This window comes from Zingiber officinale, chromosome 5A (genome assembly GCF_018446385.1).
Source record: "Zingiber officinale cultivar Zhangliang chromosome 5A, Zo_v1.1, whole genome shotgun sequence".
NCBI classification, from domain to species: domain Eukaryota; kingdom Viridiplantae; phylum Streptophyta; class Magnoliopsida; order Zingiberales; family Zingiberaceae; genus Zingiber; species Zingiber officinale.
The window spans coordinates 94616631-94677578 of NC_055994.1; the positions used below are offsets into that span (position 1 = coordinate 94616631).

Sequence of the window (60948 nt, forward strand, 5' to 3'; positions counted from 1 at the left end):
GGAATCCATTTCTGACTGCATGGTTGTAAGTCACTTGTTCCTTTCTGAACTTTTCTGAACTTCTTCATAATCAGTAGGTTCCTCATTCTCAATGAGTAATATGTCATTTGATTCACTTATGAGAGATCCATATCTTTCAAGAATATTACTTGTCCTACAAGATCTATGAGGAAGTTGTGTTACCATAGGTTCAACTTATGGTTCATCATTATAAGTAATCAATCATGATTCTTGACCAGACATCTTTTTAGTGTCTATTGGAGTTTCTTGAACTTCATCAAGTTCAACCATACTCCTACTTGTTTCCTGTAAGAGAAACTCTTTCTCTAGGAATGTTGCATGCCTTGAAATAAATATTTTTTATTCTAGAGGATTATAGAATGAGTAACCCTTTGTTTCCTTAGGGAAACCAACAAAGACTTAGCATCTAGTTTGTCTGACACAATCCTCTTTACATAAGCAGAACAACCTCATATCTTCAAATGAGATAGATGAGGTTTCTTACTAGCCCATATTTCATATAGACTAACAGAGATTGCCTTAGTTGGGACTCTATTTAGAAAGTAAACATCTATCTTAAGTGCATAACCCCAAAAGGATTTGGGAAGACCAGCATGATTCATCATTGACCTAACAATGTCCAACAAAGTTTAATTTTGCCTTTCAGATACACCATTATGTTGTGGCATATAAGACGGAGTCCATTGAAACAATATTCCATTTTCCCTTAGATAATCTTAAAACTCTTGGCTTAAGTATTCACCATCTTGATCAGATTGAAATATCTTAATGCTTTTACTAAGTTATTTCCCTACTTCATTTCTGGATCCTTTAAACTTTTCAAAGGCTTCAGAATTATGTGTCATAAGATATACATAACTAAATCGTGAATGATCATCAATATGGGTAATGAAGTAGTTATAACCTCCTAGTGCTTGAGTTGACATTGGTCGACATACATCGGTATGTATGAGACCAAGTAAGTCTTTGACTAATTTACCCTTTCCAGTAAAAGATAACTTTATCATCTTGCCTTTTAAATATGAATCATATATATCAAACGAATCTAATTCAAATGATTCCATAATTACAAGTCTTTGCAATTCGGACATGAGTTTCTTGTTTATATAGCCAAGGTAACAATGCCACGAGTAAGAGGTTATTGCCAATGGCATAAGAGTTGCAGATCGGCAATACCCATTCGACGGGCCACACCCTTACAACAAACTTCCACCTAAGTGTTGGGCATACATCCACCGTCTAAGCATGGGGAGAGCTCCACCTCTATTCTTTGTGAAGTTGGTGTCAATTGGACTACTCCAGCTTCGTCTAAGTAAACACCTCCGCTTTCTGAGTTACCAGCTAGGGCAATTCCCAGCCGACTAATTTCCATTCTACAACCCACTCTGACTAAATTATCCCAGCTCTGGTCCAAGGCTACTCCCAAATTGAAGTCCAAGTCTAAATCGAAGTCCAAATCTAAATCTAGCTCACAAGAGCCGAGTGAACAGGGTAAGCCTAAATGGATTAGGGCTACACTCAAACTACCTTATCATGAATGGCTTTATATGCACCCGTCCATGTCACTAGCCCCAGAGCACGTAATAAGTGTAGGTCCTAATATGGCAAGCAAAAGGGGGGTGAATTGCCTGAAATTACAAGTATACACTTCCTCGATCTTATGACTTAAGTTAGACAAACACTTAATAAATAAAAGCTGAAATGCATAAAAAAAAGAAATATGAGACAATCAAATTTACTTGGTTGGCAATCAGAGGATTGTTAATCCAAGATAATGTCAACTTCCTAAGATCTCCTTTTATGAGCAAATCCTCGGAGGTAGAGAAGCCTTATACAAGCATTGAAAGCACAACTACGAAAAATAGAATAATAAATTCAAAGTATAGAAAGTGTTGTAATGAAATGAAGAGGATCAGGGCTCTATTTATAACCTATTGGTGGAACTAGCCATTTTACTAATGTGGCATCTCTGGGCACCTGGACTCGATTCGAGCGCTCTCAGCTGTGTGCCTTACCTGCTCACAATGGTAACTCGATGGTGTGATGATAAAAATTTATCCTTGTCTGGGTGCCTGGACCAGTCCAGACCCTCGAAGTGTTGCTGACGTGGACCCAAAAGTGATTCGCAGCAATAGTTCTATGACGAGGTGCTTGTTCGGCACCAAGGTGATACGAATGCTCGGATCCTCTCCAGACACATGAAGTCCGGGCGCTTAGACTTGCCCTAAGTGAAGGATCAAAAGATGTGATAGAGGGGGGGGGGGGGGGGGGGGGGGGGAATATCGCACGTTAAAAACTTTTTATATTGAAGCGTTGAAACAAGAGTAGTGCAGCGGAAAATAAAGAACTCATTTTGATTACTTGGTTCGAAGCCTAAGTCGACTCTTACTCCAAGACCCGTAATCTCTTGATTGCACCGTTAGGAAATCCACTAAAACTCTTCTTTTCGAAACCTTCGAAAAGAAGCAATTCATACAAATGAAAAGTATAAGATAGTAACAGTCTACTATCTTATTTGAATTTAAGTACAATGCAAGCTAAATTAAAGTATACCAAAAAAGAGCATAGATGAAGATCATCGGTGTCTTGTCGGAGTAGTAGATTACTTGAAGATGTGTTGCAGAGCAGTAGAACGAATAGAGCCTTTGCATAGAGGTGAACATAAAACCTGATTACTGCCTCGGACCTCGAGCTCCCCTTTTACAAACATGGTTCGATCAACTGATAAACCCATTGGTCGACTGATCTATTCAATCGATTGAATCTCCTATCAGTTGATTGAACCCTATGCTTTTCTTCTTTACTGAGATCTGATCCTTACACACTTATGAACTTTAATGGTTCAGTCAACAGATCACCTTGTTCGATTCTAGTGCACCCTGCACCAACACCAAGCACTTGGACAAGGTCAACTCAAAGTTGTCTTTGTTCGGCTTCGACTCTAATCCCTTGTGTGATTCTCTAGCCATTCAAAGTTAAGCCCACCCGAACCCAACTCTGGTATTCTCTCCTCAAGTAGTTTTATACTATAGTCTCTCATCCCTCGAAAGCATTGCACACATCTTTCTCGTCCGTCGATGTACTCTTCCACGGTACCTCGTCTCTCGGATGCACCAAGCTTGTCGACTCACTTCCCATGTCATCCTTCTCACTAGTTGCGTCTTCTGCTCGACTTTTTATGTTCCTAAGTTCCTTCACCCTTACACACAGGGATCAAATACAACAGAACCTAACCTAACCTGGTTGATCACATCAAAATTTACCTGAGGTACTTACAATAAAAGTGCAAGGTCCACTCACTCAGACTTGGGCTGACGCTCGGGCACGCATGACTAAGTATTCTCCTGAAGAGTTGGTTGACTGCTTCTCTCAAGATATTACTGGAGTAAGCTTTCTTTCCTATCACATGTTAATTTTTCACATGCACCTCTTGTTAACCTCTTATTGCTTTTTCAATTTTGAGTAAGTGGATTGGCCCTATGCTAAAAAATGGCAAAGCTAAGTTATGAAAACAAAACTCTGAAGGACTCAGCTGGGGGAGAAGGCACTTCTCAAGGCCCAATTGATCGACTACAAAAAGAAATAGCTCAACTAAATGGCAAGCTGGAAAGCCAGTTAGAACAACTATTAAGAGATGACCAGGCTCTTACAGTAGAAAAGGATAAGGGTCATGACCAGGTGATCGAAATTGAGAGGCTCAAGCAACAGCTGAACACTTCTGATGCCCATCTCCACTCAATGAATGCTTGGAAGGTCAGGGCTATAGAAGATCTCGATTTGAAAAATAAAGAGGCCCGAGCCTAGAAGCTCAAAGAAGCAAAGATTGCACTTGTCTTGGAGCAAGCCAGTCGAATGACCAAATAGATTGTTAAAGACCTTTAGCTTAAAGAAAACAACTAGCACTTGACTCTAAGAATGCTGAGCTAGAGGCTCTAAAGGCTGAGTTAGAAGCTTCAAAGGTGGAGATAGAAAGATATAAGGAGAGAGAGCTCAATTGGCTAGAGGCGTTTAGAGTGGAGTATCTACGTTTCCAGAACTTTAATCAGATGCTTTCCGATCAGACATCTAAAACGTTTGGCTATGGAGTAGACGTGGCCACTAAGCAACTGAGGGAGGGCGGCTATCTGATGGCAGACATCCCTAGGAACTTTATACACTGCTAGAAGATTTTAGATCACATCTTAGCAGATGCCTTCCCAGACTTTGCCTAATAGACTTTTCCTTAGAAGTTCCTTGATTCTGTATAAGACTTAAGAACTTGTGCCTCTTCAATGTATATATATTATCTTGCATCTATGCCTTAAATGCTTTTTCTTCTTAGCATTTTTCCATGACTTTTCTTTTCCTTGGAGTATCCTCACCTTACTGGTTCAAATCTGCAACTTGATGCAGGGTAGTGGTGTTTAGGACTTAGGCGTTAAGGCAAGCCCACTTATAACTTGGTTGAACGACGTGAGAGTTTGGAACTTGGTCATGAGAATAAGCTTACTTATAACTCGGTCGATTGCCTTGAGAGTCTGGAACTTGGTCATGAGAAAAAACTCACTTATAACTCAACCAATTAGTTCAAGAATTTGAACCTTGGTTGTGAGATAAAGCTCACTTATAACTCAGTCGATTGACATGAGAGTCTGGGACTTGATCGTAAGAGCAAGCTCACTTATAACTTAGTCGATCGACATGAGAATTTAGGACTTGGTCATGAGAGCAATCCCACTTATAACTCGATTGATCAACATGAGAGTCTGGGACTTGGTTATGAAAGTGAGCTCACTTATAACTTGGTCGATCGGCTCGTGAGTTTGGGACTTGGTCATGAGATCGAGCTCACTTACAACTTGGTCGATCGGCATAAGAGTCTAGGACTTGGTCATGAGAGCAAGCTCATTTATAACTCAGTCGATTGGCACGAGAGTCTGAGAATTAGTCGTGAGAGAAAGCTCACTTATAACTCAATTGATCAGCTCGAGAGTTTGGGACTTGATCGTGAGAGCAAGCTCACTTATAACTTGGTTGATCAGGGCAAGAGTCTAAGACCTAGTCATGAGAGTGAGCTCACTTATAACTCGGCCAATCTACATGAGAGTCAGAACTTGGTTGTGAGAGCAAGCTCACTTATAACTTAGTCGATCGACATGAGAGTCTTGGACTTGGTCATGAGAGAAAGCTCACTTATAACTTAACCAATTGGCTCAAGAGTCTAGGACTTGGTCATGAGAGTGAACTTACTTATAACTTAACCAATGGGCATGAGAGTCTAGAACTTGGTTATGAGAGTAAGCTCACATATAACTCAGCGGATCAGCATGAGAGTTTGGGACTTAATCGTGAGAGAAAGCTCACTTATAACTCCGTCGATTAGCTCGAGAGTCTAGGACTTAGTCTTAAGAGCAAGTTCACTTATAACTCAGTCAATAGGTGTGAGAGTCGTGGGGCCGCACTGCACACTCGGCCACTCATGGGTAGTAGTAGTTGGAGGAGATATCGCTTGTCCTATCATGCTTTCACTCCCTCACTCATAGATAGTGATAGCTGGAGTTGCGAGCAGCAGGGACCCCCATCGCAGACGTAGCTAGTTAGCTACTATGCAACTGTCCCCTCGGCCACTCGAGAATTGTGGTAGCTGGAGCGGTGTACAGTTTGTCACTGACTCGGCCTCTCGACCATACAAGGGTCATGGTGCAGAGGGGTGGGCAAGAGTGACCATCCATGCATACGATGTTGTTATTATACTTGCTCATGCTGCTGTTGCTTACTTACGCTGTCATGCTAGCATATGTTGGGATATATACCTATTATTTGTGATTAGACACTGGCTTACTTATTGGTAATATATATATACCTCACATGTTACCCTTGTAGTTATGGGCAGTACTGTAATAGGTCTATACTACTTCTGACCTTCTATTACTAGCCTAGGATATGGTTGTAGGTATGAACATTTACTACGTTATCACTGTAGTATCTGCTATTGTACCCTTGAGACTGTATACCTTTTATATCTAGTTTTTATTATGTTCATACACTATCTGTCTATTACCCGCTGAGTCCCAGCACTCACCATCCTATAAACTAGATTTCTTTCGCCAGGTAGCAGGTAAAGAATCTATGGAGTCGCTTGGAGATCCTGTCCGTCAGTCCCATGTCACATCAAGTTACTTCTATTTTTGCTTCCGTTTGCATTATTAGTTTTGGACTTGTTTGTGTATATGTATCTTTTGTATGGAGTTTACCTTTATGGGTTCTTTTATTTGGTTTGATATCATGGTGTCAAGCCGAGCCAGTTCGTAGTTAGTTGTATTGTGTTTTGTGATCATTATTTTGTGACTTACACTGTGTTTTGTTTGAGCCGTGTTGGCTATTTATTAACTGTGTAGTTGTGTTTACTTCCAGCCGTGTAGCCTACTTATAAATTGTGTGGTTTTGTTTACATCTAGCCGTGTGGGTTGTAGATTTCTTGTGAGTAGCCTTGGGGCAATATATACATGATTCATTTGTCACTGCTACAGGGGAGGTGCTGTATGATTTTTTTCAGATAACCTTACCCTCGGGGTGTGACAAAGAACGCAACGGAATAAAGAAAGACACAAAAGTAATCGCTAACACGATTTATTTTATTTAGTTCAGAGCTTGTTACGACTTCTACTCTAAGGCACGTGATCATTGATCACTTTCGGTGGGCAATCACTAATAGCTCAGAAATTCTTCACAAGTAAGCAATTACAAGCACAAAACTAAACAAAGTATACCGATAATATAAGGATGAGTAAAAGAGTCGTCGATTGTCGGAGCAACAGTTGAGCATTGTTAAAGCGTTTTGAAGCGGCACACAGGAGCATAAGTAGTATGATTTTCAGTGTCCCTGAAGTGCTGGCCGAGACCCCTTTTTATAGGCTCTTCAAACCTAATCCAGATCCTCTGATCTCGGGATCAAGTTTTGACTTGACCCGGATCGGTCGACCGATCCCCAAGTTCGGTCAACCGAACCTGCTGAACCCGCCCGACCTTCTATCCAGATGTAGCCTCTCTGGATAAAGCCTTCATTCGGTCGACTGATCTTGTCGTTCGGTCGACCGATCAGCTGATGATCTTTGCCTCATCCGATCCGATCAACCCTGCTCGACTGAGTCTCTATCTATCCTCGGTTCGGTCGACCGATCTCGAGGTTTGGTCGACCAATCCCTCGATCGAACCCGGTCTGATCTCTGGAAAATTGATCCTACTATATTGGGATTCGGTTGACCAATCCGGTCGTTCGGTCGACTAATCAGGGCTAAGTCCGACCCTGCAAAACTTGTTAGTATCCTACAAAATAGAGTTAGACAAATAGTAATTAATATGTAAATAAATAACTTGATAGCCTTCAGACTATCAGGTTCTGACTTCGATTTTCCACTAGAAATCCTAGGTCGAATTAGCGCCTACTGTTCCCTCACTAGGAAATGCGTCCTCACCTACTCCTCTCAGGAGAAGTTACCTGTTTCTAGACCGATCCTTCAGATCGACTGAAATTTTGTTCAGTATCCGAGACTTCAGGTCTTCATGTTGAGTGTCCACTTCATGATCTGTCCAGACTTCCACCTGGTTTGTGACCACCAGGGTTTTCACTTAGAGTCCCCGACTCTAGGAGTTTGCCCAAAGCGCTCGACCCACCAAGACTTTCCGCCTAGGGTTACCACCCCCTAGGACTTAGGGTTACCACCCCCTAAGGTTTTCCACTCGCCTAACCGTAGTTAGGACTTTCCATCACCTAGGGTTACCACCCCCTAAGACCTAGAGTTACCACCCCCTAGGCTTTTCCACCTGCCTAGAATCTAGTAGGACTTTTGCCTAAGATAACTTAGAACTTTCCTGCAAGCTCAATCAACCTTGTTAGATCACAAGACAACTTAACTTTGGACCCTTTGACATAATCAAAACTTAGGTTCGATCGTCTGGTGCTTCCTGCACCAACAATCTCTCCCTTTTTTATTATGGCAATCTAATTCAAAGTTAAGTAAAACATAACAATAATTTAAAGGATCTTTAGCATGAGCATAAATATAATAATTAGAAAAAAACGCCCTTATGCTCCCTCTTTCACAAAAACTATGTTTAACTCTTAACTTTGACTTTTCTCTCCCACTTTGACATAAATCAAAAATAAAATAAGTAGAGAGAAGGTTGTTTAACATGTAAAGATAGTACAAAATAAATTTACTCTGTTAAGCTCCCCCTGAAGGGGTAGCACTTTGAAACAAAAAACTTAGTTAATTTTAAGTTTCGAAACTGTCTTAGATTTTTTTTAAAAAAAAACTTAGCTAAATTATAGCATTGAAAATAATTGTTTTGACAAACACTTAGCTAAACTCTTTGAAAAAAAACTTTGTCAGGTACTTAGCTTTATGAAATTTTGATATAAACCTGGCTTTAAAAAGACTTTGATAAAAACTTAGATTTAATACTTAGCTTTATAAAGATTTTGAAAAAAACTTAGTTAAAAGTACTCAGCTTAAAAAAGATTTTGATAAAAGCTTAGTTTAAAAAATTTGATACGTTAAGTACTTAGCTTTAAAAAGAAGTTGATAAAAATTTAGTTAAGTACTTAGCTTAAAAAAGATTTTCATAAAAGCTTAGCTTTTTAAAAATATTTTGATAAACACTTAACTTTAAAAATATTTTGATAAAAACTTAACTTTAAAAATATTTTGATAAAAATACTTAGCTAAGTAAATGATTTCATTGAAAAATATTTAAAAATACTTTATTGAATACTTAGTTTCTGTCTTTTCAAAAATGATTGATTTTTATTTTCAAAAATAGCTTTAAAAGAAAATTAAACTTCCTCTTCTAGAAGTATTTTGAACTTTTGAAAAGTTTAACTTTGAAAAACAATGTTTTAACAAAATAAAAATTAATATCTTAACCTTCCTTTCACTCTCCCTTAATTAATGCCAAAAATGTTTGAGGGTCTTAGCGTCCAAGCATGTAAATCAAAAATATAAAAGTTATTATTTATTTTCCTGATTTTCTATCGCACATATTCTAGGTTATCAAGCATGTCCATCTTATGAGTTTGTGTGAGATGGAGTTAAGTTAATCTTGAAGTTAATTTTATCTATGATGATATTAAAGAATATTTTAAAAATAATTTAAGTTAAATTTGGATTTCAAAAATATTAAATTTTAAAATATAAGTTTATTTAGATTTAAACATTTGACAATATTAAAATTTTGAAGATTAATTATAATTTAAAAATTAATTAACATTAACATATTGAAAATTAATTAAGTTTGAAATTTAGAATTTGAAATTCATCAATTAATTGAAATTAATTATATTTTAAAATTTTTATCATGATTTAAAAATAAATTATCATTTAAAATAATTAAGATTTTAAAATTAATTATGAATTTTAATTGAGTTAGCTTTAATTTAATTAATTTAGGTTTGGTTAACTACTTTAAACCTAGGTCCATCTCACCCTTTTCTAGATTTTCAATCAAGGAACCTTAATAGTTTTGTGAGATGGTTAATTTGATCTTCAATTTAAATTCCAATCTAAGGATTGATCAACATTTGAGTTAGACTAAGGTTTAACAGTTAGTTAATTAAATATTTATTTCAATAATTGACTTCTAGACTGTGGCAAGGCACTAGGACTTCTTGGGTATTGGATCATCAACCACTTCTAGACAAAACTTTTTAATGAAATTGAATATTTAATTTTCTTCCTGAAAAATCCTAGGTCAAATTAGTCAAGCGTAGATCAGGCCTAAGTCCTTATTTACCCTAGTCTAAGCATGAATAATAAAAATTAATAAATTAAACATCATATAATTCTATTTTATGATAAAAATGGTCCTTTTATTGGCTCCCCCTGGATCATAGCCTCGATAAGGTCAATCAAGGTAATAGATTTGATCCTTGGGGATCCAATATTGGCCAAGTCCAGCTTGATTAATTAAGTTAGACTTGGGGACCCATGCTTGAACTATGTTTCTATTTGATTGATTTACAAGAGACAAATAAGATCTGAATTTATATTTAGCCTTATATCCAAGTCCGGATCGGTTGTATACAACCCTTTGTTTTCCAAGAATTAGGTCAAGGTTCTTGGAACTCAAAGTGAACCATTCCAATGAGTCCTTGAGTTCTTTGACCTGAGTTTTTAAATTAGAATTCTCTTCCTGAACTTGCTCAGTTAAAGAGCTCGAGTTAATCACTTCCTTAAGGGTTGTTACCTCCTTTTGGAGTGACTTGACCCAGATGTTGGAGTTCGCCAACTTTCTTAATAAATGTGCAAATAAATTTTATAAGTCATCTATCTGAGTACCATAAATTAGGGAACTTACAATGTTGTTTGACCCTTCGGAAACAGATACGGATTTGTAGCTTCTCTCAGACTCGGTTTCTGATTCGCTCTCGATTTCAGACTCGGACTCAATTTTGATAACGTACGCTTGTACCGGTAGAGCAAGAAAGCTTGTTTTCTTGTGTTCTTCTTCGTCCGACTCTTCCTTGGACCATGTTTCCTTCAACACCTTCCTTTTTCCTTGCTTCTGGTTTGGACAGTTAGGCTTGTAGTGTCTCTTCTTGTTACAGGCATAGCAAGTAACTCCAGACTTGACCTTCGTGTTAGATTGAGTCACCTTTTTCTTCTTAAGTGCTTTCCGAACTAGTTTGACTAGTTTGCTGGTGATATCGTCTTCGTCTAAGTCCAATTCATCTCAGGACTCGGGTTTGATCTGGCACTTCCTGGTTTCTTCGTCTTGCTTATACCTGCAACCAACGTAATACTTTTCTCGGCCGAGCGTGCATTAATCTATTTGTGTAACTCAAAATTAGAAAATAATTCATCTAATCTAATAATTGAAAGATCCTTGGATACTTTGTAAGCATCTATCATCGATGCCCATAATTTATTCCTTGAAAAGCATTTAGCGTGTACCTGATGACATCGCGATTCTCCAATTTTTGTCCGATCGCGTGGATGTCGTGCAGCAGATCTTGGATCCGGGCATGTAGTTGACTTGCTGATCTCTGTTTTGCATTTTGATGTTATGTAATTTATTTAATAACAAATCTTTCTTACATACCTTAGCATCAGAGGTTCCTTTATGAAGTTTGATCAACTTTTGCTAGAGATCCTTTCCACCGTTGAATGGTCCAACTCGATTCAGCTCATCTTTGGTTAGTCCACATTGTAGGGCTTGAGTTGTCTTTGCATCAGCCTCTATCTTTTTCATCAGGTGTGTGTCCTAGTTTTTGCATGACACAAGTGCTTCGGTGTTGTCGACTGGTAGAGAGAAGCCCATTTGAATGATGATCCACATCTCTACCTTTGTCTATAGATAGTACTCTATTCAGCCCTTCTAGTAGTCGAAGTCTTCACCAGAGAAAAGAGGTGGACGAGCTGTGTTATAACCTTCTTAGTGGGCCATTAAAAAGGAGAAAGCTTGCACACAATAAGAAAAATAACAAATGTTCCAAGACTTGGTCTTGGATTAGCAGTGCAGGAGAAAATAAAATATTTCACTAATTTTGAAAAAAAATAATAAAAAACTATTCAAAAAATATTATTACAAATTTTAGTAAATGCGATATTTTACTAATACTGACCAATGGTGAAAAGATGAAAATGAATTTTTAAAAAATAGGATATAATTTTATTTTTCAAAAAAGAACTCCTTGCTCGATTGGTGGTTTCACCAAATTAGAACGGCCTAGCTCTGTTACCAATTATAGGATCGATGAAGTTCTAGAAGGGGGGGGGGTGAATAGCACTCATGGCTAATTCGTTCGTTTATCAGAAAACATAAAGTAAGAATGCAGCGGAATAAAGAAAGACACAAAAGCAATCGCTAACACGATTTCTTTTACTTGGTTCGGAGCCTGTGACGACTCCTACTCCAAGGCCTGCGATCGTTGATCGCTTTTGGTGGGAAATCACTAATAGCTCGAAAATTCTTTACAAGTAAGCAATTACAAGTACAAAACTAAACAAAATATACTGACAATATAAGGATGAGTAAAAGAGCCATTGATTGTCGGAGCAACAGTTGAGCGTTGTTGAAGAGTTTCGGAGTAGCATACAGGAGCACAAGTAGTCTGATTTTCGGTGTCCCTAAAGTGCTGACCGAGACCCCTTTTTATTGGCTCTTCAAACCTGATTAAGATCCTCTGATCTCGGGATCAAGTTTTGACTCAACCTGGATCGGTCGACTGATCCCTAGGTTCGGTCGACCAAACCTGCTGAACTCACCTGACCTTCTGTCCAGATGCAGCCTCTCCAGTTAGAGCCTTCATTCGATTGATCGATCCTATCATTCGGTCGACCAATCATCCGATGATCTTCTCCTCATCCGATCTGATCAACCCGGCTTGATTGAGTCTCTGTCTATCCTCGGTTCGGTCGGCCGATCCCGAGGTTCAGTAGACCAATCCCTCGATCGAACTCGGTCTGATCTCTAGAAATCTGATCCTGCTGTACTAGGGTTTGGTCAATCGATCCGGTCATTCAAACAACCGATCAATGCTAAGTCTGACCCTTCAAAACTTGTTAGTTTCCTGCAAAATAGAGTTAGACAAATAGTAATTAATATGTAAATAAATAACTTGACAGCCTTCGGACTGTCCGGTTCTAACTTCAGATTTCCTCCGGAAACCATAGGTTGAACCGACACCTACTGTTCCCTCACCGGGGAACACGTCCTCACCTACTCCTCTCAGGAGAAGTTACCTGTTGCCAGATCGGTCCTCCAGACCGACTGAACTTTTACTCAGCGCCCGAGACTTCAAGTCTTCATGCTAGACGTCCGCTCCATGACCCATCCAGACTTCCACCTGGTTCGTGACCACCAGGGTTTTCACTTAGAGTCCCCAACTCTAGGATTTTACCTAAAGCGCTCGACCCACCAAGACTTTCTGCCTAGGGTTACCACCCCCTAGGGGTTTCCACCTGCCTAACTGTAGTTAGGACTTTCCATCGCCAAGGGTTATTGCCCCATAGGACCTAGGATTACCACACCCTAGGGTTTTCCACCTGTCTAGAATCTGTTTGTGCAATCGACCTCTAGGGTTTCGATGTTTGACAATATGACCAAGGGTTGACCTAAACAGGACTTGATGTTTGGGAGAGAGAAGTCTAGTCAGGACTAGATGACTAGTAAAGGTAAGTTCTAACCAAAGGTTAGGCAAGGTGGAAGTCCCGGTGAGTGAAGTCGGGGGCCCTAGTGAGTGAAGCTAGGTGGGGGAAGTCCCAGTGAGTGAAGCAGGGCCCTAGTGAGCGAAGCTAGGTAGTGAAAGTCCTGGTGAGTGAAGCCAGACCCTAATGAGTGAAGCTAGGTGAAGGAAGTCCTGGTGAGTGAAGTCAAGCAATGGAAGTCCTAGTGAGTGAAGCTAGGCAACCCTAGGGAGGTAACCCTAGGTTTACTGTACTATTTTTATCTACTATGCTAACTCAGTGTTGCTAGGTCGACGGGCTGACCGGGTAGCTGGCACGAAGTCCAGACGGGTCGACGGGCTGACTGGACGTCTGGCAAGTAAGTAAAGGTAAGTCACTAGAGGGGAGTGACTGTGAGGACGCGTTCCCGGGAAGGGAACTTAGGCGCCGATCCAACTTAGAATCATTTCGGAACTTTAAGTTGAGATCTTGACTAGATTCCGGTCTCAGCGAGATGGAATCTAATTACTATTTGTTCCTTATATAAATTATGTTAATACTTTATTTTGCAGGATTGTATAATTTGCATTCCGCCTCGAACTAACATTTTCTTGCAGGTAGCTTGAAAATGGAGGTCCAGGCGCTCGGAATGCAAACATTATCCCCATCGCGTGTCGCCACGTGGAGCTCTATGGTTGGTTGGGTTACGTCACACTCCAGGCGCCCGGAAGGGATCCGGGCGCCCGGAGCCTCTTATATAAGGAGGATGTGCCCTAGAGCAAAGAACCATACAACTCACAACAAGATCTTCCAACGCTTGCTCTGCTGTGTTGTTCTCCTACAACGCTGCGAAGCTACTCCGACAATGTGTTGCCTTTTATTTCCTTTACTGTTGTCAATATTTCTTTTCCAAAGCTCTTGTACCTTAATTTTATAATCACATTTCCGAATTGCTAGTGGATTACCTAACAAAAGCACTCAACGAGTGCGGGTCTTGGAGTAGGAGTCGATGAAGGCTCTGAACCAAGTAAAATTGGTTATGTTAGCATTGTTTTGTTCTCACTTTTATCTTTCTGCTGCGTACTCGATTTTCAACTCGAATTTCTAAATCTCTATTCACCCCCCCCCTCTAGCGAATTACTCGATCCAATAAGTGGTATTAGAGCAGGTACCATTCTGAATTGGTACAACCACCAATCGAGCAAGGAGGGTTCTTTTTTAAAGTAAAATAGATATCGTTTGAGTTTAAAAAATATCCTTACGTCTTTCATTTTTTCCCTCCAAAACCGTTTTTGAAAAATTTATTTTCATCTTTTCACCATTGGTCGGTATTAACGAAATATCGCATTCTCAAAAATCTATAATAATATTTTTTTAATATTTTATTATTTTTTTAAAAAAAACATATATATATTTTTCCATGCATATTTCTTTATCTCCCACATTGCTTACCCTAAGACCAAGTCTTGGAAATTGTTTCTTGTCTATTTTTTTTTGCATATACCAATGTCTATTCAAGAAGGACGGAACATCCATGAACCACCATCATACAATCAAGAAGATTTCAACTACTAGAGGCGAGAAATGGAATATTTCTTAGGAAGTCTAAATTTTGATAATTGACTGATATTGAGAAAACCTTCTCGGGACTTAGAATTGAACAAAAATGTAAGTAAATTTATTTATAATATTTTACCTAACAATGTTTTATGTAGACTAGAAAAGTACAAGAATGCATATGAGCTTTGGACCCAGTTGATCAAGCTTTACGAGGAGCTGATGGAGCTAGAGGATCAAGTCGAACTAGAGTTCGGATCTTAGTCCAAATCCCCAGAGTCATCCTCAAAATCAGACCAAACAAGTTTTATGGCCTTAATGGCACAAGAAGAGGTGGAAGGATCTGAATCAGAGTTAGAACAAAAGTCAGAATTCGAATCTGAGACGACGGTGGACAAGGAGGAGAATCCTAACCAGGATTCTAAAGGTAAATTTAAAAATTCAAAATTTAAATATCATTTAATATGTTTTAAATGCAGTGAAAGAGGGCATTATAAAAGTAAGTGCCCCACCTATAAGACTCGAACCACACAACTAGAGGTAAAGGAGAAGTCGACACCTAAAGTTCAAAAAGGGAAGGAGCATATCCAATGCTTCAATTGCAAAAAGATAGGTCACTACAAACTTCAATGCCCAGAAAGAAGACCCGAGGATCCAGGGGGAGAAAAAGTTAGTAAGTTTACTATACATGACAATCTAATTTTTTCTACACATGTTAGTAAATTAGATAATTATCATTGCTTTAGGTTGGATTTACCTCAATAATTAGATATGCATGCTCAACCAAATAAATTAACTAATAAAAATCTAAACAATAATTTAGAATATAATTCTTTAATCTTTAAAATTTCATATTCAAGGTTTAGGAAATTAGAAAAATAAATCAATCTTTGGAAAAATAAAATTCATAAACAAGAACAAATAATTAAATCATTAAATCTAGACTTGAATTACAAGTCTAAACCAAATCTAAGATATAATCAATTATCTTTTGATTATGAAATTAATCAACAGATATAATTCAAATAATTTAATTAATTCAAATTTAAAAATTAATAAAAACTTAAACATTAAATACACTCCTCTAAAGAAGGACAATTTTGACGAATTTAATTAATTCAAAATTAAATTAAAACTTAAATTAAATTAAAATTAAAAATTAAAAATTAAATTAAAACTTAAAACTTAAATTTAAATTAAAAATTAAATATTAAATCTTAACTAAAACTAATCTTAATTATACAAAAATCTTAAAAGAAAAATCAATAATTTAGGGGAGCCTCCAGAATAGCTGGCACCTCCAAAATTAACTTACCCGACAGGGTAACCAAAAACTAACCTATCCAGCAGGGTAATTAGGACTAGTTTAAAAAGGGACAATAGTTTAACTTGACCTATGGTACTGGTAAAATTTTGGATGATAGTACGTTAGGGAAAGTATGTCTATGCATGTCTAGGAAGATATAACTTCGACTTGGTGCATTGGACTTAGTGGAACTAACTAAAGCTACCCCTTACAGATTCTAACTAGTTAGACCAAGGTTTTGTACCAAGTTCAGTGGATATGACTATTTAGAAAATCTCGAAGATATGGTTACTCTAATGAAGTCCAAGTGACTCACCATAGCCCAGAAGTTTATCGAGAGAATCCCTATTTGTTGAGCCCAAAGCTAAACCTGGATCTAACACAAAGTTAAACCAAACCCTAAAACTAAATTTAACTCATCTTACAAAAATTATAGGATTCCCTGATTGAAAACCTAGATCGGGTGAGATGACTAAAGACTTCGAATCGAATCGAACTAAATCGAATCGAACCAAATAGAATTGAACCAAATTAAATTAAATCTAACTAAAATTGAATTAAAAATAAACTAAACCAAATCAAATTAAATTGAAAATTCAATTTCAAAAATTAACTTAAATTAAAAATTAATTTAAAAATTAACTTTAACTTAAAAATTATTTTAAACTTATTTTAAAAATTGTTTTAAAGAATTAACTTAAATTTAAAATTATTTTAAAAATTATCTAAAAAAAATATTTTCAAAATTATCTAAAAAATTATTTTAAAATTATTTTAAAATTATCTCAAAAATTATTTTAAAAATTATTTTAAAAATATTTTAAATATTATTTTTAAAATTATTTAAAAATTAGGGTTTAGGGTTTTAGGGTAACTTAAATTTAAATTTATTTTAAAAATTATGTAAAAAAAATTATCTAAAAAATTATTTTAAAAATTATCTAAAAAAATTATTTTAAAAATTATCTTAAAAAATAATTTAAAAATTATCCTAAAAATTATTTTAAAAATTATCTTAAAAATTATCTTAAAAATTATCTTAAAAATTATTTTAAAAATTATCTTAAAAAGTATTTTAAAAATTATTTTAAAAATTATCTTAAAAATTATTTTAAAAATTATCTTAAAATTATTTTAAAAATTAACTTAAATTTAAAATTATTTTAAAAATTATCTTAAAATTACTTCAAAAATTATTTTAAAAAATTAGTTTAACAAAAAAATTGTTTTAAAAAAAAATAAAATAGATTAATTAATCTAATAATTTATTAACTTTGTTTTTAAAATAACCTAAATAAATTTAACTTCAAATTAATACTGACTTCAAACTTAATTAATCCTTCTTAAATTAAAACAAAAAAATGAAATAAATATTATAACTAAGAATGTCATTAAATTAACTCAATCAATTAATGAAAATTTTAAGTTATTTTAATCAAATAAGTATTAAATTGAGTTAATAACAAATTATTACATTTAACTTGAAACTTAAATGAATAATTATAATAAGGATGTAGAAATACTTATGGAAATAGTGTACTAAACATGAGTGTTACTGATCCCAATTTCCTTAACACACTTAGGTAGACAAATGTGCTAAAGCCTTGATATTATGCTCAAACATTAGTATTGACTTCAGGGGGAGTGTTGACTTCAGGGAGAGTATTGAAGTCGGGGGAGGTGCTTTTGAGAAATATGTTTGCAAAATCTTTTAAAAAAAATATTTTTATAAAAATATTTAAAAAATTATTTTTATAAAAATATTTGAAAAATCTATAAATATGAAAATATTTTGAAAAACCTTCTCACACTTTATTTGAAAAATATTCTTAAAATATTTTCAAAATTTTTTAATCATTTTGAAAACTATTTTATAAATTTATTTTATACAAAAAAATACTCTATGCTTTTCAAAAATTGTTAGACTTAACATATTTTGAAAAATTATTTTGTTACTTAGTAAACATTTTAAAACTTAAGTTGACAAGGTCTTCTTAAAAGGTTTTGGTGCACAATCACTTTTAAGTTTTCTTGGAAAATGTTTTGAAAACTCACCTTCAAACTTTGTGTTCTTTTAATTTGGATCAACCACCTAGACACATAGGAAGTTTTACTTGTGGTTAATAAGAAGTCCTAAGAATATGTCAAGTTAAGGGGGAGCCCTAATTAAAAGATTAAAAGTAATTTATGCAAATCTTTAAAACTGAGTTTGAAAATTTATTTTCATAATCTTTTATAAAATACTCCTTGATTTACAAATTTTTGTGGAACACCTTGTAAAATTTTGAAAATGCACTATCAAAGAGTTACTTAAACTTTCAAAAGTTGTTAATTGTGAAAACTTACTTAGAAAATTTGTTTAAAATTACTTTTAAAATCTTTAATTCAAAAAAAAAAAGTTTACTCTTTTGAAAGTCGCACATTGTTGGTGCAAAACCTCATAGAACTTTAAGTTTATATCCGTTTGATGTGTGTCAAAGGGGGAGAGTGATGTCTTAAGTTAGAAAAAATTATCTAAAACCTCCTCTCAAACTTTTACGAATTTCTCAACTCTTGAGAATTAACCCTTAAAGACCCAAGCCTAACTTAAGAAAATTGTCAAACATAAAAAGGGGGATATTATTGGTGCAATCGACCTCTAGGGTTTCGATGTTTAATAATATGACTAAGGGTTGACCCAAACAGGATTTGATGTTTGGGAGAAAGAAGTCTAGTCAGGACTAGATGACTAGCAAAGGTAAGTTCTAACCAAAGGTTAAGCAAGGTGGAAGTCCCGGTGAGTGAAGTGAGCACTAGTGAGTGAAGCTAGGTGGGGGAAGTCCCAGTGAGTAAAGGCGGACCCTAGTGAGTGAAGTTAGGTAGTGGAAGTCCTGGTAAGTGAAGCCAGACCCTAGTGAGTGAAGCTAGGTGGAGAAAGTCCTGGTGAGTGAAGTTAAGCCCTAGTGAGTGAAGCTAGGTGGAGGAAGTCCTGGTGAGTGAAGCCAGGCAATGGAAGCCCTAGTGAGTGAAAATAGGCAACCCTAGGGAGGTAACCCTAGGTTCACTGTACTATTTTTATCTACTGTACTAACTCAATGTTCCTAGATCGACGAGCTGATCGGGTAGCTGGCACGAAGTTCAGATGGGTCAACGGGCTGACCGGACGTCTGACAGGTAAGTAAAAGTAAGTCACTGGAGGGGAGTGACTATGAGAACACGTTCTCGGGAAGGGAACTTAGGCGCCAATCCAATTTAGAATCATTTCAGAATTCTAAGTTGAGATCTTGACTAGATTCTGATCTCGGCGAGACGAAATCTAATTACTACTTGTTCCTTATATAAATTATGCTAACACTTTGTTTTGTAGGGTTGTATAATTTGCATTCCGCCTCAGACTAACGTTTTCTTACAGGTAGCTGGAAAATGAAGGTTCGGGTGCCCGAATGGGATCCGGGCGCCCGGAATGTAAACTTTATCCCCATCACATGTTGCCACGTGGAGTTCTATGGTTGGCTGGGCTACGTCACACTTGAGGCGCCTGGAAGGGATTGTTCTCGCTTACGAGTGCGGGCCTTGGAGGAGGAGTCGCCAAAGGCTCCGAACTAAGTAAAATTGGTTGTGTTAGCATTGTTCTGTTCTCGCTTTTATCTTTGCGCTGCGTACTTGATTTTCTACTCGAATTTTTAAATCGCTATTCACCCCCCCCCCCTCCCCCTTCTAACAAATTACTTGATCCAACAGAATCCAATAGAACTTTTGCTTAAGACAACTTGGAACTTTCCTACAAGCTCAATCAACCTTGTTAGATCACAGGACAACTTAACTTTGGATCCTTTGACATAATCAAAACTCAGGTTCAATCGTCTGGTGCTTCCTGCACCAACAGGTGCTCACTAAAATCTCTGGGATGGCAGAGGGAACGTCCATAACCACTTGATTAAAATTTTTAATATAAGCTTTTAGCATCTTCTTGGGCCCTTTTTTGAGGGAAAACATGCTCAGTGTCGTCTTATGGTAGCGACAACTGCTAGTTAAGTGATAAAGGAATGCTTTGTAGAAATCCTTCAAGTAATAGATGGACTCAGTAGGGAGTTGGTTAAACCATCTCAGTGTCGAGCCTGAGATGGTTGTTAGGATGTATACTAAAAGCCTAGCTTTTGGTATAAACATTTATCTAGAAATAAGAATCACATTGGTCAAATGTCTACATTTATGATAAATGTAGTTGTTCAATTAATTTATATTGTAGATAACATGGTGTGCGGTGTCACACACAGAAGATCATGTTATCGGTTCCTTATAAATTATAAACAGTAGCTCACGACCAAGATGGAAAGGAACAAACCATTGGAAGGTCGTAGTGTAATTAGGTATTAGTTTATCTTAACTATATAATTACACTAGTACACTTAGAGTGTATTGAGTAGGACCATTTGATGTCGTTCCTTTTATACTGACTTTATGAAGGAACAAAGACCTCAGTTATTATGGAAGTGTGTGCTCTTAATCCTAATATAATAACAAGCACATATATTTGATATTTATTTCTTTAATTTATCAATGGGTGAGATTTAGTTCGATGAATCAATAAGCCCGATAAGTTGGGAAATAATATCACTTATAGTGTGTGTTGTTGATTATAGAAGGAAACTGTGTCCTAGTGATCTAGGTTGAGAATGTCCCCAAGAGGAGCTCATAAGGATTGTCATGTTAAACCCTGCAGGTGGACTTAGTCCGACATGACGATGAAGTTGAGTGGTACTACTCTTGGAGCTAGATATTAATTAAGTGAGTTGTCAGTAACTTACTTAATTAGTGGGCATTTGTTATCTTAAACACAGGGAGACTAACACACTCATAATAAGAAGGAGCCCAAAATGTAATTTTGGATTGGTGCGGTAGTTCAATAATAGTTCTTTAGTGGAATGAATTATTATTGATGAAATTAAGTTGTGTGTTCGGGGCGAACACGGGATGCTTAATTTCATCGGGAGACCAAAACCAATTCCTCCTCTCGGTCCCTATCGTAGCCTCTTAATTATAGAGTACTATACCCACCTATACCCACCTTCTTACCCATCCTATAGGGGACGGCCAAGCTAGGGCCGACCATGGGTATATTCATGGGTGAATTCATGTGGTCGGCCCTATTAAAATAAAAAGGAATTTTAATTTTAAAATTTTTCTTATGTGGATAATATAATTTAAAAGAGAGTTTAAAAATTTAAATCCTTCCTTTTATAAGATTCTACAAAAGATTAAGAGAAGAGTTAAAATCTCTTTCCTTATTTGTAGATTAAAAGGTTGATTTTAATTTTGATAAAAACTTTCCTTTTAATTATATTCATGATTTAAAAGAAAGTTTAAAAATTTAAAATTCTCTTTTATTAGTTTCTACAAAAGATTAAGAAAAGATTTAATATCTTTCCTTATTTGTAGATTGAAAGGAGATTTTAATTTTTAGAGATAACTTTCCTTTTTGGAAATTATCCACATGTTTAAAAGAAAGATTTTAATTTATAAAATTTCTTTTTATTAACCAATCATGAAGGATTAAAATTATTGGAGAAATTTTTATAAATTTCTAGAAACAAATTAGGAAGTTTTAATTTTTGTTTTAATTAAAACTCTCCTTGTTTTGGGGAGAAGAGTGGCCGGCCATTATAATTTGAAAAGAGAAAATTATTTTAATTAAATAAATTTTCCTTTTCAATGGCAAAAGAATTAAGGAAGTTTTTATTAAATTTTCCTTATTTGCCGAGATCAAGGATTATAAAAGAGGGGGGTAGAGGAGGCTTCAATGCTAACGACTCTATTCTATTTTTCCTCTCTTTTCTCCTTGGGTGTGGCCGGCCCTTTCTTTCCTCTCCTCTCCTTTGTGTGGCCGAAACCTTCTCATGGTGGAGATAGCTTTGGTGGTCGGATCTAAGAAGGAGAAGAAGGAGAGAAAAGAAGCCTCTTTTCTAGCATCCCTTGGAGCATGGTGGTGGTGGCCGAACCTCTTCATCCTAGGAGAAGTTTTGATGGCCAAAACTTGTAAGGAAGAAGAAGGTGCTTGGTGGTTCTCATCTCAGAAGATCGTTGCCCACACAACGTCCGAGGTTAGAAGAGGAATACGGTAGAAGATCAAGAGGTTTTTCTAAAAGGTATAACTAGTAATTTTTCTTTCCGCATCATACTAGTTATTTTTGGAAATAATACTAAATACAAGAGGCATACGATTCTAGAGTTTCGAATTTATTTTCGATATAGTGTTCTTTTGTTTTTCTTTTCCTTGTGATTTGATTGTTCTTTTCGGTTAACCTAAAGTTATTTTAGGAAATTAAATATTAGCTTTCTATAAAAGGTTTTGTCTAGTCGGTGGTGGTTGCTCCCATATCCAAGAAGGCCATGTGCCTCGCCACGTCAGTACTGGGAACCGATTATGGAAATTAATATTTAATGGAATTAATAACTTAAGGTGACTTGGGTCGAACGTGTTAAGTTCCGCAGGAGATCCAAGTCAAAACCTAAAAGAACAAATATATTAAGTTTTGGATCAAACGTGTTAAGTTCCGCAGGCGATCCAAAATTTAATTTAAAAGAACACATGGTAGCTAGGAAAAGGTTCAGACCTTTGTACAAAATTTTGTACAGTGGAACCTCTAGGCTTTCCGAGTAGCAACCAACAATGGTGGTGAAGAATAATCGACAGTTGACTCCATCCATGTACTAATGAAGGATAACAATGTTTTCAAATTTGAGCAGGTGATCCTCAGGATCAATCACTCCTCCATATTCTTCGATCAATAGGGACCAGAATGGTAGTTTATCTTCCAAGATTTCTTAGAAGAAGGACATGCTCGGCCACTCGGGGGAGCCACTAGCCATCGAATGTTTACCCTTCCAAAGGTCAAGGTAGGTGCATTTTCTGAAGGCAATCCTTGAGGTATTTCCACTTGACCCATATCATCAAGGGGTGGGCGGAACATCACCCAATGATATGCAATCAATGATGGAGGCACGAGCGGGAGGCTAGTCAGATGCGCAAGTGTTTGCGGGAAGGCGACCAAGAGAGGATGGATCGGTTGGAACCCAGTTGGGCTTTCCACTTAGGTCCCACTCTCGGCCTGCGGGTAGGTCACAGATATAGTCGGGTAGTTGGAAAGAAGACACCAGACACTCCTTGCTATTGTTGCACTAATCTAGTTGCTCGCGTGGCTATTAGTAGTTCCAAATCTTCTTGCGACAAAGTTACTGTAGTGAGTTATCTAGTCTCATCCATCTTCGCATTTCAGATGTAGGCAAATATTCCTACAGACGACGTCAAATTTGGTCCTATCTGAAAGCGGGGAAGATAACGCACTGGGTAGATGACTCTGATGTTGACTGGGTGAAAACTCCTAGTTGGAAAAGATGACTCTGTATGGTCCTGCATGTCAAAAGGAACGTCAACAACCAAGCCAGGGAGGGGTCCCTGGCGCAGGTACTCCGACGCTCAAGTCAGTGAATACTTGAGTGATAAGATGAACAATGGATGTGGATGCGTAAAATTGCATAGCGTCGCGTACCTGCACCTGTAGATGGAGACCCCCTTTTATAGTGTTACTGTTTGTTTATGCATGAATCTCAAAACATTTTTAAAAAAGGACAAACCATAAAAATACTCTAACACATTGCCTAAAATGGACCCACAATATCTGCGTTTGGCAGGGTTAAGGCTTCTAGTGTACAACTTGTATATGGAATATTCTCTATCATCCATGGCACAAAATGTTAAAAAGGGATATGAGGTTATTAGGTTGAGGGACCCTTAATATGCTTAGCTGGCAAACTGACCGAGTCCCTCCTGTAGTACGATCGATTGTCTCTTGTAAGAGTAACCAGGTCAAATTTGAAGAATATCATCAGGGACTCTTCCTTCGCTTGGCTTCTCCGTTTGGCCCTAAAGTTCTGTCGGATTGAGTGTCCAGTTTTACAATTGGACCATAGGTCTTATTGACTAGATTTCTCGGCCGAAATAGTTAATCGTGCTATCCTCGAGTGATAAAGAGGACCTGGCTCTGGATGGTACTGACTCAGCTTAGAGTTTCATCAATACTTAGGTGCTTAGGTTCCAACTGGACCGAGGGTCCAGTCGAATGATGGTCTGTGCTAACCCTGAGTGTTGGTGTTGGTGCAGGTTACAATAATAATCAAACTCAAATTTTAATGTAAGACAAAGGTTAAAGTTAAATTATGTTGTGATATAATCCTTTTACCAAGTGTGCAGGATATGAACTTGATGGGTCTAGAGAACTGAAATGCTAAGCTAAAATCCAGCTAGATTGATAGCTGACATGAAGTTCAGATTGGTTGAGGTCTAGGAAGACAAGTTGGGTTGACAACTGGCTAAAGTCCAGATTGGTTGAGATTTGACAGGAAGTCTTGGTAGGTAAAGGGATCTTATATCAAAGAAGTCTGTGATTGATGAGTGGAGGTAAGCAACTGGAGGAGAGATCCAGTGAGGACATGTTCTTAGTTGAGAAAACAATAGGCGTCGGTCTGACTTATAGAAAAACTTAACGTTAATATCGGGTAGTCCGGAGATTGTCAAATATATCACTCATTTCTATATTATTACTTGTTATGCTAACTTTATGATACAGGAAAGAAAAAGGATAAAAAAGGGTTCCAAGTGCCCAGACAAGGGGTGAAGCCAGCGGCCGACCAACTGACGTGGCAGACATTGAGTGGATGGCACACGTCAGGGTCCAGACACCAGGACCAGTCCAAGCACCTAGAGATAGATAAAAGTTTCAGAGATAAACTTTCGACGAGGTACAACCACCTCTACACTCCAAGCGCCGGAGGTGGTCTGGGCGCCTGGAGATAGCCTATAAAAAGGATTTTGACCAGCAACTCCAAAAAATCACTCGCTCCGACTTTCGTACTCGCGCGTTGCTTCGAGAAGACTCTGACAACACCAAAATGCTACTCCACAACCAACGCTCAAGCAATTACTTCTTCTATTGTTGGTATATTTATTTAGCAATTCTTATACTTAAATTTTGTAAATATTTCTGAACTAATAGTGATTATCCAATAAAATTACTTCATGAGTGTGAGCCTTGGAGTATGAGTCGTCGAAGGCTCCTAACCAAGTAAAAAAACTTGTGTTAGCCATTGTTTGTGTCTTCTCATTTCTTTCTTTTCCGCTATGTTGTTTAAACTCATTATTCTAGAAAAAATGGCAAACACTATTCACTCCCTCCCCCCCTCTAGCATCTTTTTGATCCTACAATTGTCCCCTCCTTGACTTTGACCGTCATATCAACTAACCTCCTTGACTTTGATCCGATACAAGGGCCCCACCTTATTCGCCGTATTAGTAATGAATGAGAGATTAGTCCCATATTAAAAGTTGAGTGACATTAAGACTGGTATAGAGTATAGGAGACAGTGCGAATTCATGACCTGAATTGTACCAACCCAACTAGTTTTATATGAACTCTATTTACACATGGATTGCGGTCGGGGCACCGTATGTCCATATGGATCAGTTAGAATTTGTCATGATTCTCTTTTGCATGTTCAGTCAACATGGCTCAATCAGGATAGTGCCACATGGCTTGCATGTTTCTTGCCACGTGTCTTTGCATGATAAGTCCACATGCCACATGCAAAGCATGTCGTGCCACTGTGATTGCATGATGCTCAAGGTTTTCTTCTAGGTAGGAAAGCATTTTGTCCTCGTAGGTTGACCCATTTTGTAGCTATTGTAGGACCATAAATACGTTAGAGGGGGTGAATACTGTTAATATAAAATTATGATTTAAAATAAGTCACACAACAAAAAAGAGAGTGAACAAAAGCATAACTAACACAAGTAGTTTTACTTGGTTTGGAGCCTTCGACGACTCTTACTCCAAGGCCCGCACGTAAGAGTAATTTCGATGGACAATCACTATCAATTCAAAATGAATTTACAAAGTTAAGTACAATAGCTGAAATGTAAACGTTACCGACAAACAGAAAGGAAATATGAAGAAGTCTTCATTCTTCAAAGTTGGGAGCAGCCTTTTGGTGTCGTCGAAGCCTTTTCGGAGTAGCACGTAAATATGAAAGTCATAGCAGATGTTGTTCTCAAGATGTTAGTTAAAGGCTACTTTTATAGGCCCATCTAGACGCCTGGATCCCCTCTCGAGTTCTTGGACTGTCCTGAAGTGACAAGCTCTCGTCGAAACTTCATCAACGAAGTTTATCCACCTCCGAAGGTCAGCACCCTCTCCGGGTGCCTGGACCATTGACGTGGGCTCGGCCAATCGATGCTCTCCAACTTAGCTTCTGGATAGGGATGTAAACGAGCTGAACAATATTAGGCTCGAGCTCGGCTCGTTTAAGTTATATTCGGGCTCGAGCTCGACTTGAGCTCGAATCAAGCTTTTATCACAAGGCTCGAGCTCGGCTCGTTTTAGAATTATCAAGCTCATGAACAGTTCGAGCTCGACTCGTTATTAGCTCGATTATCAAAGTTAACGAGCCTAACTCGTTAAGCGAGCTCGAGCTCGTTTTCAGGCTCGTTTAGAGCTCGTTTTTGGCTCGTTTTAGAGCTCATTTTTTGGCTCATTTTAAAGCTCATTTTAGAGCTTGTTTTTCGAGCTCGTTTAGAGCTCATTTTTCGAGCTCATTTTTGGCTCGTTTTAGAGCTCATTTTTTGACTCATTTTAAAGCTCATTTTAAGGCTCGTTTTAGAGCTCGTTTTTAACTCATTTTAGAGCTCGTTTTTGGCTCGTTTTAAGGCTCATTTTTTTGGCTCGCGAGCCTATAAATGAACATGTTCACGAGCTCATGAGTCGAATATCGTTAAGCTCAAGCTCTGCTCGATAAAACTGTCGAGCTCGAAATCAAACTCGAGCTCGACTCGATAAGATAAACGAATGAACTCGAACAAGCTTTTTACCGAATCGAGCTCCGAATAGCTCACGAACCGTTTGGTTCATTTACATCCCTACTTCTGGATAAATTTTTTGGTCCAAGCGCCTGTACCAGCTTTAGGTGCCCGAATTGCCCGGGTGCCTGGCCACCCGCCCAGTGAAGCTGGTCTGAGCGCCCGAATCAACTGTGGGCGCTCGAATCAACTCTGGGCACACAGACACTCTTTTTTCAACCTCTTCTTTCCTGTAAAAAAGAGTTAGTCTAGACAACTAAAATATATTATTTCATAAAATAAAGTTAGCACAATACAATAAGATAGTAGTAGTAATTAGATCTTATCTCCTTGAGATCAGAATCTAGTCAAGGTATCAGCTTAGGTTTTCCAAATGGACCTAAGCTAAAATGATGTCTACTGTTCCCTCCACCGGGAATGTGTCCTCACTGGATCTCTTCTCCAGTTGCTTACCTCCAAACCTAATTTTAAGACTCTATCCTAAACCTAGTTTTAAGACTCTATCCTAAATTTATGGTTGTGTGCTAATAAGTGGCACGGACCATGGCACTATTTTTCCAAAAGTAGCTACATTGTGGTGTTATTCTTGGAAAACCAACTTCGACGTGATGTTCTTGGAAAACTAGCTCTAACATGGCACTGTTCTTAGAAAACCAATACCACTATGTTAACAAAGCTTAATCCCATTTTGGACCATCATTGGGAAAATAGTTAAACAGTAATTGAGGGCATATTCAGACTTATATGAGCCATATGAACCCATAGAACTTGGAATGAGTCTGATCTGACCCCTTTAGAGCCATCAATGGGTTTTGACCAAAACCCATTAATTGATCTAGAAGCCTTGGATTCTTGAAATCTTGGTATTGATAGAAAGGGACGAGTGTGTAGAATCTATTTATGGCCTCCAAACCTAGTTCTGAGCCTCCAACTTGAATTTATAGTCACGTGCCAAGTGGCACAGACAATGGCACTGTTTTTCCAAAACCAGCTATAGCGTGCCACTGTTCTTTGAAAGCTAGCTCCAACATGGTGTTGTTCTTGGAAAACCACTATCTTTACAAATCTTTAAACCATTTGGACCAGCATTGGGTAGATAGTTAAATAGTAATTGAGAGCATATTCTGAGTTGTGTGAGCTGTAAGAACACATAGAACTTGGAATGGGTTCGATCCAACCTCTCTAGGTCCATCAATAGGTTTTGATCGAAACCCATTGATTGACCTAGAGACCTTGGATTCCTGAAATCTTGGTATTGATAGGAAGGGGTGAGTATGTAAATCTATTTATGCCCTTCAAACCTAATTATGAGACTCCAACCTGAATTTATGGCCGCGTGCCAAGTGACATGGACCATGGCGATGTTTTTCCAAATACAGCTATAGCGTAGTGTTGTTCTTGGAAAACCAACTCCCTTGTGGCGCTGTACTTGGAAAACCAACTCCCTCATGGCATTGTACTTGGAAAATCAGCACCGCTACCTTTACTAATATTGTTACAAATATAATATAGAAATAATACAATACTGATAAAACCATAGCTCTTTATATTTTACAAAAGTAGATATACAAATAACAAAAGTACACAATATTATCTGTACAATCCTTACCCAAGTAGTCAAGTTACAATACAATATATAATTACATGTAAATATTGAGAACTTGTCCCTCATAATTGATATTGATACATCTATTCTAAATTTTTTCATGTCTTCTTATTTGAATTCCATCTTCAAATCATATAGCAGACAACTAATGTATTGCATCACAAAAAAACCATAGTCATTATTGTAAATAATATGAGCAATTTAGTATTTCAAATTTAAGATAAATTTACGTATTCATACTGACTCTTATACTGACCTGGCTTCTTATTGTGGACAATCAACTATGACACTAACCCATTTGGCAAAGGGATAGTGGTATTTAAAACCAGGATGAATAGAAGCATGTTTCTCATGAGAAAAATCTTTTATTTAGGATACCTATAAGAATAAAAAGTAAAAACTAATATCAACTATAATTTATACTGCAATAGTATCATAAATAAGAATATCGTTTTCTCACCAATGCTTCAAAATCTGATGGTTATTTGTGAGTATGTGCAAGAGAGTTGTAATGATTGAAAGTCATAGCTTTTGTGTCCATAGACAGCAAGTGAAAATGTGCATCACCTGTGGTAATAGGTATAAAAAGATACTTAACCTCTCCCTCTACCTTATTAGTTTTTTTTATTTGTGTCGTGGTAGTTTTCCATAGATATTCTGATATTGACTACAATTGTACAAAGAGATATATATAAGCAACTAATTAATACAACATATTCAACCATTATATATTATCTAATAAATTAAATTCCTTACAGTGAAACTTGTTGAAAAATATATAGAGTTGTTGTATAACATACTAGATTAGAGGCCCCCCTAAATAGAATCGAACAATATGTATCAATTAAGTCCCCTCTTGTAAACACATTAGCATTTACACCAGTGAATAAGGAAGTCGTAGTTAAACAAAAAGGTGGTTCATCCCATGTTCTGTAGTAGGCTTAAAATGAAAATCATCTACTTTCATTTAGATCAATGAATATTATAACCTGTGAATTTTTATACTTGTCACGGAATTAAAATAACTATATAATGAGGGTTGAAACTAGCATACTTTAGTCTTTTCAATGTATTTAACAAGTAGGTCACATCTTCATCTTTTTTTTTTCTTCTTGGGAGTTTTAAATTATGTTTTCAAATACTACCATAAAAAAAATTATAATTAGTGATTGAAATCAAAGAACTAAAACTAATTAATGTGTATATATAGACTTACTACAATGGCTTGCATTCTCATTTTGTTAAATATATCAATTCTTTCAACCTCCTTCTTGGCATCTTCTTTATAATTTAATTTTGGAATTGATATACATCTCCCTCTTCTTCTCTATCATCCATATCAATTTTTCTTTTCCCCGATCAAGACCAGCTGTAGATATTGTGATGCTCTCTAAAGGCTTGCTAATTTCTATCTTGCTTCTCTTCTTTAGAGGTAACAGCTTTAACCAAGTAGGACTATCAATAGGAGTATCCTTGTGATCATAGCAAGTAAGATACGACCTCTCCTAGTCCTTGTTCTAGAAGTAATAGGTTCAGGATGAGGATCCACTACAGGGTCGTTTAATTTAGCCAAGATGCCCTGATTTTCTATTACTCTAAGTAAATCTTTCACCCTTTCATTTAACTGATTGTTCTCCATTGTTAGCTTCTTAATTCAGTTCTAATGAATAATACATTTAGGGTATTAACTATCAGTTGGGCAACTAATTTCTATATCATATACTGGTGATGCCTCTAATGGATGTGGAGTAACATCGAATTGAGGGAGATTTTCTACCAATATTTTTTCATAGGGGGTAGGACTAGTTCACTAATAACGTATCAAATTAGAAATAATTATTTAACAATTACAATATGGAATTAGGTGAGAGTCTTAGATATTTACCTCTTCAAATTATACTTGCTCCAACAAAGCTCTCACCTTACTAATATGGGAATGAGTAGACCTCTACTTATTTATTCTTGCGCCTTCAGTATTATATGATTTTTGGATTGGGACATGTTCCAAAAATCATGCCTACAACATTAGATGCAATCTTACATACATAATAATGTTCATATAAAAAAACCACATTTACTATTTTAAAAAAAAACTTACAGGTAAAAGACTAGCAAATCCTTGAGATATGGAATTGAAGTAGTCGTATGGGATATCAGACTTGATGCAAAAAGATATCTGATGGTAGGTAATTGGAGAGTAATAAATTGATGAATCGCTTCAACCTAATTGAATCTACCTAGATTTTCAAAATCATTTATAACATCCACATGACCTAATAAAACCTTATATATACTAGACGAAAATAAAATATAAACAAATATATACAAAATATATAATTGATAAAATATTTAAAAAAATCAGCATCTACTTCAATTCTACGAGAATTGAATTTAAGCAACTCCTCAATTCTTAATCTAGTAGGTTCTTTTTTATAGGAAAAGTGAGCAAGAAAGAGGTCACCCAATGCATTAGCTGAGTTTATAGGAACATAAGCACCTCTATTTGAAATACCAAGCAACAGAGATACATCTCTTCTAGTAAAAATTACTGGGACACTTGAAAATTTAAATTGATTAGTTTTCTATTATGCACTTCGAACTTTCAAAACTAGAAAATGTACCTGAAAATATAAAGGTTTGAGATGTTGAATCCCAACTTTGAAATATATTCACGAGTAGACCATGAATTTGCTGAGTATTTTGTATGTCCAAAAAAGAAATAAAAGGAGGTTGTTTGATGATCGTTTTGTATCGATTATTTAAATGAACATAACCATGATTTTGTCCTTTCATTTTTGGACGACCAAAAAAAATTATTAAAGTGACCTAAAATACTCGTCCATTGGAGTTTATGATTAACAACAACTGATGACTGGAATCTCATAGTAAAATATCAATTGGTAACATAAATAAATAATTGTATATATGCAAAAATAATATTTCTATAATTAACAAAAATCATCACATGTTGTGCTGATTTGTATATAGCTACAAACTAGTACAACTTTGTAGTTGGTATTGAAAAAATAGCACTATGTTATAGCTAGTTTGCAAAAACCAGCTACAATATGACCATTTGAATAAACCAGTTTATAGGAACTTGATTTTTTGCAAAACAATAGTACGCTAGTACTAATTTTTGAAAAATATCATCTATGTGTCTATTTTTAAAAATCATCATCATCATGTTCCTTCGAAATCAACCACTAAATTGTATCTTACAGTGGTTTTTAAACAACTGGTTTTTAGAAATAACGATAAGTAAAAGATAAACACTCAACATACATTTGCAACTCCTGGAATGCGCCATTAAGAAACACGAGTAGAAAAATGAAAGAAGAGAGATTAGTAGTATAGGTTGGACGAACACCCTAACTGACTCCACACAAGCTGATCGCTAAAGAAGATGGTCTGGGTTTAGGGTCCGACGTGGGAAAGAAAAGGAGCGGGATGAGAGAGAAGAGGGTTTAGAGCTTTGGTTTGAAAACCAATGACGGGAACAAAGGGAAAGGATCGGATGAGAGAGAGCCAAAAATATATTTACGTCTTTTGAGAAAATGTTATATTCCAACGTATCTTGGCTTCTTTGGTTTATCGACATTTTAGAGGCCCAATAGCAGCCATCAATGGAGCCCATGACCACCCACAGATAAAAGCCTGAAGCTGCTTCCCGTGGACTCTCGCCCAACTACGTTCGACGGCGAACTCGAACGATTCGGCGAATGGGGAAGAAAGGGAAGGATCCCGATCAGGAGACCGGCGCCGTCCAATCTCTCTCCTCCTCCTCCTCCGCCGCCGCCGCCGCCAACCCGTTAAGGAGCAATTCCTACGGGGAGGCCCCCGTCGACCCTCCTGCGCCGGCGCAGGAGTTAGGGTTTGCGGAGCTGTCGTTGGGCCGCGAAGATAGCGCCGGGGGATCCTCGCATGCCAGGAAGAGAAAAATTGACGAGGTAAGCTTGACGCCCGCATCGGTTCCCGAGAAAAGGGAGAAGCTTGGTGATGGTCCCGAGGTCGAGTGTTCCAGGAAGAAGAGAAAGAAGAGGAAAAGGGCCGAGATTGAGGAACAGTATGCGAAGCGGAAGTACGGTAATGAGGAGGATTCTTCTGAAGGGGAGAGGACTGCCGTAGTTGGGAAGAAGAGGAAAGCGGCGTATTTGAACTCATCGCAGCTGGTGGAATCGAAGGAACCGTTTGATGATGAGAGCGAGCTCGTGAGGACGGTTTTCGTGGGCAATTTGCCATTGAAGGAGACCACTCAAAAGGCTCTGCTGAAGGAATTCGCAAAGTACGGGGAGATCGACTCTATCAGGATTAGATCAGTACCGATCATTGATGTGAGTATTTGAAACCTTGAATCGTGGCTTCTTTCCTTTCCTTTTGACACGAATCTCATTCTTCACTGTTCTCTTTTCTTGATCAGAGCAACGCAACCACAAAAGCTGCAATTTTGGAGGGCAAAGTTAATGGTGTTATTCATAGGTCAGTGATTTGTTTGAACAATTTTCTACTGATTAGATATCTTGCATTAGATTTCCCTGTACTCTTCTTAAATTCTTTTCCATGTTTTTCATCACATCATTGTCGACCATTATTAATTAAGCTGCTTTCTAGTGCTTGTTGCTATTCTGTTGCTATTTCAAGTTAAGATGAAATAATTCGGAGTTAGGCTTGACACATATATCATTTGTTACCAAACAGATATCTTGAAAGCTTAATCAGTGGTCTACTGTGATAATTTACATTTGGCTTGTACATTACAAAAATAGTTCTAATTGAGAATTAAAACCTGTGGTTGTATTCTTGAGATATTTGTTATTGTGTAGGTGAAGTATTTTTCAAGCATTCTTCGTTGTGATTCAGACAACTCAATGCAATTTGAATTGCGAGTTTGTAACAGGCTTGCCAAGAGGAAATCATGCATTTATTTTTCCAGTACATTCCTAATGTTTGGTGTTTTACTATTTAATGAGTGACCATTTTTTTTCTTCTTATATGACAGTGCGCATGCATATATTGTTTTTAAAGATGAGCAATCAGCTAAGGCTGCATTATCTCATAATATGACATTAGTAAGTTCTTTTCTTGTTTCAAATTCTGACCAAAAACAGGAAAGAAAGATGATCACGAGTTGTAGTTCTTTATGTTTCTCATCAGAAATGTGCCATAGTTTATTGACATTTAACCTAAGATACCTATGCTTGCTTTTAGTTTCGTGGGAACCATGTACGTGTTGATATGGCTTGCCCACCACATAAGAAGCTAAAAGGAGAGGCTCCACTGTATGAAAGAAAGAGGACTGTTTTTGTGGGTAACCTTCCCTTTGATGTGAAGGTGTGATTATCTTTATGCTTGGCAAAAGGGGATTGATGTTTGATTCTATTTTTTGGGGTTTTCTATAATTATCTACTGTTTTATGCTTACAGGATGAAGAGCTTTACCATTTGTTTTATAGCACTGGTGAATCAACAACATCCAATGTGGAAGCTGTGCGAGTTGTTAGGGATCCTTATACGAGCTTGGGGAAGGGAATTGCATATGTCTTGTTTCGATCACGGGTATGATTGACTAGTCTTCATCCCCGTTAGATCTACATATTCGATTATGGCTTAGTTGTTTTTGTTATAGTATGTTATGGAGTTTGAGTGTGATGCCAAAATGCCTCTCTTTTCCAGTCTTTACTCGATGCGGTAACAAAAAATGAGTTCAGTGATCATATTCATTGCAAATTATGCAGGACGCTGTTGGTTCGGTTGTTTCAAAAAAGGACTGGAAGATGAGAGATCACATTCTTACCGTACGCCGTGCAAAATCATTGGATGCTACATCAGCAAGTGTTGCACTGTCAAAAAGGAAGGGCCGAGAGCAAGAGAGGGATGGAGAATCAGACGAGATGGCTCCTAAAACCAAACAACCTGCGGTTGTCGTCCGAAAGGTGAAAGAACTCCTGAAGAAACGAAAACAGGAGAACCGCACCCCGGAGGCTAATCACGCGAAAAAGAAAGCGAGAAAACATCATGTTTAGAAATTACTTGTTTCAATTGTACTTTATTATCTTGGCAAATCTTTGCCAAATATGTTTTTACTGTCATTCTTCTTTTTTTCTCACTGGAAAGAAAAATATAAAATCAGTTTTACTGTAAATTAACTTTTCCAATTTTAGGGATTTATGAATCATTTTATTTATTATCTCATTCCATTACTCTTGGAATCCCTTTGTTGCCTGGTATTCTACTATTCTTTCACACGTCAACAAATCAACACCATGATTTAACATTACCTCAAGAAAATGGATAATTAAGAACATGGAGACAGTTTAAGGCTCATTCGAGAAAACGATATCTGATTACTATATGCAAATTTAGAAAGAAAAAAGTAGCTCAAGGTGATATGATTTGCATCCTTAAGTATATGCTATACATGATTCAATAGGGAGTGAGTTCAGCAGCATGAACAACAATCGCTTGACATACCTAATGCTTTAGGATAGTAAATCCAGCAAAGGGCTTCCCTCTTTTGCGAGAATAAACAAACCCCCATCGCCTCTTGAGATTCTAAAATCGTGATCGAGGTACGTTATCAGAAGCCATGACGCAGCTCGGTTTCCAGGCAGCGGAACTTTGAGAGGTGGTTGGCCAGAGATGGAACGAGTTATGTTTGCAGCGGCCTCTTGTATGGGGTTCAGTGTCTGTTGAACAGGTTTCAGGTCAATCTTCTGGCCAAATATATCTACTGTTTCTGGTAAGTCCAATGACGATGATATCTCTGGAGGCTGAAAGACTCCTTCCTTGAACTGAACCTGTGTAGACACAAATGCTTAAATGCTTCTATCTTGAAACTTGAAGAATAGAACCTATTGGGTGTGCCGACATGTTCAAATGTTGGTTACTGATTGAGAAATTAAAACCTTGCTGTGTTGTCTTTGGCGAGATCAATTACTTCAGTGATGTGTTTCTAGAAGTCATTAATGTGCACAAAGAGTGGCCAATGAAAGGCAGATGAAATCAATTTTCTTATCTATCTATTTAGCCTTGGCAATCAACAAATCTAAAGCTAGAAATCACTTTTGAACATCACGAGAATACCTCTCTCTAGCTAGAGAAAACTGAAACGAGAAAAGAGGGAATTTGAGGTCCTTTCAGAGAATACAGCATAAGAAATTACTTTTGATCTAATAGAAGATACCTGTACTCTGGATGAAGTTTGAACCTCAAAAGATGCTGTAGCACTGAAAGAGAAGGTGGCAAATGGGCTCGAGAGAGTTGTGGCATTTACGATTTCAAGTGTCTTACTGTCAATAACTTGAGATATCGTTTTTACTTTCAACAAGGGTGTTGCTCCAACTGCTAAAAGAGGTAAAAGCTCCGAAAATGCTGTATACCTGAAGAAAACACAACCAGTAATTAGCTCAAAACAATCAGTAACGTAATAAGGCACAAGTCACTTCTTTTTTGGCTAATGGTTCAGAAACCTAATAGTCAATTAATTTTCTAGAAAAACTTAAGAGTTGTATAAGAACCAAGGGTATCAGTATCAGTTATATGTTGTAATAAGCATATTTCACAAAATTACAATGGAAGCATTATGCATCAGGATGAATACCATCATCACTTTCAGCAAAGATTCACTTTCTTCAACTACAGAATCTGCAATCTACCTGTCTACACTCAAGCTTGAGATCTGAACATTAATATTTTCATGGTTTTTCTACCCTATATAGCATGAGTCTGTCACTTTATCTCCTATTATAAGCAACAAAAGTCATGTGTGATAACTATTTAAGATTCCTCACCCATATCATGTAATTAATATCCGCTGCAAGGTTCTAGGATTATGAAAACAAGTAGTGACAGGAAACTAAATGATACGGTGAATAAGATAGGGCCCCCGAAGTTGGGGTTGAAGTCAAGAAGGTTAGCTAATGTAGCGGTCAAAGTCAAGAAGGGGTTGACACTCAGAACTAGGTCGAGCACTCTAGCTGATCGGATCTTTTATCCGATCGGATTTCGAGTCCTCCCAATTTGATTGAAGTCCAAGTCCTCCTGGTTCGATGGGGAACTGAGTCCTCCTAACTCGATAGGAAACTGAGTCCTCCTAGCTCGATGGGGAACCAAGTCCTCCTGGCTCCATGGAGAACCAAGTCCTCTCGACCTGATCAGAGCTTCCAGACATACGGCCACTGGACTCTTGTCCGATCGGATGTCGAGTCCCCACCCTTGGTTTAACTTGAGCGTCGAAGTGTCTGCGCCAGGACCCCTCCCTGGCCCGATCATTGAAGTTTTCTTCCTCCTTCATTCTTCTTTGACACGCAGGCTTGATCGCGGCACCAGGTCCCTCCTGCTCAATCTTCTCACAGTCAACCTCGACGTCACCTAGCCAGCACACCATCTTCCCTGATTTCAGATAGGATCAAATTTGGTGTCGTCTGCGGGAAGATGATGCGCTGGCTAGGTGATGTCAAGGTTGACCACTAGAAGACTCCGAGCACGAGAGACCGAGCGTCGCGATCAAGCCTGCGTGTCAAAGAATAATGGAGAAAGAAAATGTCAGTGACCAGGCCAAGAAGGGGTCCCCGACACAGGCACTCCGACGCTCAACTCGATTGAAGTCCGAGTCCTCCTGGTTCAATAGGAAACCGAGTCCTCCTGGCTCAATGGGGAACCGAGTCCTCCTGGCTCCATGGAGAACTGAATCCTCTCGGCCTGATCAAAGCTACTAGACATACGGCCCGACTGAACTCTTGTCCGATAGGATGTCGAGTCCTAGAGATGGTCAACCTTCTGCAGCCAACTCAACCTATCCAAGGGCAATGTCTGATCGAACAACAGATAAGACTCGGTCAACCCATCATTGACGTGTCATGATTAGTAATTTCTCAGCCCAACGACCCAATATTCCTTTGACGCTTTTGTGTAACCATTGTCAGAGAATCAAAGAAATATTCTTCGTGCAACTCATACGATGGAAGCTTCCATCCTGAAAAAGCAGAGGTGACGGGCCTAATTTAGGAAAGACTGCGATGTGTCAGATTGGTTGGTCCTATTTTAGAAATATATTGATATCCGTGCAGCGAGAAAGCAACAATATATAAGGGGTCTCCACCTACATGCACAGGTAAACTTCGCTATCAGAGTTCACTGTTCATCATGCGCCGGGACCCCTCCCTGGCCCAATCATTGAAGTTTTCTTCCTCCTTCATTCTTCTTTGACACACAGGCTTGATCGTGGCACCAAGTCCCTTCTGTTCAATCTTCTCACGGTCAACCTCGATGTCACCTAGCCAGCACACCATCTTCCCCGATTTCAAACAGGATTAAATTTGACGTCGTGTGCGGGAAGATGACGCGCTGGCTAGGTGACGTTAAGGTTGACCGCAAGAAGAATCCGAGCACGAGAGATCGGCATCAAGCCTGCGTGTTAAAGAATAATGGAGAAAGAAAATGTCAGTGACCAGGCCAGGGAGGGGTCCCTAGCACAGGCACTCCGACGCTCAAGTCTAGAATTAAACCTCTGACCAGATGGTTGAAGGAGACAGGGAACTGGCTTATAACTCGGCACTAAGGCTCGAGGATCTGGTATTAAACCTCCGACCGGATGGTCGAAGGACACGGGAAAACCGTCTTATAACTCGGCACTAAGGCTCGAGGATCTGGTATTAAACCTCCGACCGGATGGTCGAAGGACATGAGAAAACTGTCTTATAACTCGGCACTAAAGCTCAAGAATCTGGAATTGAAGCTCCGACCGGATGATCGAAGGATACAGGGAAATCCACTTATAACTCGACACTAAGGTTCGAGAGTCTGGAATTGAACCTTCGACCGGATAGTCGAACAGCACGGGAAAATCCGCCTCGAGAGTTTGGAATTAAACCTCTGATCGGATGGTTGACGACCACGGGGAAACTCGCTTATAACTCGGCGCTAAGGCACGAGAGTCTGGAATTGAACCTCCGACCGGATGGTCAAAGGACACAAGGAAATCCGCTTATAACTCAACGTTAAGGCACGAGAGTCTGGAATTGAACCTCCAACTGGATGGTCGAAGGGCACGGGGGAACACGCTTATAACTTAGCGCATAGGCCCAAAAGCCTGGAATTAAACCTCCAACTGGATAGTCGAAGGGCACAGGGAAACTCACTTATAACTCGGCGCTAAGGCTTGAGAGTCTGGAATTGAACCTCCGACAAAATGGTCGAAGGGTATGGGGAAATCCGCTTATAACTTGACACTAAGGCTCGAGAATCTGGAATTAAACCTCCAACTAGATGATAGAATGGCACGGGGAAACTCACTTATAACTTAGTGCCTAGGCCCAAAAGTCTAGAATTAAACCTTCGATCGGATGGTCGAACACCACGGGACAACCCCCTATTAACTCGGCACTAAGGCTCGAGAGTTTAGAATTGAACCTCCGATCGGATGGTCGAAGGGCATGGGAAAACTCGCTTATAACTTGACACTAAGGCTTAAGAGTTTGGAATTGAATCTTCGACTAGATGGTCGAAGGGTACAAGGAAACTCGCTTATAACTCGACACTAAGGCTCGAAAATCTAGAATTCCGAATGGTCAAAGGGCACGGGGAAACCCATTTATAACTCGATGTTAAGGCATAAAAGTCTGGAATTAAACCTCCAACTGGATGGTCGAAAGACACGAAAAAACCCGCTTATAACTTGGCGCCCAGGCCAAAGAGTCTGGAAATGAACCTTTGATCGGATGGTCGAAAGGCACGGGGAAACCTGATTATAACTCGGCACTAAGGCTCGAGAGTCAGGAATTGAACCTCCAACTGGATGGTCGAAGGGCACGGGGAAATCCGCTTATAATTCAACACTAAGGTTCAAGAGTATGGAATTAAACCTTCGACCGGATGGTCGAAGGGTACGGGAAAATCCACTTATTACTCGGCACTAAGACTTGAGAGTCTGGAATTTTTGTCTTCTGAGCTGAGTTTGCCTGATTTTCATTAAGTGTGAATACTCAAAAGAATATATCAACGCATTACAAGCATACTCTTAGGCCCGATAGGGTTGTAGATGATTTACACTCCACAACCGATCTAAATTCTTTCCTTCAGCAGTTTGGATACAGTAGGAGCTCGAGGCCACTACCTTGTATGGTCCACCCCATTGCAGTTCTAGCTTATAAACATCTCCCACCGACTTGATCTGCTTCCAAACTAGGTCGTCCACTTGAAAAAATCTTGAGATGACCCTCCGATTGTAGTTTTGCTTCATCGGTTGACGATACGCCATTAGTCAAGTGGCTGCTTTATCTCTGACCTCGTCCACTAGATCGAGCTCCAGAATTGTCTTCGTTGTACAATTACCTCTGATCGGACTCCCGGCCAACTTCAATCGGGCCAACTGCTTCTCCGCCGTAAACGAGCCCTCCCGAGGGGTATTGCGATATGCCCACAACACACTAGGCAGTTCATCAACCCAACTCCCTTCTACATAATCCAACTTGGTTTTGAGGCCTCTGATGATCTCCCTGTTGGTGACTTCTATTTGGTCATTGCTTTGAGGACACGCCACGGGAGTACAAAGCTGCAAGATACCATAACTCGAGCACCACTCCGGATTTTACGACCCTAGAATTGTCTTCCATTGTCTGAGACGAGCTTGTGAGGAATTCTGTACCGGCATATGATATTCTGCCACATAACTTAATAACCATCCGCTCAGTTATCTTTGCCAGAGCCTCGGCTTTTACCTATTTGGAAAAATAAACCACGGCCATCAAAATTTTTTCTGAGTCGGTGCCATCGAGAAGGAGCCCATGATATCCATTCCCCACTGGTCGAAGGGGCATAAAACAATCAAGGTTTCAAAAGCTCTGTGGGGGTGATGTGGGTTGTTTTGGTGCTTTTGACACTACAAACAAGTAGCTTCCAATTTAGCCGAGTTGGCTTGCAGAGGTGAGTGACCGATCGCCTATGTGATCCCCGCAGGAGCCTTGGTGAACTTCTTGCAGAATGTACTATTTATCTTCCAGACCAATACACTTAAGCAAGAGGTGAGAGAAAGCCCTTTTGTATAAGTGATCTCCCACCAATGTAAACCGAACGACCTTTTCTTGATCACACGTGCTTGTTCCGAGTCGACCGGTAAACTCCCTTGTTAGAGGAACGAAATCAACAACGCTCTCTAGTCACTTTGTAATTCTAGCTAGGCTTGCCACTCAATATAGGCTATTAACAGTGCTTGCTCCACTGGCATGTCCAATGTCTGAGGGACCAAGGCCCCAGCCAACTTGACCAACTCATCTGCTTTCTAGTTTTCCACTCGGGGGATATTTTGCAAGGTCACCTCCTAGAACCCTTCCTTCAGTTTCTCAAAGGCTTCTACGTACAACTTTAACCGTTCGCTGTTGATCTCAAATTTATCGGCCAACTGTTGAGTCACCAATTAGAAATCTAAATGAATTAAGACTCGGGCGACCCCCACGTGCTTCGCGACTTGCAGTCCAGGTATCAATGTTTCATACTCTGCTTCATTATTTATGGCTCGACAATCAAGATGAATGAATAACTACAACCTATCTTCGTGGGGCGATACCATAAGGATTCCGACCCCGCTGCCCTGTCAGGTGGACGATCCATCCACGTAGATCTTCCACGTTTCCTCCGACCCCAGGTTTTATATCTCCGTCATGAAGTCCGCCAATGCTTGAGATTTGATCGTCGTTCAAGGCTGATATTGTATATCGTACTCACTTAGTTCCGTGATCCACTTGATCAGCCTCCCCGAGACCTCTAAGTTCACGAATACTCTGCCCAGAGTGCTATTAGTTAATACTATAACAGGGTGAGAAAGAAAGTATGGACGTAATCTCCGAGCGACTAAGACTAGCTCAAACATTAATTTTTCAAGAGCGGTGCAACGACATTCGGCATCTTTCAATAAATGACTTAAGAAGTATATTGGTTGCTGCTCATTGCCCTCCTACCTCACTAAGACCGATCTGATTGCTCCTTCAATGGTGGACAAGTATACCCACAACGGCTCACCGGCTATGGGTTTCGCGAGTACAGACAAAGTAGACAAATAATCCTTGAGCTCCTCCAGCGCTCTGTCACACTCGGCATCCCATTAGAACTTGGCGGCTCGGCGAAATACTTTGAAAAATGGTAGGCTCCGATCGGACGATCTCGAGATGAACTAAGACAGAGCTGTGATTTGTTCGGTCAATTGTTATGCTTCCTTCATGTTGTGTGGGGGAGTCATGTCCCGAGAGCTTGCACTTTGTTTGGGTCGGTCTCGATCCCCTACTCTATCACTATGTACCCAAGGAAACGGTCGATCTTGGCTCTAAATAAGCATTTGTTGGGGTTGAGTGTGAGTCCATACTCCCTCAATGTTCGGCATGTCTCATCTATGTCTACGCACAGATCAATGGCTCGGAGGGGCTTGATCAGAATGTCTTTCACGTACACCTCCATATTTTTTCCTATCTGCTTCTAGAATACTTTGTTCATAAGTCATTGATAAGTAGCACCTGTATTTTTAATCCGAACAACATAACATTATAATAATAGGTTCCTTCTGCAGTAATGAAACTTTCTCTTGGTCTTCTTTGGCCAATAGGACTTGGTGATAATCCTGGTACACGTTCAGCATGCATATCAGCTCACAGCTAGAAGTCGAGTCCACCACTTGATCAATGCGCGACAAGGGGTAATAATCCTTTGGGCACGCTTTGTTCAAGTCTCGAAAATCCACGCAGACGTGCCTTTTATTCCCTGATTTGGACACCAGCACTAAATTGACTAACCAGCTCGGGAACTATACTTCTCGGATGTGTCTTGCCTCGAGCAGTTTGTCCACCTCCGCTCGAATGATCTTGTTCTGCTCGGCTCTGAAATCTCTCTTTCTTTACTTGACTGGTCAAGCGTCCGGAAAGACATGGAGCATGTGTTTCATAACGACTGGTAATATGTTTGTGATTTCCTAGGTCGTCCAAACGAAAACATCATTATTGCACGTTAAACACGCGGCCAGCTCTGCCTTGAATTCTGAGGTCAAGTCGATTGCTATCTGAGTGGTAGCTTCCGATCGGCCCGGATGGATCTGCACTTCTTTTTCTTCGTAAAGCAATGTCGATGGCACTTCATGTATTGCATTGACCTCCATTCGCTAGACCTTGAGAGTTGTGCGAGCTTCGATTTTGATAGCATCCACATAGCACTTGCGTGCTACCAGTTGATCCCCCTTCACCTCCACTACTAAGTCATCGACGGGAAACTTGATCTTCTGGGAGAAGGTTGAGATAACTGCTCAGAACTCGTGCAACACCGATCAAACTAAAATCACGTTATAGGCCTAAGGCGCGTCCATCACTATGAAGGTTGGCCGACGAATCCTCATCAGGGGCTCCTCCCCAAGAGAGATAACCAACCTAATCTGTGATATGTCCAATCGGCTGCACTTCATTGTCGATGAATCCGTACAAGGGCATTGTCATGGGTTGCAACTTACTCCTCTTTGTCCACAGTTGCTCGAATGCTTTCTTGAAGATGACATTGACGGAACTTACTGTGTCCACAAAAGTTCGATGGATGATGTAATTAGCTATAACGGCCTTGATGATCAAGGTGTCATCATAGGATACTTCCACCCTAAGTCCTTGGAGCTGAAACTGATTTCAGGCCCTCGTGTTTGCTCTTGGTTGCATCCAATGACGTGTATCTCCAGTCGGCAAGCATGTGACTTTTTGGACCAGTTGAAATCTTCATCGGTCGGCCCCTTGCTATCATGCCTATGTCACCCCGAGCAGCATTGCTGACGGTTTTCTTCTTGTCAGGTTGATTGACGTAGAGGCTCTACAAGGGCTTGTGTCGGGGCTCGGTTGTCTCGTTGCTGGGGTTCCGATTAGCATTCCTAAGGCCCTACTCTGGGGTCCATTCAGTCGTTGATAGCGTCGATTATGTGGAGACGGCGATCGTTGGCAGAACCCTTAGTTGGTCGCTTGGTGCATTCCTTGGTTATATCTATAACACTCATGAGTGTTGTGAGTTCTCATCCGGTGGTAAGTGCAAAACAGCTAGACCCATTGGCGGGGCTCAGAGAACGGAATCCAAGCGGCTTCCACATGTTGGACCGTGCTTGGCTTCTGCTAGTAAGGATGTGGGGGATGGCCCGATCGAGGTACTTTGTGTAGCAGAGGAGGAAGAGGAGCTCAACGCTTTGAGGCATTGACAAGAGCAAGCATGACTACTTCTTTCTTTCGAGCAGACTGAGCTTCCTCCATGTTAATGTACTTGGTCGCCCTTCCTAGAAGGTGATCGAAATCCCCGAGGGCTTCTTTATAAGGGATCGGAAGAAGTCCCCATCTGTGAGCCCATGGAAGAAGGCATTCACCAATATCTCTAGAGTAGCTAAGGGAACGTCCATGGCTACTTGGTTGAATTGCATGATGTATACCATCAACGCCTCCTTCGGTCCTTGCTTGAGAGCGAATAAACTCAGTGTGGTTTTATGGTACCAACAACTGATGGAGAAGTAGTGGAGGAACGCCTTTCAGAAATCCTTGAAGCTGCATATGGGATCAACCGGAAGTCGATTAAACCATCTTTACACGGATCACAAGAGAGTAGTCAAGTGCTAAGTATTGATGGAGGATGGCTACATTTTCGAACTTAAGTAGGTGGTCCTCCAGGTCTATCGTGCCTGTACTCTCCAATTGCAAGAGGTTGGAAATGGGGCGGCAATTTATCCTCTAATATTTCTAAGTAGAACAACATACTCGATCATTCAAGGGAGCCACGGAGGACTAGAGTCTTCCCTTTCCGCGAATCCCAAGCGGGTGCGTCTCTCGAGGATGATCCTTGGGACCTCTCTGAGCGGCCCATGTCATCGAGAGGCATGCAAAACAACGCCATGCGGTATGCGATCGGAGATAGGGCACGGGAGAAAATCGATCGGCTGTACAGGTACCTGATTGAAATCAGTTGGAGGAGGGACAGGGGGAAACTCCATCGGTCCTTCTGCCCTAGTTCTCCACTCGGTGTGAGGTCCTGTCACCGAGAATGTTGGGTCGTTCGGCAAAGGGTGTCCGACAGTTTATTATTGTTGCGTTATCTTCTGTGCTTTGGCGGCCGGAAGCAAATCCAAGTCCTCTTGCGATAAGGTAACTGTTGTGAAAAAAGAGGAAGTTTTAGAAATGGGCGAAGTTTCCACATACGACGCCAAATGTGATCCTATCTAAAATCAAGAAAAATGGCGAGGTGGCATTGAAGTTGATCGCGAGAAGACTTCGAGCAAGAGGAACTTGGTGTCGCGATCAAGCCTATGTGTCAAAGAAAAAGGAGGAAGAAAGCGTTAGTGACCAGGTAGGGTGGGGTCCCCGGCACAAGCACTCCGACACTCAAGTTAGACGGAGGAGAAAATAAAGAACAGGGATGATGAACTGTAAACTCTGAAAGCAGCTTACCTGCGCCTTTAGGTGGAGAACCCTTATATATTGTTGTTTTCTGTCTACATGAATGTCAATGTATTTCTAAAATATGACCAATCAATCTGACACACCGCAGTCTTTCCTAAATTAGGCCAGTCACCTCTGCATATACAAGATGGAAGCTTCCACCGTATTGGCCGCACAAGGAATATTCAATTGATTCTCTAACAACGGTTAGGCAAAATGCCAAAAAGGAATATTGGATCATTGAGCTGAGAAGCTACTAATCATAACACTTCAATGGTGGGTTGACCGAGTCTTATCTATTGTCCCGTCGAACATTGCCCTTGGACTGGTTGAGTCAGCTGCGGAAGGTTGACCATCTCGGGGACTCGGCATCCGATCGGGCAAGAGTCTAATCGGGTTGTATGTCTAGAAGCTCCGATTAGACTGAGAGGACTCGGTTCCCTATCGAGCCAAGAAGACTCGGTTCCCCATCGAGCCAGGAGGACTCGGTTCCCCATCGAGCTAGGAGGACTCGGTTCTCCATTGAGCTAAGAGGACTCGGTTCCCCATCGAGTCAAGAGAACTCGATTCCCCATCGAGCCAGGAGAACTCGATTTCCCATCGAGCCAGGAGGACTCAGTTCTCCATTGAGCTTAGACGACTCAGTGCCCCCATCGAGCCAGGGGGACTCGGACTTCAATCAAGCCGGGAGGACTCGGAATCTGATCAGACAAAAGATCTGATCGGCTGCTCGACTGACCATGCGTACATGCTATCCCCGAGTGTTGACCGCTCCTTGACTTTGACCGCCATATCAGCTCGCCTTCTTGACTTTGGCCCCAACTTTGGGAGCCCTACCTTATTCGCTGTATCACTAAACGTATGTTTATTAGTTATTATCAGCGTTTATACTAATCTGGTTATTGATAATGTTCATAAGTTTGTCTTTAGAAACTCACTTATCCAAGAGGAACCTATTAGATAATGCCACAACATAGATGCCAAAAGATAAAAATCATCAATCAGCAAACATACAGCTGCTCAGTTTCTTGATACATAGAAACATATTTTACATAGCCATGATTTTGCAAGCTACCGACTTTATGATGATGTTATTCGTATACGGTATATCTGAATGCAATGATCTTCCTTGAGCAATGCATTCGAATAAAAGTGCATAATAAAGCTCAGATCACTTCACATTGCCAAAATCTGCAAGCTACTGACACTAGGATAATGTTGTATTCATATATTTGAATGCAATGATCTTCCTTTAGCAATGTATTCGAGTAACAGTGCATAACAAAACTTAGATCACTTCACATTGCCAAAATCAGCTAGCTACTGACACTAGAATAATGTTGTATTCATATATTATGCAATGATCTTCCTTGAGCGATGTATTCGAATAATTAGATCGATCCAAGAAAAAGAAGGGGATGAATTTCGAGGGACTCACAATAAAATCCAATTTCCATCAAGAAGCTCCGGTGCCTCAGTCGGAGCCTTAGTGGGATTTTCGGCCTCGAGCTGGTTGACCAACTCCAAGATCTCGGCTCTATCTTCAAGCGTTGCTCTGAGCCCCAATTCCATGCCGTACAACGAGTCCACAAGGCACCGCTTTAAGTCCCCGAGCTTATCATCCTCCGGCACAGGGGTTCCATTCCCCGACAGAGAGCCTGCTTCCGCGCCCCATTCGTCCTCATCCCTAGAAGGATCCGCCGGATACGGCGCCTCCACCTCGGGCTCCGCCTTCTCTCCCCACTCGTCGGTGGTGCCTACCGCAGCGTCCTTCGGGGGCCCCGGTTCGGCGCCCCACTCGTCCTCGTCCACGGGAGGATCCGGGGCAGAAGGCCGCTCGGCTTCAGGTTCCGTCTTTTCCCCCCATTCGTCGGGGATTCGGGGATCCCGGCCTTTTCCCGCTCGGGTGGAGGCAGAGGAGGGCCGACGAATTTGTGCGGAGGCGGAGAGAGAAACAAAGGAGGGGGTCGGTCGGAAGAGGAAAGGGAGTAGGCGGAGGGAGCGGCCAGAGTTCGGAGAGGCGGCGGCTGAGGAGGAGAGCGATAGCAGCGAGGAAGGCAGGAGCGCCGCCATTTGCGTCGAGACAAACCGGAGCGGGAGATATGTTGTTAAAGCAATGGCTGCGGCGCTGGGCTCTGCAAGTTGTAGAAATCACCTGTATCAGCAAGGACACGGTTCTATTCAAATGATGATTTGATCGATCTTTATGTGTGGGCGCTCATATAGAATACACTTGAGGTGGTGTTTCGTGTGCATTTGGAATCAGGAGAGCAGATTATTGGGCTGGGCTACGCAGGCGAATATTTCACAGCCACGAACGAATTGGATCCGTAGAGTAGATTTTGGATCCACTAATTTATTAAAATAATTATTAATAAATATTATCGAACACTCCATTTAAATTTATTTAATTTTTTTTTAAAAAAATTAATTGGTGAGTATATTTGTTTGTTATATAATAAATAATAGGAATTTGTTTTGCAAAGAGATAAAGTTAAAGGGGTAAAAATGATATTTTATGTTCCCCCTTTTGCGCGAGTTTTCTCCACATAAATAAATGGCCGCTGGATTCCTGTTTTGCCCTCTGCCGCTCCCTCCTCCGCCTCCTGCTCTACCGTGCATTGCTGCCTCACTCCCACCCTCTCCGCTGGGGTCAGCCAATTCGATCGCTCCACCCAGCTTTCTCCGCGTGGTTTGTCGGCTCCTGATCTCTCTTTCAGCTCGGAATCTGCGGCCGACGGCGTTTTCTTCCGTGTGGTGATCGCTTGCCATCTTGTAAGGGTTTCGAATGTGTTTCACTACAAAAACCTTACTCTTGGCAGCCACTGATCTCGTTTGATACAGGTTTCGCTTATCTAGTAGAGTTTTCTCAGTGCATGGTTGATTTTTCTTTGGCAGTTTGGAGTTGAGAACGAGTTAGGGTTTTGGAGTGAGATCTGACCGGAATTGAGTGACTTTTTTTTTGGCTGTTGACTACTGAAAATTGATAGCGACTTGAAAATTCTTCTTCGCTTTTTTTCTTCAAGGCAAAGTTTTTATCTTTTGATGTTCTTGAGTGATGATTTGAGAGAGAAGTGGAGAAGAAGAGGATTAGGAAAACGAGCGTGTGACTACTGGCAGGTTGAAGGTGCATCTCTGTAGAAGATGGGTGGAAGCGAGACCGATAGCAAGGGGCCAAAAACATCGGCTGCGCAGGTTCCGTATTTTGCTCTTGTGGTTGTATATTGTTGGGCGCTCTTGTCCGAATCTACAGTTGTCTTTGAACTTTTTTTAAAGTTTTATTTTTTGTTTTCTTTCTTCAGGAGCAGCCACGAGCTACCAGCTCCAGCCCCAGCCCCACTGCAGCAGCCTACACGGATTGGTCTGGATTTCAGGTGATAGTGGAAATTACTGTCTGAATTGCGTTCTGTTTTTGAGCTTCTACAAGAAATCTTGTGTGTGGTCTTCAGATGCAATCCTGCCTTTTGTAATAATTGTTTTTGTGTGTGTAATTTGAATAGGCATACTCACCGATTCCTCCACCTGGCTTCTTCCATGCCCCAGTGGTGTCAAGTCCCCAAGCTCATCCTTATATGTGGGGACCTCAGGTGACATTTAGTTGCCAGTTAGCTCGTGTTTCTTTCCATGTTTATAGTGTTCAGATGTATAGGGGGTAATTTGACTTAAAAGTGGAATCCATTTTGTCGATAAATTCATACTTTGTTTGGTCCATTCGAGGTAGATATGTTGGCTTAAATAAATTGTTGCATTGGCCTAACATGAATAATCTTATAGGAGTGTTGATCAGCTATGATCATCTAGCTTGGAGGTGCTTCATTGCTGCACTCATTCAAATTTCAGATGATGAATTGAGTACCACATGTTAGATCAAAATTTTCTTTTTTTTGATGCCGTCTAATTTAGATGAACAGAGAGGATAATATTCTGAATTTTATTAAGATTGACATGTGCCGTATTCATAATTATGTATGTCTAGTGCAAGTTTCTTGCATAATTTTACATTCTTATATGATCTATTTCCTTGTTGACTTCTGTACATGTCTGTTTGATTTCCTTCAAATTTAACCCTGAGCTATTAGTCAAAGGCTAAACTTTTAGGTTCCTTAAATAGTCCCTTTTTATTTTTTTAGATAAAATGAATGATTATGCACGTATAGAGATGGTGATAATTTGTAGTATATAGTTGACTTTCTCTGTCACACTGGTCAATTGTATTGATAATTCCCATTCGCTTCTTGTAGCACCTTATGCCACCTTATGGTACACCACCACCACCATTTGTGATGTATCCTCATGGAATATATGCACATCCATCCATTCCACCGGTATGTCTACTAAGGCATCAGAAAATAAGTAATATTTTCAAGAGGGAAAGAAAACTTGCTTTCTCCATCTATGGCTCTACTAATTTTCTGTTCGACACTAAAATATGTCCAGGGTTCACATCCAATCAGCCCCTATGGTATACCTTCTCCAAATGTAAATGCTGAAGTTTGTGTGAGTTCCTGGCTTATACAACAGTTAAATTGTCTTCTGAAAGCTAGTGAGGATAGAGACTCATGTGCCTCATGTTTTTGCATCTCACAGGGAGATATGCCTCCTAGCACTGAAGGAGATGTAAAGCCATCTGAGGGAAAGGAAAAGAAACCCTTTAGACGATCAAAGGGAAGTCTTGGAAGTTTGAATATGATAACAGGAAAAAACAATACTGACATCGATAAGCCATCAGGAGCACCTAATGGAATCTTATCTCATAGGTAACAAAATCTTCTAATGATTGTATCATCATGATTCTTGGTTCATCAAGTATATTATGCATTTTAGTTTGGATAATCCTAATTTCAATTTCATGCTGCAGTAATGATAGTGGAAGTGAAGATTCAAGTGAAGGGAGTGATGCTAATTCTCAGAACGTGAGTTATTCCTCCTCTATTGCTTGCTAAATGTTTGTGGAAGTGAACATAAGTGCTGCACTATAAGGTTTCATGTTAGCTATCATATATTGGAATGTTGATGATTCCTGGGATTTGTCTAGCGCCACTGTTGACACTTCCTATATTCATTTATAGAAATTTGTTTTTGCAGTAGTGCTGATCAATATTGGTGTCTGTGTGACTTGCTATCTTTGTTATTGTACTGATCTTAACATCTTCCCAAACAATGCTTAAATTCTTTTGGACTGATGGGCATGTATTATTTGCTACCTCATTGCACTTAACCTTAGCTATATTAAGAATTTCATGGTGAATAATGTTGCATGCCCAATTTCCACATGTTAAAGTTTGAGTAATAGAAGGAGAGCCTTGGCGCAACGGTAAAGTTGTTGCCATGTGACCAAAAGGTCACGGGTTTGAATCCTGAAAACAGCCTCTTGCAAAAAGCAGGGTAAGGTTGCGTACAATGGATCCTTCCCCGGGACTCCACATGGCGGGAGCTTCGTGCACTGGGCTGATCTTTTTTTTTTTTTTAAAGTTCGAGTAACAGGTAAATGTAGTTTCAACATTATTTCTATATGCAATGGAACTTTGTAGTCGTAAATGATGAATGTTCCTGAAGTAGTTAGGAAAATACTAGAAACAGTATTTTTCTTATTAGAAGTTGTTTTTCTTCTCTTTCAGCATTTTAAAACCAATCCTTTAGCAGATCAGTGCGTTTTGTGGAATCTTCCAAGTTCAAGTTTTAACAAGTCAAAGTCACTTTTAAGGACTTCTTAATATGCCAAAATTGTGAAAAATTCCCATTTATCTATCCCAGTACATATATCACTTGTTTAGATGAAATCTTTATATGTAGTTTTTTCTCTAGGATTTATCATAGGATCAGCAGTAGGATTGGAGAATGAGCCACTTGCACCATAAGACGTGGCTCACACTTTGCTTTGTTCATAGGTATGGCAAAGGTAGCACAATCTTATGACCTAGGAGCAACATTCACTTGCTTTGAAAAAATATCTTGCAGTTTTAGTAATGAATGGAAAATAGAATTCATTGAAGCTATCTAGTGATGAGGATGCTTTCTACTTCTTGTTAGAAGCTAGAACCTGTTGCTTTTCTTCTTTTTTTCCACAATTTGTTCAGTTACCACTTGATTTTGTACATGAATATGATATTCCTTCAATATCAGAAGTTGACATGTATTCTTTCTCTCGTATCAGCTTGCTAAGTTTTTTGCTGATTGTGCACAATAGATTCTTTAAACTAAGTATTGGTAGATCATGCATTAACGTCGTGATAAAATTCTATAGGACTCAGAACCAAAGACAGTTGTCAGACAGAAGACTCTGGATGGTAGGCATCAATTTAAACAACGTGCATAGTTATCTCAATGACCTGTACGTTGGATGAAATTTATCTTATTGCAGAGACGACTACGAATGGCACAACTGCCACAGATATTACACCATCACATGCGATGTCACATCAGACAATGCCATTAATGCCTATGCTAGCAGCTGGAGTACCTGGAGTTGTTGCTGGTCCTACTACAAACTTGAATATTGGAATGGATTACTGGGTTACTCCAGCTTCATCTGCATTCCCTCCAGCTGGGACGGTTCCTACTGCACCAGCCACAGGAACAACAGTGTCTGGCACACTTGTTGGAGCAAGTGAAAAGGTTCCATCAGAGATATGGCTTCAGGTTTTTTTCTCAGCTTACCTTATTTTTGGCTTTATTTTATTATTTTCGTTAACTGTAAATTCAGCATTTAGGTTTTGATACCACTAAAAGTTTTTTAATCCATCCGTTCAGTCTCCAAGATTATTGCTTATTTTCCATTCAATGTCACACCATGTAGGTTTCACATAAGTAACCGAGAAAGCATTCCATGTCAAATAAAATAAGATTGATCTTTTTTAATTTATGTTACTTACTATTCAATATAGTGTAACCATCAGAGAAAATAGGAAACTATTCATTCCATGTTTTTCAATTATACCTGATTTCACAGTTTGTGTTTAGAAACTGATTTTATTAGTTGTGTTATGAATTAAGGATGAAAGAGAACTAAAAAGGCAGAGACGGAAACAGTCAAACAGGGAATCAGCACGTCGTTCTAGGTTGCGCAAGCAGGTTTAATACATCTACCTAAAATTGAATAGACTTCTACAAGATAAATATGTGGGTAATTATTGATTTCAAATTGTTTTCCTATATAGGCAGAGTACGAAGAAGTGGCTCAGCGTGTGGAGGTTCTGAAAGAGGAGAATACGGCTCTTAGAGCAGAATTAGACAACTTTAAGAAAGAATATGATGAACTTCTCGCCCAAAATGCTTCTCTTAAGGTATATATATATATATTGCTTCTTCATGCTCACTCAATTCAAGTTGGATTGCTGATATATATCTTTACAGGAGAGAATGCAAGGAAAAATGAAAGTATCAGCCTCAGAAATTGATAATATCCAGCAAGACGATAACACACAGATTGACTTAGATTCTGATCCGCAAGCAGGGAAATCAGACAGCAAGCAGCTGGGTGATCACTAACATCACAGCTGCTTCAATAACATATCGACCAAACACAACGCTAACTAATCCACGACAACTTCTCCAACTCTTAGCATAGTAGCAAATCTGATGTGGTTACTTATTTTTGGCCATTGCATCATCAGTGCGGTCTACACGGGGTGTTGTCTCGACTGATTTTTTAGCAGTTAAGGCAAAGCCATGTAGTTTTCCTTATACCTAATAAGACTGATTGTGTGAGTGATAATGCACTGAATCTGTTTAACATATTCAATATTGTACAATACTGAGAGTAGAATTACTACCAGCTACTAATTAACTTGATTCATGCATTCTATTAAGTGTAACCTTTTTCTCAAAGGAATGGTTTATATAAAATAGTTCATGACTAGTTCTTTTTTAGTGTGCACATAAGCAGTTATTTTGTTGAGTGGATGCAGATTGCAGTCTTCGAAGTTGACATTTTCTCGTTGAAAGTTAGGAAACTGCTGACTTACTTTTTGGTTTTTTTTTGGTTCTCTCTCTCTCTCTCTCTGTGGCTGCAGCAAAGATTTAACGTGCAGTTGAAGAATGGTAGTGTTGAATTGACGTTAGATTGATTGGACGCACCTTACTTGTCCCTTCAGTGCGTTTGGTGAAGGAGCATCAATTAATTTTCATCTAACTTTATTTATTCAGCATTAAATAGAGTTTATGAGTAATAAATCTGGGTGTTTTAATAATTAATTTTTGATGAAGTACAAAATAAAATTTATATTAAAATAATTTTAATTTTTTTTAATTATTTTTTATATAAAAAATATACACTAGGGTGTTTTTTAATCTCACATCTTATTATGATGTATAATCACGAGTAAAAAAAATTTCTATAAATATTTTAGTTTGACGACATTAAAAAATATATGTTTTTTAATTTTTTTACTAAGATCAAATGTAATATTATTATTATCAATTTAATATCTGATATTAATTGTTACAATAGTTTGTTGTTGTTAGATTTCCGAGTGTCGTCTTGCATTATTGCATACACTTAGTATACCTTTATCAATTTTAATTTATAGATCTGGATATTAATTTATATGTATTTATTTATAATATTATATATATAATTTATGTGCATGATGACTAATTATATTTATAGTTACACTTGTAAAAACGCTCCATGGAAAGTGAAATAGATCAAAAGTTTTTCTGAATTATCAAATCTGTGAAATGGATCAAGTGAATTTCAATTTCGTATTAGTAATAAAGCATCATTGAATGTGCTTACATAAATTCTAGGATGTATTATAACTATCAAAAGAAAAAGGAAAAGTAGCAATAATAGAAAAGTTCAAGAGAGGAAATCAGTATTTGCAAAATTAATAGGGGTGACGTTCGGACATTTAAATTATTAAAACAACAACAATAATAATAATAATAATATCCAAAACCCAATTGCGTACGTTAATGCATGGAATTGAAATTTAATGAAGGTACAAATGATGCTTATCAGTCTGAATAGAGTTGAACAAAGTACAAAATAATTTGATGATCAGTTATAAATAATTGATTCTGTAATTTATTTTTCTTGGTATAATTAATGGGCAGACTGAAAATGTTGGGGGAGCGTAATTACATATGGAAAAAATTAATAATTAATATAATATATAGGGATGTAAATGAGTCAAGTCGCTCGTGAGCTACTCGAAGCTCAATTCGATAAACGTTCGTTTGAGCTCGTTTAATGAGGCTCGTTAAGATAAACAAACCAAGCTCAAGCTTCACAATATTCGGTTCGATAGCTCATGAACATGTTCGTAAAGCTTATGAATTAACTTTTAAATAAAAATAATAATAGTTTTGATATTGAATTTATAGATTTTACACTCTACTAATGAAAAATATAGATAAATATATTAAATTTATTTATTAGAATAAAATTATAAATTTTAACAAGAATATTATAATTTTTTAAAAATATATAATTTAGTTTTTTAATAAATATTTAAATTTATATTTATTAAGCTTATTTAGGCTCGATAAAAGTTCGAATAAGTTTGTGAGCCATGAATATATTCGTTAAATAAATCTCGAGCTCGGCTCTAATAAACATCCACGATTACACCCATAATAATATATAAAAGAATATGATTATTGATGTACGAGTCAGGATGGCCGAGTGGTCTAAGGCGCCAGACTCAAGTTCTGGTTCTCGTGAGAGAGCGTGGGTTCAAATCCCACTTCTGACATAATCTATATTTCTTTTTCTCTTAATTTTTAACAATATCAAAGATGCCAGAAAAACTTTTGTTGAAAATAAAATAAAATTCATAAAATAAAATAAAATTCATAATTACAGGAGAGTTTTTCTCGTATATATTATATTTTAGCAAACAATATGTTTAAAAATTATATTCGTATTTAGGCATTTTTTTAAAAAAAAATAAAAAAAAATTTGATATTCGGTTTAATATTTTTAGTATATAGATATAAGATTTAATTTTTAGAATTTAGGATTGAATTATAATATTAAAATTAAAAAAAAAAAATCCATGCTCACCTTATGATATAAGTATAGTATATATATATATATTTATTTATTTTCTACTCAGCCCTATGATCTTCTGAGTAAATTAATTATAAATTATCATAAAATCTGTATAGCACACTACACTCAACTTTCTCATTAAACTAATTATAAATTATCCTAAAATCTTTATAGCACACTCAACTTTGTGTTTAGTTTTTATGTTAGAAAAAAAATATTTTCATTTTTTATATTTAAATTATTCTTTGCTTTAATTTTTTAATGCACACTGGTTTAGATAAATTGCCCTTATTTTTTGGTTAAAAAATCTAAAATAAAATATAATTTTTTTTAAATGCAACATATTTAAATTAGAGTCTAGTTATATTTTCTATCAAATTGAACATATTTTTTTTATTTGATTTAGATTTTTTATTTAAAAATAGGATAATTACATAAATCAATGTGCATTAGAAAATTAGAAGGAAGTTAAATGCAAGAAAAGTTTACATGTAAATAGTAAAGAATTTTTTTTTTCTGACGTTGAAACTGAGGACAAAGTTGAATTTGCAGGATTTAGGATAATTTAACCCTAAAAATGGTGTTTATAAAATCTAATATAAAAATTAAAGAAAGATTCGTTTTTTTTTTTTTTTGGCAGAGCATCAGGCTTTCCACTGAGGTTTGAGAACCCAGCCATGATTAGTCGTCCGATCGATTGAGCGAGTGACTTAATGATCTGTCGTCGTCCTATGCAGATTCTTTGCAGTGCAGATGGGGCTTGAGATGGAGGGCATCATGCACCAACTGGGAAGAAGCTTTTTGCAGAACTGAATTGTCAAAGCACATGAACTCAAGCGAGAAGAAGCTGAAGCTGAAGCTGATGCTGCTGATGATGATGAAATGACAATTGAAGGAGAAAAGCAAGCCAATCCAATCCAATCCAAGAGAGAGAGGCTTCTTTTTCTTTTTTCACAGTGCCACAGTGCTTCTTGCTTCACGCTTCACGCTTCACGCTTCACTTCCCTTCTTTTCTCTTCTCTTCTCTTCTCCTGGCATAAATATAACATTTATCCAACAGCTGCTTAATGGCCACAGTGCTTTCCATGTTCCTCACACTTCACATCAGCCAAAGAAGACCATAAGTTAATTATTGGAGGAGACACTGGAACTATTTCTCTGCTTTTATCATATGATCTGAAATTCCAATCTCACAGCATTATATTAATAATAATGAGAAAGGAGGAGAAAAGTGTTCTTACTTCTTGCACTAATTAACCAGAGAATTTATTCTAGGAATTAATTAAACAAGTGAAAGAGATCTCTATAAGTTTTGTGAAGCTGCTTTAATTAGTACAAGAGTTAACAAAGAACTAAGCAAGATCATAATCATCAACCTCCAATGCAAATGCATGCATTTGTTAGGGTGAGGGTTTGTTTCACCTTAAGCAATATAATTATGAAAAAGTTACATATAATTTAAAAAAATTAGGTGGTAATTAAGTTTGTTGCACCTAAAGCAATTGCACGTGTGGGTTAATTAAATTGCACCAATCTTTTTCCCTTCACTATTTTACTGAAGTTTGAGTACGTCCAAAGGAGACAAAAAGTATCACTGATTTTATTTGTCCATGACAAGTCAGGTACACATCCAACTCAACCACATTTAAATGATTTTTTCCTTTTATTTATTTTAAATAAAAAAAGGAGGGAAAAAATAATTTTAAAAAAAATATTAATTGATGCCCCTACTTTATCATTAATTTTCTTAGATTTTAAAAATTATAAAAAAATTTAAAAAAATAGTTGGGTTGTTTTTAGAAAAAAAATGTATTTTTTACTATTTTTTTTTAAAAAAAAATCTCCAAGTTCACATGAGTCGTACATGATTGTCGTCACGTGAGCTTATTCACGAGTAGCCCCATTATCTTATCCTCTCCGATTGATCCACCTTTATGTCTATTGTTACCCCTTTGCTTTCTCGTCTCTTTTCTCTTCTTTTTTGCGTGTTGTTAGTTCTTCGTGCAAGTTTTACTTCTTACTTAGCATAACATCTAAGAAATTTTCACTTGAGGTTTATTTTTCATAATTTCTTCATAAATTTTGATAATATTACCCATAAACATTCACTCGAGTACTAAATTTTCAAACACAACTAGAATAAGATAGATTTCATATGAAACCCCCATTTAACAAATGCTTAATTTGTGAACAAATTTCGCCAAACTCATTTCAAATTTCACTATACTAATTGTACGAATCATCTAGAAGGCAGTTTATCTCTATAATACCCATGTCATTTTAGACTTAAATTCAACATAAATATAGAAGAGGAAGAAGAAAAGAAAGAGGAAGAGAAGGAAGAGGTAGAGAATAAGTAAGAGAGAGAAAAGTAGGAGAAGAAAAGAGTGAAACCTTATCACGCACAAATTTTAAGGCATTCCTAGTCACATCCACAGAGCATGCATGTTGTACTTGGTGCAACTGTTTAGGGTTTCTGTTCCTCAGCTTTCTGTCCCATCCCAAAATATTCCAAACCCCAAAAACAATTGTTAGGTCTCAATTCCTCCCTATCTCAACTCCTTTAACCCTCTCTCATTTCATCTCATCTCATCTCATAATCTTCATTCTGTTTCTGTTAAACAACCAAAAGTCACAAACTCCAAGGATACCAAATCACAAAAACCAAAAAGAAAAAGTATATAGAGAAAAAGTTTTATCTACTGAATTAATTAAGTTCAGTAATTCTTAGTGTTCTTAGTACACACCTTTTTGTTCAGATCAGTATTTCTTATTGCTCAGTTCAAGTCCAGAGCTTCTGACCAGTCAAACATGTCCATTAAGCTCTTGTCCCCCCTTGAATTCCCTTCCATGTCTAAGGTCCGGCTCGTTAGGCCGACCCCCTTGAACCCTATCAATTCATCGGCCGTCTGATTGTTGGTGGTTAGGTCGAAGTCAACTTCTTCTTCGGCCACTCGGTCCATCGTTGCCTTGTGTTCGGTCGACTCAATGTGTAGTGCTTCTTGCTTTACGCATTCGACCGGTTCTTCTAGGGTTGGTTTAGGGTGGTTCTTGGGGGCATGGCATCGAGTTGATCCTGCAAAGGCATTGCGATGAGTCGGCCAAGGGTGGTTGTGCTCGGAGGTGTAGGTGATGACCAACATGTTAGGGTCCGTTCGGCTGCGCTCTACTTGCTTCCTCGCCGAGCATCCTTTGGAACTACTACACCTGTAGTAACCCCTATATTTTGCAAAAAATAATTCAATTTTTGTTTCATAATTAACAGCAGAAGAAGAAGAATAAATTAAGATCATTAAACATGTCAAACCATTGTTAACTTATTCAGTTTAATTATTAACTTCTACATTGCTTGTACTTGACAATAAATAATTAGTATAAAAACAAAGATGATTAAATTAACAAGATTTAATTTTCTTTGTTCTTCACTTTCTATATATATATATTAATTAGCGACCTAAGATAAACCTTTTACCTTGGATAAGGAGAACCCTTGATAGGTTTTTGGCCATACTTTCTCCAAGCCCATAGATCAGAAGGAACAACCTCACCGCTTGGTCGCCCGGTTGCCGCCACTATTGGTGCCGGAATGCAAACCACCCTCTTGGCCTGACTTTTTCTGAACAAGCATACAAACAAAAACACGAACACAAACACAAAGTATACTTAACTTAGAACAACATATCTATAGATCATTAAAAGAGAGTATTATTGGATGTTATAATTTGGCAACAAATTTATAAACTCAAGATGAAAAAGAGAAATGGGATCCATCAATTAAGCAAGAAAGGAAGTAACCCTAGCTACCTCCATTTCAATGTGCTTAAACCTAGCTAGCTAGTAATTAGCTTCAACAACTATGAAATGTATATGTGATCGATCAAAGAGATTAAACTTAACAAGAAACAATTAATGATCCATAAGATATTGATGTCGATCGAGAATAAGTATGACCTTCTTTTGATCCCTTGAGCCATAGGAGAGGAGATCTCAAGTAGTCCACCGCCGTGATCCACTGGAGTACCAGCCATGACCACCACCGGCAGCGCCTGCTGTGACGGCCTTCCGGGAGAGATCTGTAGAACCCTCAGCAAGTCATCACAAGGCCTGTTCAAGCTCTCTTGCTCTCCCCCAACATCCAAGAACTCGAGAGGCAGGTGAACAAGATTAGGATCTTCAACACCGAGGCTTCTCGACAAAGGGAAACCCATATCCTCCTCCGCGGTGGCCGCCGGTTCCAACTGGCTGCCACTTCGGCTGCCTGATCGGACGACATCCTCAAGCTCTCCGCGGTTGCTCTCCACCCTTGGCCAGAAGAAGTCACACATGACTATGTGGAAAGAAGAACTCCTTTGGACTCAAGGAGAATGATCAAGTTGTATTATTATATGTAGAAGAAGCTGACTTCCTCTAAATACTAAATAGAGAGAAAGAGAGAAAAAATAAACAATTAATTAATAATTAACCATCCTTGTGGATTTAGCATTTGTTTTATCAGGTTGAGGGATTTCCAACAGGATCCATGTTCCCTCTTTACTTAGCTGATTGGTGGAAGGATAAACTACAATTTACTGAGGATATATATTTCGATTAAACCTTAATTTTTTGATGATGCTCTAGTTTGATGCATTCATTAATTAGTTAGTTAGCTACTGGCTAATCTTTGTCTGTCTCTAATTAAGCTTGTGGTGTTTGGATTAATTCTTGTTGATAATAGATAGTTTCTTTAATTAGTTGTTAATAGGGTCATTAAGTTTCATGTGGCATTATATTGGTGTTTTGGCAATATTATATAGGACATCGTCCCTTCTTGAATGAAATAGTGTTTTGTATTATTTTGATTTCGATTGAATTGTCAAATCAAATGATTTACGGAACCCTAAATTTCTTGTCTAAAAAATGCTTCCTTTTTTCTCTATAACATGCATATAGCCATTCAATTTGTCATATATGTGTCTCAAAAATGAACAACACATCCATGTACATGTTTACTCACATAGTCTAATACCGTTATCAATATAAACTCGATCGCTAAATTCACCTTGTCATACTTTGCCATGAGTTAGAAACATACGACTTTGATGGCTATAAAAGGGGGGCAAGTGCTAACTTGTTCGATAGGTCTATTCTAACTGATCGGGCTAAACTTTTCTCATGGCCTTAATTTACTCTTTCTATCAAATTTTTAAACCCTAACTAGCCCTAAAGTAGACCAACACTCTTGTGGGTCTTCAACTCCATTGTGTTTTTTGAAAAACAATTTTCTATTTCTTTTAAAACAAATTAAAAACCCTTTCTCCTCGTTTTTTAAGTAAAAAAATTGTTGACTGTATATAAAATTGTGAATAGAAGTAGCAGCAGGAAATTATAATTGCAGTCATCCACACTGTGCCCACGTATTGTAGCAACTCACTGTACTAATTAAGTTTCCTTACAACTTTTGGTGGACCTCAATTCAATATCTGGTTTCTTTTAGGGCATGTCTATTAATAAGGCCATGAACTTTTGGGTGGGAAAGGAGTCGATTTTAGTACTAGATTAAGTAAAAAAAATTATATAAAGAATTTTTTTTTTTGATTGGACTAGAATCCATGACAGTTCTATATAAGATCCGTCTTTTATCTATCCCATGGTAAAAAGGTGATTCATCCATCTGTCCCAAAAATAACACAAATGAAATAAATCATGGTAACTGAGGAGGTAAGTGGATGGGGGTGATGTTGCCCAAAGGAGACAACATCTCTCAACGTCGAACGCAGAAACAAGAGAAAAAGATCGCACGGAGCAACAAGATAAAGAACGTACAAGAAAGTGGCAAAAGGCAAAATCGCTCGTCCCCAACGCCCCCGTCACACCCGACCCCAGTGTTAGGATGTATACTAAAAGCCTAGCTTTTGGTATAAACATTTATCTAGAAATAAGAATCACATTGGTCAAATATTTACATTTATGATAAATGTAGTTGTTCAATTAATTTATATTATAGATAACATGGTGTGTGGTGT

General features: G+C 38.4%; 4 protein-coding genes and 1 non-coding gene across 8 annotated transcripts; 3 read left to right on the forward strand and 2 right to left on the reverse strand.

The window, feature by feature from the left end:
* Positions 1–32177: 32177 nt before the first annotated feature.
* LOC121981046 (nucleolar protein 12-like) lies at positions 32178–34714 on the forward strand. Its single transcript, XM_042533380.1, has 6 exons — positions 32178–32857; positions 32944–33002; positions 33523–33592; positions 33732–33854; positions 33947–34078; positions 34258–34714. The coding sequence occupies exons 1-6, from the start codon at positions 32246–32248 to the stop codon at positions 34543–34545; spliced, it is 1284 nt and encodes a 427-aa protein (XP_042389314.1). The 5' UTR covers positions 32178–32245; the 3' UTR covers positions 34546–34714.
* A 129-nt stretch (positions 34715–34843) lies between these two features.
* LOC121981047 (probable plastid-lipid-associated protein 3, chloroplastic) lies at positions 34844–47103 on the reverse strand. The gene is made up of 3 exons (XM_042533381.1): positions 46388–47103; positions 35706–35901; positions 34844–35319 (listed from the first exon to the last, which is right to left on the reverse strand). The coding sequence occupies exons 1-3, from the start codon at positions 47020–47022 to the stop codon at positions 35002–35004; spliced, it is 1149 nt and encodes a 382-aa protein (XP_042389315.1). The 5' UTR covers positions 47023–47103; the 3' UTR covers positions 34844–35001.
* Positions 47104–47514: 411 nt separating this feature from the next.
* Positions 47515–52825, forward strand: LOC121981049 (bZIP transcription factor 1-B-like). Its single transcript, XM_042533382.1, has 13 exons — positions 47515–47724; positions 47848–48144; positions 48252–48323; positions 48450–48536; positions 49191–49274; positions 49387–49446; positions 49537–49706; positions 49808–49862; positions 51194–51236; positions 51311–51588; positions 51943–52020; positions 52107–52232; positions 52303–52825. Exons 2-13 carry the CDS (start codon positions 48094–48096, stop codon positions 52435–52437), a joined length of 1239 nt encoding a protein of 412 aa, XP_042389316.1. The 5' UTR covers positions 47515–47724; positions 47848–48093; the 3' UTR covers positions 52438–52825.
* Positions 52826–54563: 1738 nt separating this feature from the next.
* Positions 54564–54647, forward strand: TRNAL-CAA. Its single transcript has one exon. It is a non-coding gene; the product is annotated as a tRNA-Leu (tRNA).
* A 1377-nt stretch (positions 54648–56024) lies between these two features.
* LOC121981050 (WRKY transcription factor 22-like) lies at positions 56025–59327 on the reverse strand. 4 transcript variants are annotated; one of them, XM_042533387.1, is made up of 4 exons: positions 58898–59327; positions 58419–58562; positions 57694–58165; positions 56025–56043 (listed from the first exon to the last, which is right to left on the reverse strand). In XM_042533387.1, the coding sequence occupies exons 1-3, from the start codon at positions 59269–59271 to the stop codon at positions 57724–57726; spliced, it is 960 nt and encodes a 319-aa protein (XP_042389321.1). In that variant the 5' UTR covers positions 59272–59327; the 3' UTR covers positions 56025–56043; positions 57694–57723. The 4 variants fall into 4 exon arrangements, with proteins under 4 accessions (XP_042389321.1, XP_042389317.1, XP_042389319.1 ...); XM_042533383.1 differs by lacking the exon at positions 56025–56043 and adding an exon at positions 57221–57560; XM_042533385.1 differs by lacking the exon at positions 56025–56043 and adding an exon at positions 57229–57554.
* Positions 59328–60948: the final 1621 nt, after the last annotated feature.

Excerpts from the sequence above, each read along its gene's own strand:
- LOC121981050 (XM_042533387.1), bottom strand. The coding sequence starts at position 59,271 with ATGTGTGACTTCTTCTGGCCAAGGGTGGAGAGCAACCGCGGAGAGCTT. Across the intron at positions 58,563-58,897 it reads GCTCAAGGGATCAAAAGAAG|AAAAAGTCAGGCCAAGAGGG; the intron begins GTCATACTTATT and ends ATGCTTGTTCAG. Across the intron at positions 58,166-58,418 it reads AAGGGTTCTCCTTATCCAAG|GGGTTACTACAGGTGTAGTA; the intron begins GTAAAAGGTTTA and ends TGCAAAATATAG.
- LOC121981046 (XM_042533380.1), top strand. The coding sequence starts at position 32,246 with ATGGGGAAGAAAGGGAAGGATCCCGATCAGGAGACCGGCGCCGTCCAA. Across the intron at positions 32,858-32,943 it reads GATCAGTACCGATCATTGAT|AGCAACGCAACCACAAAAGC; the intron begins GTGAGTATTTGA and ends TTTCTTGATCAG. Across the intron at positions 34,079-34,257 it reads ATGTCTTGTTTCGATCACGG|GACGCTGTTGGTTCGGTTGT; the intron begins GTATGATTGACT and ends CAAATTATGCAG.
- LOC121981047 (XM_042533381.1), bottom strand. The coding sequence starts at position 47,022 with ATGGCGGCGCTCCTGCCTTCCTCGCTGCTATCGCTCTCCTCCTCAGCC. Across the intron at positions 35,902-46,387 it reads GATGGAAATTGGATTTTATT|GTATACAGCATTTTCGGAGC; the intron begins GTGAGTCCCTCG and ends TGTTTTCTTCAG. Across the intron at positions 35,320-35,705 it reads AAACTTCATCCAGAGTACAG|GTTCAGTTCAAGGAAGGAGT; the intron begins GTATCTTCTATT and ends GTGTCTACACAG.
- LOC121981049 (XM_042533382.1), top strand. The coding sequence starts at position 48,094 with ATGGGTGGAAGCGAGACCGATAGCAAGGGGCCAAAAACATCGGCTGCG. Across the intron at positions 49,863-51,193 it reads GTGATGCTAATTCTCAGAAC|GACTCAGAACCAAAGACAGT; the intron begins GTGAGTTATTCC and ends AAAATTCTATAG. Across the intron at positions 51,237-51,310 it reads CAGACAGAAGACTCTGGATG|AGACGACTACGAATGGCACA; the intron begins GTAGGCATCAAT and ends ATCTTATTGCAG.